This window comes from Salmo salar, chromosome 12, assembly GCF_965601325.2.
Source record: "Salmo salar chromosome 12, fSalSal1, whole genome shotgun sequence".
Taxonomy (NCBI): Eukaryota; Metazoa; Chordata; class Actinopteri; order Salmoniformes; family Salmonidae; genus Salmo; species Salmo salar.
The window spans coordinates 22,663,517-22,730,000 of NC_138302.1; the positions used below are offsets into that span (position 1 = coordinate 22,663,517).

A 66,484-nucleotide genomic window follows, 5' to 3' on the forward strand; every position below is an offset into this window, starting at 1 on the left:
ACAATATACCTTTCATCCCTCCACCATCACACACACCTGAGGGTACAGCTCTAGAATAAATACGTCCAAGATTTATCTATTTGTTTTGTTGAGACCGGCAATCTCATTTCCTGTATCGTCCCAGAAATCGTTCGTTGGGAATGATTAGAATAACTCTTATAACAGATCTTGAGAAAAGAGGTGAAGAAATTGCTAATAATTACATATGAATCTGTTATTTGATAGGGAAAGTTTTCCCTTTAATTGTGTTGTGTCACATGGCAATAAGAAAGGGCCTGGTTATGGCTCTTCAGTTAGTAGTGGTGTTACATTGAGTTGAGAGAGACTAGTGGGAGAAGAGGATAGGGAGGAGGTATTAGTGTGTTTAAGCTTACTCCAAGACACAATAGGATGCAGCAGGGTTTGGGCCTGGAGAAAGATGGGTAGTGGGGAGTGAGAGAAGAGGAGAGGAGGAGGTGGATGAGAGGAGGAGGGGTTGTTCAAAGAGTCACAGAAGGACCCTCAGGGGAATTGCTGCTTGATCGCTATCAAATGAACCCCCCTTTCACTCCCCAACCCCCACTACCCACCTCTACCCTGCTCTCCCTCCCTGATTACTATTATTCAGCTTCCTTAAAGCTTTTAAAGCTCCCCTTTAACGTCCTGACTGCCCCCCCCACTATACGAAGCCTTCCTGCTGTCATCTATAGTCACACTGTGTTACACACACACACACACACACACACACACACACACACACACACACACACACACACACACACACACACACACACACACACACACACACACACCCTATACCCCCCATCACATCACACACACACACACACACACACACACACACACACACACACACACACACACACACACACACACACACACACACACCCACACACACACACACACACACACACACACACACACACACACACACACACACACACACACACACACACACACACACACACCACCCCCTTCAAACTTCTACACCTCATCACGGTCTCCGTCAGTCCATCACCACAAAAATCATTGTCTTTAGTTGACCCAGTGAAGAGTGTGAAAATACCCTGCCAGTGAGTTTGTTTTAGACAGACAAAGAGACGTGTTTAGTCAGAGTGAATGGGAGTCAACAGGGAGAGAAGGTAGAGAGAATAGGAGTCTCTGTCTGTAGGTCGCTAAGTGCTTTTTGATGGACTCTGCGTGTCGGCTCCGGTCACTCAAACAGCTGGGGTTTGGAGTGTGTGTGTGTGTGTGTGTGTGTGTGTGTGTGTGTGTGTGTGTGTGTGTGTGTGTGTGTGTGTGTGTGTGTGTGTGTGTGTGTGTGTGTGTGTGGTGTGTGTGTGTGTGTGTGTGATGGGGGGGTATAGGGTTGTGTGTGTGTGTGTGTGTGTGTGTGTGTGTGTGTGTGTGTGTGTGTGTGTGTGTGTGTGTGTGTGTGTGTGTGTGTGTGTGTGTGTGTGTGTGTGTGTGTGTGTGTGTGTGTGTGTACGGGTGCGTGTATGTGTGTTTGTGTGCGTGCGTGTGTGACACTGAATTACTTGACATTACATAACACAACCTAACTTTCTCAGTTATACCAGCCCAGCCCGTTCTCCCATCTCCAGCTTCCTCTGTAAACTATTTGCTGCTACTGCCTGTGTTGCAGATTGAGTGGTTCAGCGTGTGTGAGAGGGACAGTAAGCAATGTCTATTAACAGTTATTGTAGTCGTTAACGGTCCAGTTTACTCTGTTCTCTGGCTCTAATCCTCGATGGTGCAATTTCATTATCGTCAAACGCCATTAAGAGCCAGCGTCTGAGTCCCAAATGGCAACCTATTCCCTGCATAGCGCACTACTTTAGACCGGGGCATGTAGGGCCATTTGGGACGCAAGCAGTTTGAGTTCTGCTAACTCCTAGCTAATACCACCGTTGGGAAAGTCCATGTTAAACACATATACTTGTAAACTATAATGATCGTTTACTGCAGAACATAAAGAGTACATACTATATGTAGGAACTTCATTTGACCAGTATTGTCGCAGCAAAATAATCCTGCAGCAAGAGGATTTTAACGTTTAGTCCATGATGTTGCTTGATCGGTGGTTAGGGTATTATCTGGCCAAAAAAAAGGTTAGATGAGAAGTGCAATGATGTTAGTGTGGGTTTTCAGTGAATTTATGTAAATCATGAAGCTCATCTGCATTTCCTGTGTTGCAGGAAAATTCTCAGCAACAAAAGAGTGATCAAATTACGTAATCTGTACATTGAATAGTATATATTGTCAAGTTTAAACATATGGGTGGATGGACCCCCCAAATATGAATGGGTCCAACAAACCCATTTCCTTTTGTAATGAAGGGAAGGGATTAGAAGAATAGAAGTTTGAGCGTGGGAGGGGAATCAGGTCAGTTTGTCACTCAGTTTGTACCATGCGGCAGGATGACATGATACTGCATGATAGACAGAACATAAGAGGGAGGAGAAGAACAAGAGGATAGAGGATGGGAGGTGAATAAAACATTTGCATTTGAATGTTTGTCATTATTGTGAACATCAAAGTCATCAAGCCTAGTAAAGGATGCTACCATATCAAATCAAATGTATTTATAAAGCCCTTCTTACATCAGCTGATATCTCAAAGTGCTGTACAGAAACCCAGCCTAAATCCCAAACAGCAAGCAATACAGGTGTAGAAGCACGGTGGCTAGGAAAAACTCCCTAGAAAGGCCAAAACCTAGGAAGAAACCTGGCCACCCCAGGCTATGAGGGGTGGCCAGTCCTCTTCTGGCTGTGCCAGGTGGAGATTATAACAGAACATGGCCAAGATGTTCAAATGTTCATAAATGACCAGCAGGGTCAAATAATAATAATCACAGTGGATGTAGAGGGTGCAACAGGTATTCGAACCAGCAACCTTTCAGTGACCGGCCCAACGCTCTAACCGCTAGGCTACTTGCTGGTAGGCTACCTGCTATCTTTCACTTGTAGAATTATATGAGTTATGAAGCTCTCTGAGAAGATAATACAACTGGTGTTCCAACATGGCAGAGAAAGAGCCTTCAATGGGCTGAAAGAGGAAGAGAGGAAGAGAGGAGAAGAGGAGGGGAGGGGAGGGCTAGAGATGATTAGGGCACTGGGACAAGAGTTTTTATCACCCCGTTGAGTTACAGAGCACAGAGAGATTATGGTCCTTGAATGAGTGGACAAACAGAACAACCCTATTCACCTAACCCTATTCACCTAACCCTATTCACCTAACCCTATTCACCTAACCCTATTCACCTAACCCTATTCACCTAACCCTATTCACCTAACCCAATTCACCTAACCCTATTCACCTAACCCTATCATTTCACCTAACCCTATCATTTCACCTAACCCTATCATTTCACCTAACCCTATTCACCTAACCCTATCAATTCACCTAACCCTATCAATTCACCTAACCCTATCAATTCACCTAACCCTATCAATTCACCTAACCCTATCAATTCACCTAACCCTATCAATTCACCTAACCCTATTGACCTAACCCTATTGACCTAACCCTATTGACCTAACCCTATTCACCTAACCCTATTCACCTAACCCTATTCACCTAACCCTATTAACCTAACCCTATTCACCTAACCCTATTCACCTAACCCTATTCACCTAACCCTATTCCCTAACCCTATTACCTAACCCTATTGACCTAACCCAATCAATTCACCTAACCCAATCAATTCACCTAACCCAATCAATTCACCTAACCCAATTAACCTAACCCAATTCACCTAACCCTATTCACCTAACCCTATTCACCTAACCCTATTCACCTAACCCTATTCACCTAACCCAATTCACCTAACCCAATTCACCTAACCCAATTCACCTAACCCAATTCACCTAACCCTATTCACCTAACCCAATTCACCTAACCCTATTAACCTAACCCTATTCACCTAACCCAATTCACCTAACCCAATTCACCTAACCCTATTAACCTAACCCTATTCACCTAACCCTATTCACCTAACCCTATTCACCTAACCCTATTAACCTAACCCTATTCACCTAACCCAATTCACCTAACCCAATTCACCTAACCCTATTAACCTAACCCTATTCACCTAACCCTATTAACCTAACCCTATTCACCTAACCCTATTCACCTAACCCTATTCACCTAACCCTATTAACCTAACCCTATTAACCTAACCTGCTAGGTAAATTCACCAAACCTTTGTCGTTTTAGTTCTCCTAACATTTGTCGTTAGTTCTAACATTTAGTTCTAACATTTGTCTTTAGTTCTCCTAACATTTGTCGTTAGTTCTAACATTTAGTTCTAACATTTGTCGTTAGTTCTCCTAACATTTGTCTTTAGTTCTAACATTTAGTTCTAACATTTGTCTTTAGTTCTCCTAACATTTGTCTTTAGTCCTCCTAACATTTGTCTTTAGTTCTCCTAACATTTGTCTTTAGTTCTCCTAACATTTGTCTTTAGTCCTCCTAACATTTGTCTTTAATTCTCCTAACATTTGTCGTTAGTTCTAACATTTGTCGTTAGTTCTCCTAACATTTGTCGTTAGTTCTAACATTTAGTTCTAACATTTGTCTTTAGTTCTCCTAACATTTGTCTTTAGTTCTCCTAACATTTGTCGTTAGTTCTAACATTTGTCTTTAGTTCTCCTAACATTTGTCGTTAGTTCTAACATTTGTCGTTAGTTCTCCTAACATTTGTCGTTAGTTCTAACATTTAGTTCTAACATTTGTCTTTAATTCTCCTAACATTTGTCGTTAGTTCTAACATTTGTCGTTAGTTCTCCTAACATTTGTCGTTAGTTCTAACATTTAGTTCTAACATTTGTCTTTAGTTCTCCTAACATTTGTCTTTAGTTCTCCTAACATTTGTCTTTAGTTCTCCTAACATTTGTCTTTAGTCCTCCTAACATTTGTCTTTAGTTCTCCTAACATTTGTCTTTAGTTCTCCTAACATTTGTCTTTAGTTCTCCTAACATTTGTCTTTAATTCTCCTAACATTTGTCGTTAGTTCTAACATTTGTCGTTAGTTCTCCTAACATTTGTCGTTAGTTCTAACATTTAGTTCTAACATTTGTCTTTAGTTCTCCTAACATTTGTCTTTAGTTCTCCTAACATTTGTCGTTAGTTCTAACATTTGTCTTTAGTTCTCCTAACATTTGTCGTTAGTTCTAACATTTGTCGTTAGTTCTCCTAACATTTGTCGTTAGTTCTAACATTTAGTTCTAACATTTGTCTTTAATTCTCCTAACATTTGTCGTTAGTTCTAACATTTGTCGTTAGTTCTCCTAACATTTGTCGTTAGTTCTAACATTTAGTTCTAACATTTGTCTTTAGTTCTCCTAACATTTGTCTTTAGTTCTCCTAACATTTGTCTTTAGTTCTCCTAACATTTGTCTTTAGTTCTCCTAACATTTGTCGTTAGTTCTAACATTTAGTTCTAACATTTGTCTTTAGTTCTCCTAACATTTGTCTTTAGTTCTCCTAACATTTGTCGTTAGTTCTCCTAACATTTGTCGTTAGTTCTAACATTTGTCTTTAGTTCTCCTAACATTTGTCTTTAGTTCTCCTAACATTTGTCTTTAGTTCTCCTAACATTTGTCTTTAGTCCTCCTAACATTTGTCTTTAGTTCTCCTAACATTTGTCTTTAGTTCTCCTAACATTTGGTTTTAGTTCTCCTAACATTTGTCTTTAGTTCTCCTAACATTTGTCTTTAGTTCTCCTAACATTTGTCTTTAGTTCTCCTAACATTTGTCTTTAGTTCTCCTAACATTTGTCTTTAGTTCTCCTAACATTTGGTTTTAGTTCTCCTAACATTTGTCTTTAGTTCTCCTAACATTTGTCTTTAGTTCTCCTAACATTTGTCGTTAGTTCTAACATTTGTCTTTAGTTCTCCTAACATTTGTCTTTAGTTCTCCTAACATTTGTCATTAGTTCTAACATTTGTCGTTAGTTCTCCTAACATTTGTCGTTAGTTCTAACATTTAGTTCTAACATTTGTCTTTAGTTCTCCTAACATTTGTCTTTAGTTCTCCTAACATTTGTCTTTAGTTCTCCTAACATTTGTCGTTAGTTCTAACATTTGTCGTTAGTTCTCCTAACCGCGAACATAAATTCTCCCATAATTCTCCTTTGTTGTTACTATGCAACAAGCGACCTGGTCTCAGATAAAGATGTGCAACACTATACGTCCTCTAAGACGTAGGATAAATTACAATATCCAATTGGTATGTTATTGTACGACCTGGTAAGACGTATCGTACTATACGTCCTCTAATTCGTACGATATTGTACGACGACTATTCCATTCATAATGTAACCTAACATATTGTACTAAATGGAGTGTCACAGATTTACCTACAGAATAGTACAAACTGCCCTGAGACCACATTGGACATGCAAGGTTGAAGATCACTAGACTGAGGATCATGGTCAAACACACCCGCATACACATTCACAAGCATAGACACACACACACTCACAAACACTGGTCTGATAGCATGCGCTCTTTTTAGGCACTACACGTGTATTGAATTCTATTACTCAGTCACTACACGTGTATTGAATTCTATTACTCAGTCACTACACGTGTATTGAATTCTATTACTCAGTCACTACACGTGTATTGAATTCTATTACTCAGTCACTACACGTGTATTGAATTCTATTACTCAGTCACTACAAACACTTCTAATTCATCAACCCTCCAGGAACACTTTCAGAAATGCAATTCAAACGTGAGAAAAAAAGACTGCATCCAACTGTTGCATCCAGCTACATGCTTTCCATTTCCTGTCAGGAGATATTTGTTGATGTTGTAAGTAGAACAGGAGTTAACGAGGCCTATCTCAACCTACATCTGCCGGTCTGGACACCAACGGGCCCATCTGAATGCTGAGGCTGGGGATCATGCTTCATTGAAGTCCTCACAAAGGAAGGTTGAGTTAAAAGTCAAAGCCGCGCAGCGACCCATCAAACAGACCCACAATCCTCTGCTCTATACTACCCATAAACCATCTTCCTCTGACAACACAGAGGACAAAAGAGAAGGCAGGTGGAAAAAAGAAAGACTCCCGATAAACATCCATACATCCTCCTCTTCTCTTTGTCTTCCTCCATCTCCCTGACTTGAAAAGAAAGAGAAAAAGGATAGAGAAAGTAGAGATAGAATCTTAAGAGCAAACCTTGAAAGAGCAGGATCTTGTCAATATGGGTTCAAGTCCATTTCTTGCATACCTCAGATAATGTGTTGCTATTTATGAGTATTTCATAGAATTGATACAATGAATCACATACCAATGCAAAAGAGGCAGGGCCTCAGTTTAAACATACAGTTAATATGAAAGAAGATGAATTGATATAAAGGTACTGCCCATTCATTCATCCACTTCCACATCGAGGCTCTTCTCTTAACCTCTGACCTTTAACTGGCGACCCCTGACCTTTGGCTTTGTCCACCAGTCAGGTGCCAGCTTGCCCTCCGTACAGAGACGAGATTCCACCAAGGCGCTTTCACACATGGAGGGAAGAAGGGGGAAGGGGCATCTTACCTCAACAAAGAGAAGGGACACCAATCACTGCCCTGTCAGCGCCCCCCCCCCCCCCCCCCCACACACACACACAAAAGCTTGCAGGCATACAAGCTAACAGCCTCCTTTCCTCTGTGCCCTGCAGGCTCTCTCTCTCTCTTTCTCTCTCTTTCTTTCTCGCTCTCTCTTTCTTTCTCGCTTCCTCTCTCTCTCTATCTCTCTCTCTCCACCTCTCTGTCTCTCTCTCTTCTCTCTCCCTCCTCTCTCTCTCTCTCTTCTCTATCCCTCCCTCCCCTCTCTCTCTCTCTTCTCTATCCCTCCCTCCCCTCTCTCTCTCTCTTCTCTATCCCTCCCTCCCCTCTCTATCTCACTCTCTCTCTCACTCACTCTCTCTCCACCTCTCTCTTTCCTCCTCTCATTCTCCCTCCTCCTCTCTCCTCTCCCTGTCCTAAAGCCCATACAGCCCTCAGGCTTTCCTACAGTTCTGATGTCTCTGTGTCTTAATCTCCATAGGCTTATTAGGGAAACATGAAAGACACTACGGCTCCACACACACACTCTCACACACACAGCTTAGAGGAGACATGAAAGAGAGACACTTTGCTCTTCACTTCACTTCTGTCCTGCTGTTTGATCCTGTATACTGAGCTCCAAAATCCTCTTCATCGACTGGAGGGGGGAGAAAGGGGGAGGAGAAAGGGGGATGAGGGGGGAGTAGGGGAGGAGAAGGGGGGATGAGGGGGGAGAAAGGGGGATGCGGGGGGAGGAGGGGGAGAACAAAATAAAAAGACGTAGAAACAAAGGGAAGAGAGTAGCTTGGCCAATATGAAACTCTGATGCCAGAGTTGAGGTAACTTGACTTGGCTCCTGGTTTAATGTTGTTTTGAAACGGTGATGAAAGAAGAGGGGATAAATGAAAGTAGAGAGAGAATGAAAGAGAGAGGAGAAATACAGAAATAGATAGATAGATAGATAGATAGATAGATAGATAGATAGATAGATAGATAGATAGATAGATAGATAGATAGATAGATAGATAGATAGATAGATAGATAGATAGATAGATAGATAGATAGATAGATAGATAGATAGATAGATAGATAGATAGATAGCTAAAGAGTTAGAGAGTTAGAGCGAGAGAGAGAAATGGGGGAGAAATGTTGTATAAATATGTCTGATATTGAAACCAGGTGGCCATGTGAAAAGGAAGAAGTCATCATTTAGGGTAAAGTTCCAGTGCAATATCGAAGAACATATAGGATCTCTGTTGTTCTAAGTACAGTATCCATGTACCTACAGCACCACTGGAAGAAGGGATGAAAGAAAAACAGGACGAGAGGATGAATGAGAGGGGAGGACAGGAGCGGAAAGATATCCCATTGTTTTGATATCTCTGTCTGATGTGCGTCTGAAATTCTTTGGCAATAGCAAATCATCATCCTGCCAATACAGTAAAGTGATTTCTGATGAAAAGAGGGAAGGACAGATGAACAAAGAAACCGAGAAGAGGAGGAAATGGAGACAGCAGATATGGGGCTTCAGTTATTGGACCCCTCAGGTGTGTGCATGTGGGCCTGCATGAATTCCTGTTTGTGTGTGTGTGTCTGTGTGTATCTGTGTGTGTATGTGTGTGTGTGTGTGTGTGTGTGTGTGGTGTGTGTGTGTGTGTGTGTGTGTGTGTGTGTGTGTGTGTGTGTGTGTGTGTGTGTGTGTGTGTGTGTGTGTGAGAGAGAGAGAGAGATCAAGAGAGAAAGCCGCAAGAGCACGAGAATGAAAAGAGAAAGGACTCCTGTTCATACCATAAAGACAGTTGAATTTATGACTGGATTTGATGGGATTTCCACTGGTCTGAGTGACTGGGGCTGATCGGGGGTTATGGTAAAGCTATACTATAGCTGTTGTGCAATGCCTTGATGTCCCGTCATGCACACTGTCCACTGCATGCCGTGCCTGGACCTAAGCTCTGGCCAGATGTCGTTTTGGGATCTAAGCCATCAATACTCTTCATCCTCCTCCTCTTCCATCCTCCTCCTCTGTCCTCCTCCTCCGTCCTCCTCTTCCATCCATCTTCATCCCTTCTTTCTCATCTTCTTCACTGAAGTTCAGGGGAGCCCAACGTGCTTTATCAGTAATCCCATATCCCTGCCATTCTATGGAATTACCAAGTAATCAAGTTGTGTATTCTGTATGTTGGAAGGGGAGGAGAAGGAGGTTATGTTGTGTGTATAAATATTTACTACACATTGCAGATATGTTGTAGGCTATCTGATCAGGCATTAGGGTCAAATCAAAAGTCCTGATTGGTTAAAACCACTTCCTGTACCACAGTGAGTCATCAGCATTATCAAGATGGATCCACTCTACTCAGACAGGGGTCAACGACTACCACCCTCTGTAATTTGTACACAGTCTGTGCTCCCACAGTGTGTGTGTGTGTGTGTGTGTGTGTGTGTGTGTGTGTGTGTGTGTGTGTGTGTGTGTGTGTGTGTGTCTTAGTGTGTGTCTAATTTGTAAAAGCAGACCTCTTCCACAGGCCTAACCACCATGCAGTTCCCAGGAAGTTCCTTCCTATCTCTCCATCTCCTCTAGACCAAAGACCCTGCTTGGCATCCCTCCACTCCAGACCAAAGGCCTGGGTGAAGCCTGGGGCTCGTGGCACTCTGGGATCCCAGCCCCTCACCTCTCGGCCCAGCCCATCCCTTTGACCTTCCCCCTGGGGTGGTTGTTAAGCAATGTGGCCTCCAGCTACGGGTCAGGTCTTCACCTCCTCCTCCTCTTTTAACCTCCACCTCTCTTTTCTCTATCTCTTCTCCCATGAGACCACCAACGCTTTCAGCTCGTTTTTTTTAGCCTCAGGAAGGTTATTTTGGGCAGATCGGCCAATGTCCTCTCTCTCTCTCTCTCTCTCTCTCTCTCTCTCTCTCTCTCTCTCTCTCTCTCTCTCTCTCTCTCTCTCTCTTCTCTCCTCTCTCTCTCTCTCCTCTCTCTCTCTCTCTCTCTCTCTCTCTCTCTCTCTCTCTCTCTCTCTCTCTCTCTCTCTCTCTCTCTCTCTCTCTCTCTCTCTCTCTCTCTCTCTCTCTCTCTCTCTCTCTCTCTCTCTCTCTCTCTCTCTCTCTCTCTCTCTCTCTCTCTCTCTCTCTCTCTCTCTCTCTCTCTCTCTCTCTCTCTCTCTCTCTCTCTCTCTCTCTCTAGTCGAGCACTTCACATACCAAGTGGAGACATAAGCCATTAGAGACGTTTGTCTTGTCTCTCAGGCTGAGAGAGAGGTGAAAAGTGTGGAGAGGAGGGAGGGGGAGGGAGGGAGGGGGGTTAGACCTGCAGAAAACACAGGCCGTGGCAGGATGTTAGTCTAGGTGAAGAGTTTTGTCAACAGGACAAGCTGTAGTAGCATAGACATGTCATTCTTCTGTTTGAGTCCACTTGTCTTGTTCCTTGTAGCTAGCCTCTCTCTGCTTGTCTCGGACAATGGTAACAGTTGTTATATGTTACAACTTGGCATGGCGACCTCAAAGGTTTGTGGTGACAGATGGGCTATCTGGGTTAAGGCTGAGCATAGTCCATTTCCTGGATGCTAAAGATGAAAAGTGGATGCGAGTGACAAAGGGAGTGAAGAAGAGGAGGGATGTGGGGACAATCTTTCAACAGTATCCCGCCCTCTCCTTCCCTCTCCTTCCTTCTCCTTCCCTCCACTGCTATCCTCCTCTCCATCTCTACTTTTAAGCCCCTAAAACTCTGACGTCTTGTGGCTGATTTTTCAAATCATTTAAACATGTGAGTCAGGCCTGGTCTCTTTTTAGAATCAGAGTCAAATGTTTTGTGGTTTGCCAAAGGGTTTCCACCAGGGAACATATTCACATTACAGTGATAAAAATCCACATATCCGGAGCCTTGATAAGTAAAGTAGCTCCGCGGATATGGTTCCCCCACAGCTATTAAAATCAGCAGAGGCAGGTGTGTGTGTGTGTGTGTGTGTGTGTGTGTGTGTGTGTGTGTGTTGTGTGTGTGTGTGTGTGTGTGTGTCGTGCGTGGGTGTGTGTGTGTGCTAAAGGGGAACCAGACAAGGAGACCCAGGAGAGACCCAAAGCGGACCACCCACTCACACATAACCCAGAAAGGGTCCTCTCAAGAACTGGCATGGCAAAAAATAAAAATGTTCGCTAACATTCCCATTCATTCCCAGTCAATTGGTCTGCTCTGCTCATAATACCCGGAACACACAGTACAGACAGACAGTACCTGGGCTCAATGAGCTGACTCTGTCTGGAGCTAGTTTGGAAAACTATCCTCAGGATATGCAACATGGTCATCCAACATACTGTTATGCATAGATACAACTGATATCATCCCTCAAAGGAATGTGTGTCCTTACCGTTTTCATTGTCCTGGGTGACTCCATTTGTTCAGGCCTGGATACCTGGCTGCAATAAATAACTTGGTCACTCATTGTTTCTTTGCATCTACAGGAAACCTCTTCTGAAGTCACATTCTGATGCTATTGTAAAGCTATTGCAAAGCTCAATGCCTTAGGGCAGGGTTAGGTCCATTTTAATTCAGTCAATTTGGGAAGTAATTCCAATTCCAAATTGGAAGAATAAATTACCCCAACCCTGCCCTAGGATTCATGAGCCCCAACCCTGCCCTAGGATTCATGAGCCCCAACCCTGCCCTAGGATTCATGAGCCCCAACCCTGCTCTAGGATTCATGAGCCCCAACCCTGCCCTAGGATTCATGAGCCCCAACCCTGCCCTAGGATTCATGAGCCCCAACCCTGCCCTAGGATTCATGAGCCCCAACCCTGCCCTAGGATTCATGAGCCCCAACCCTGCCCTAGGATTCATGAGCCCCAACCCTGCCCTAGGATTCATGAGCCCCAACCCTGCCCTAGGATTCATGAGCCCCAACCCTGCCCTAGGATTCATGAGCCCCAACCCTGTCCGAGGATTCATGAGCCCTAACCCTGCCCAAGGATTCATGAGCCCCAACCCTGCCCAAGGATTCATGAGCCCCAAAAAAGGCCTTCTCTGTGGCTCAGTTGGTAGAGCATGGTGTTTGCAATGCCAGGGTTATGCGTTCGATTCCCACGGGGGGCCAGTACGGAGAAGAAGAAAAAAAAATGTATGAGATGAGATTAAATGAAATGTATGCATTCACTACTGTAAGTCGCACTGGATAAGAGCGTCTGCTAAATGACTAAAATATAAATGTAAAGGAGATGACCCTAACACCCTGACCTGAAGCAGTAACACCTCCTCAACGATCAGGTCTATTCTGATGACCCTAACACCCTGACCTGAAGCAGTAACACCTCCTCAACGATCAGGTCTATTCTGATGACCCATGGCCTAACGTAGGTAGTATACATTAGTGGTTCAGCGGGGTCAACCTTCAGATCCAGATGGACTGTTTGTACTGTGCGTGCGTGTTCAGTGTCAGTTGTTTAATCAGTGATATAGTAGCAGTGTTTAAGGTCTTGGTCAGGTCATGTTACCTGATGGAATGCGGTCGTCTTGACCACACCAGAATGATTCACAGGTGTGGAATCTTACGGCCTTGTGACCCGTAAGTGTTTATCTAGATAATCAGTCTTTTAGACTCAATCATTTAGCAAAGCCTCTGTCCACTTTGGGTTAAGGCTATACACTCACTCTTTCTCTCTCACGCCGTTCTCTCTCTCTCTCCCCCCCCCCCCCCCCCCCCCCCCCCCACACACACACACACACACACACACACACACACACACACACACACACACACACACACACACACACACACACACACACACACACACACACACACACACACACACGACATCTACCTCTCTCTCTGTCTCTCTCCCTCTCTCTCGCTCACACACAGGAGTGCACACACACACTCCCCTCTCTCTCTCACTGTTCTCTCTCAAAAAACACACAGACTAACTCCCACCATTAGTGCGAAGTCCTTAGTATTTAAATAAATCTTTGAGAAAGGAGAAAGGGAGTCTTTGTGTGGCCATATTGCGTCAACTAATCTGCAGAATCAACAGCGGAGGTTTCTTTCAGGCCCCTGCGGTTCTGTGGTGGCGGGCCTGTTTGGGGTGACTGCCATGGGGCTGGCCATAAATGTCTTTGTGGTCCCTCTGGTTCTACTCCCAGCCACTGTGGTGTGAGTGTGTGAGTGTGTGAGTGTGTGTGTGTGTGTGTGTGTGTGTGTGTGTGTGTGTGTGTGTGTTTATGAATGAGTGATGTCCTATGCACACTTTGACTCAAGCACATAGTCCTAGCAATGGAGCATCCATCCATCAGATTCTTACCCAATCCTTAGTTCTGTCCCTCACTGTCACAGAGAGAACTAACTTCAACCCACTGAAGTACACACCACTGTACCCTTTGGCCTTGGCTTTGAGTAAATAGCACCACCTATAGGGACAACAATGAAATTACATAATGAGTGATTGACTGACGATAGAGAGGTTGATAGAGGGCTAGATTCAATCAAATTGACATCCCCAAATCAAATTATTTGTCATGTGCGCCGAATACAACAGGTGTACAGTGAAATGCTTACTTATAGGCCCTAACCAACAGTGCAATTTCTAAGTAAAACACATTTTAAAATTTTTAAAAAAAGGTATTAGGTGAACAATAGTTAAGTAAAGAAATAAAAACAGTAAAAAGACAAAATATCGGTTGTTTTGGCGGTTAGAGCTGTCAAATCCAGCGGCCTGTTGCATGACCTTATTGCAGACACTGCCATTGGATGCAACAGAACCACACCAGACTTTCATCCGACGAATCACATGCAGCCGCGTTACAAGTTCATGCAGCCGCGTTACAAGTTTATGCAGCCGCGTTACAAGTTCAAACACTCACATTACACTGATAGTCAGAACTTCCCCCATCCAAATGAACATGACAACATGCATTAGCCTAACATCAATGGGCTGACGTTTCAGAGGGATTATATCTAACATGGATAGAGCCTCCACTTTCTACTAACGTTTTCAACTTCCTACTCAGTAGAAATAATAAGGAAGGGAGTGATTTGTGACACATAAGAGCAGCCGCTCACCGATATGTCAGCTCATACTGCAGTTACACCTCCAACACCGATGTCAGCACATACTGCAGTTACACCTCCAACACCGATGTCAGCACATACTGCAGTTACACCTCCAACACCGATATGTCAGCTCATACTGCAGTTACACCTCCAACACCGATATGTCAGCTCATACTGCAGTTACACCTCCAACACCGATATGTCAGCTCATACTGCAGTTACACCTCCAACACCGATATGTCAGCTCATACTGCAGTTACACCTCCAACACCGATATGTCAGCTCATACTGCAGTTACACCTCCAACACCGATATGTCAGCTCATACTGCAGTTACACCTCCAACACCGATATGTCAGCTCATACTGCAGTTACACCTCCAACACCGATATGTCAGCTCATACTGCAGTTACACCTCCAACACCGATATGTCAGCTCATACTGCAGTTACACCTCCAACACCGATATGTCAGCTCATACTGCAGTTACACCTCCAACACCGATGTCAGCACATACTGCAGTTACACCTCCAACACCGATATGTCAGCTCATACTGCAGTTACACCTCCAACACCGATATGTCAGCTCATACTGCAGTTACACCTCCAACACCGATATGTCAGCTCATACTGCAGTTACACCTCCAACACCGATATGTCAGCTCATACTGCAGTTACACCTCCAACACCGATATGTCAGCACATACTGCAGTTACACCTCCAACACCGATATGTCAGCTCATACTGCAGTTACACCTCCAACACCGATATGTCAGCACATACTGTAGTTACACCTCCAACACCGATATGTCAGCACATACTGCAGTTACACCTCCAACACCGATATGTCAGCTCATACTGCAGTTACACCTCCAACACCGATATGTCAGCTCATACTGCAGTTACACCTCCAACACCGATATGTCAGCTCATACTGCAGTTACACCTCCAACACCGATATGTCAGCTCACACTGCAGTTACACCTCCAACACCGATATGTCAGCTCATACTGCAGTTACACCTCCAACACCGATATGTCAGCTCATACTGCAGTTACACCTCCAACACCGATATGTCAGCTCATACTGCAGTTACACCTCCAACACCGATATGTCAGCTCATACTGCAGTTACACCTCCAACACCAATATGTCAGCTCATACTGCAGTTACACCTCCAACACCGATATGTCAGCTCATACTGCAGTTACACCTCCAACACCGATATGTCAGCACATACTGCAGTTACACCTCCAACACCGATATGTCAGCTCATACTGCAGTTACACCTCCAACACCGATATGTCAGCACATACTGCAGTTACACCTCCAACACCGATATGTCAGCTCATACTGCAGTTACACCTCCAACACCGATATGTCCAGCTCACACTGCAGTTACACCTCCAACACCGATATGTCAGCTCATACTGCAGTTACACCTCCAACACCGATATGTCAGCACATACTGCAGTTACACCTCCAAAACATCTGCTACGTGGTTGTCGGCCAACGCTGGTTAGCGCTGGCTAACGCTCGATCTGATTGAATCCAGGCCTGAGTTGTATTAATACACACAAGGCTTGTGTAATTAAAGGAGAATGGGAGTATGATTTAGTTGTCAAAGCCTACACAAGGAGTCAGGGAGGGTCAGTGCAAGGCTAAACAAAAGCCCTAAGGCTTCCAGTCCAACCATTAGCCTAGCTACGGTCAACAACATTTCAATATTTCCAAAAACACACCACACCAACCACATCCAAGTCCATTATTCAAAATGCCAATTTAATTGAAATGAAAACATCTCCAAACCCCTGATCGAGACCCTTTCAATGTAATGTTTATTTTCACACTAGAGTTCCACGATATTCTGTGTTTTCACATTACGATTCAACAGATGATGCCATTTCCTTTGTTATTGTATTTTTGAGAGAGCGAGGGAATGAAAAAGTCAACATAACAGAGGGATTAAGTTAACAATAGAGATTACAGTACATTATTATTAGACTAATCAAGCAATGTGCCACCCACATCGGTTTGAATATAATGTCTCAGTCAGTCCCAGAACTATAATATTCTACTGAAGGAGGAGGAGAGAGGAGGAAGAATAAGATGAGTGAAAGATGAGCACGCAATGATGAAGATAAAGAAGAGTAAGAGGAAGACTAAGATGAGAAGGAGAGCTGGGTCCATAGGGTAATCTCTATATGGTAAATCTCCCATGCACGATGGTTACTAATGTCTGTCATGAGAGACTATCTATGGGGAAGTCACTGTGTTGTGGTGACAGTGGTGGGGCTGAGGGTTCTCTATAGTACATCAGCCACTGTGTTGTGGTGACAGTGGTGGGGCTGAGGGTTCTCTACAGTACATCAGCCACTGTGTTGTGGTGACAGTGGTGGGGCTGAGGGTTCTCTATAGTACATCAGCCACTGTGTTGTGGTGACAGTGGTGGGGGCTGAGGGTTCTCTATAGTACATCAGCCACTGTGTTGTGGTGACAGTGGTGGGGCTGAGGGTTCTCTATAGTACATCAGCCACTGTGTTGTGGTGACAGTGGTGGGGCTGAGGGTTCTCTATAGTACATCAGCCACTGTGTTGTGGTGAGTGGTGGGGCTGAGGGTTCTCTATAGTACATCAGCCACTGTGTTGTGGTGACAGTGGTGGGACTGAGGGTTCTCTACAGTACATCAGCCACTGTGTTGTGGTGACAGTGGTGGGGCTGAGGGTTCTCTATTGTACATCAGCCACTGTGTTGTGGTGACAGTGGTGGGCGAGGGCCTGCCAGCCCGGTGGTGCGGGTGGGCTGAGGGCTCTCAGTACATCAGCCACTGTGTTGTGGTGACAGTGGTGGGGCGGGGCCGCCGCCCGGGGGGGGGGGGGCGGGGCCGCCGCCCGGGGGGAGTGGTGGGGCTGAGGGTTCTCTATAGTACATCAGCCACTATGTTGTGGTGACAGTGGTGGGGTTGAGGGTTCTCTACAGTACATCAGCCACTATGTTGTGGTGACAGTGGTGGGGTTGAGCTGCTGTGAGAGAGAGGAGAGGACACTGATTCTGGAGAATAGGCATGTTTGGGTGAGGACGACAAATACAGAGGTTTCTATCATGTCCTGTAATCTCTCCTCTGTTGTTTGAGGATTACAAGACAGAATTTAAAACTCTCCCTTATTCACACACACACACCCCTCATCCCTCCTGCTGCTGTTGTTGAAGGACAGGAGGGACAACAGGAGAGATTGGAGGAGTTCCCACTCCACTTCTCCACTCTCATCCCCCCATTCTCTACTAATACCTCCCTCCTTCCTTCTCCCTCCATCGTGTTGTTTTGACGGAGTGGTGGAGGAGGTCTGTCCCCTGATATCTGTTCTCTTCTGTCCCTTCTTCCCTCCCTCCCTCCTTCCGCCACAGGCAGCCTGACCTTTTAAGGTCATAAAAACAGCAGAGAGAAGAGAGGGATGAGAGAGAGAGAGAGAGAGAGAGAGAGAGGGGGGTGAGAGAAAGGACAAGAAGAGAAGTTGACTTACAGTAATTTACAGCAACTCTCCCACTCTTCATGCTTGCACTTGTCTTTAAACATAGCGCACATACCATACACTGTATTTTAGATTCAGAAATCTGCCTATATAGTGTATCAATGGCATGGAAAGGAATTCAAGCAGTCAGCTAACACACCCCCAACCATGCAACACAGTTTCTCCCATTCAATACTGTACTACTGCCACACACACACAGATGTCTGGGTAGCCTGAGGGCAAAGCTTTAGTATCCAGCAGCAACTATCAGCAGTGTGAAGAGGGGGAGGCGTCACACACACACACGCATGTATGGACACACACACACACACACACACACACACACACACACACACACACACACACACACTGTTCACTCACAGCACAAAGACTGTACAGCTGTAGGGTTGATAGAGAACTATGGCTGGAACCATAGAAATACAAGTCCATCCATTACAGACCCATTGCATTGAATGGGAATGGCTGTTCTAGTAATTGTATTTCTATGGCTGGGATTCAAGAAGGAACATGTGGCTAAAGAGGTGTTTGTATGTCTGTGGAGGTCTGTAGAGATCTGAATGTTTTGGTGAATGAAGACGTTTACTGTAAGTGTTTACCGTAAGTTAGAGAGGGAGAAAGGTAGAGGGCTGGAGAGGAGTAAATCCATTACAGATGTAGGATCTTCATTTGAGCCAGTTTGCTACACCCAGAAATAATCCTGCAGCAACAGGAAATATTACATTTTCGTAGGTGTGATAAATTTTTTGTAAGGGAAAATCAAGTCTGAAATTTCAAAGTAGAAATTACAAACTTCCGAAGCCTTTTTAAACCTCAAATACAGTACAAGTTTTACATTTCCTGCATTGCAAGAAAGTTATTCTGCAACAAGGTGATCAAATTAAGATCCTACATCTGTATACACTTGAAACTCTCTATGTAAGTGCCTCTATGATTTAATAAAGCTGCCATTCTATTATGAAGGTCCAGCGAAGGTGTCCTCAACACAGTTCACATAAAAGACTCAACCTTTAAGACCTAAGCCTTCTGAGGCCTGAAGTTGACCGTGAGATCTGACCAGAAAAAAACTCTGAGTTACGCTACAACCAAGGCCCAGAGTTTTTCCTTTTTCGGGGTATAGTCATTAGTGCTCACCATAGCTAACCATACCATAAGGTTCATTAACAGAAAACGTTTTGCAATGAAAAAGAGAGTCTCTATTGGAAAAAATCAGATAGGTCCCACCGTTTCGATCCGTTTGCTTTTGTTTGGCTCTGTTTGGTCCCTACTGAATACACCCCAGTACACGTGCTCACACATGTTACAGTATCACCCTTCATTTAGGCTGCATAGAGTAGTCTGGGTCACCAGTGTTTTCCCATGTAGCTTAGGCCCTGAGGTTATGGATAGCTGGGCTGCCCTCTGTCACAGAGAGAATGATGTATGGCCGTTTATTGCCGTCATTCATTACCCCAAACACAGTCATTACAAGCAACAGTCAACCACAGGGTTGATGGAACGTTTAGGGCTGAACCCTCCCCGCCGCCGCTTTGAACTCCGCTGGCTGGCTCTTTATGACATCACAGGGGGGTGTAGGCTAATGACGGGCGGAGAGCGGAGGGACGGGGAGAATATGGATCGGAGTGAGTGGCAACCCGGCCGGCCCAGCCCCCAGCTCAACTGACGCTGTCCCAATTCCCAAACCCTTGACCATGCATTTACCCACAACAGTTGAACATTCTCAACAGTTTCCCAAACAGAACCAGATAGGGCTACATCCAGAAGTACCAGGTTTGGTGAGAGAAACACCCTGATTCCAACCTAACAGATAATACACTATATCATATAAATAGCATTAAAGACACAACATGGTGGGGATAGAGTTAAACACAGCCAAACATTCTGCTTGTTGTAGCATTAAAGACACAACATGGTGGGGATAGAGTTAAAGAGTTGCTCGTTCTGTGCCTGTTGTTCAGTGTGATATTTACAGTAGTGCGTAGCCAATGTCAGACGTCTCCTGAAAAAATGCATTCCACCAAGACAGGCCCAGCTGGGATGCTATTTTGCAGGTTGCCTTGGAGATGGGGGGAATGGCAGAGGGAGAGAGGGAGAGAGAGAGAAAGGGAGGGAAGCGAGGGAGAAAGAGAAAGAAAGGAAGTTTAACTTTCTTTCATCTCTTGTCACGTCACAAGTGACTTCTACTCAACAACCTCTCTCTTTCACTGACATGATAGTGACATATATTCTTCTGAAATCTCTTTCACAGTCGTACTTGTTACTTCTCCTGCCAATGCACAGCACTTTACTGGTCGTGTTAGTGAATAGGAGAAGACAGCCCAAGCTGATTGTTCAAAATAACACTGTGTAAAAAGATCCCTATGCAATGCACACCCAACAAACTTCCACAGAATAAAGGTATTTAAATAATATAATATAAAAAATAAGAATAGACTATTTGCTACCAGTACTCAAACAGTGAGTAAATAGTCTTTTTCTCATTTCAGGAGACAGCCCAACCCAAACCTAGTACCTTTCAGTCCTTCTGTCAATATCAATCTTGACTGGTCAGTCTGCTCAGTAGTGGTCCATCTTACAACTACACAAAACACGGTCTGACCTGATCTTGACTTCTCACTGCAGATGGGACAATTTAATTCTCCCCCTATTATCTGTGGTGAGTGCTATCAGAATCCTTGAGACATCCGCACCCTAAAACCTAAACCCCTACCTTTACCCTAACCTTAACCCTTACCTAACCCTAACCTTAAACATTTAAATATAAATTTCAATGGGGTAGGGCCATCCCAAGGACTGCAGATATCACAGACCTATTATCTGTCTGTGTCTTCTTTTGCTGACCTTTGACACCTCACCCCTTCATTGGCCTTATGTCCATTCCGTGCAGTCAAATGCATGGTGAGATTAGATTGGATTACATTTGTTGGTTGCCATGGTGACGGGCCCCCATCTTGAGTTTTGATGTGAGGCTGCTTCACGTCAAGGTTGTCTGTTATTGGCAGGATCATTTTATAGGTTGTGGGAAAACGTCTGCAGCATTGTCATATGGATCTGGTATTTCAGGTCATTGTCAATAGCATTGGTTTTGACTGGGATGGATTATTTGTGGCAAAGTATCGCCATCTAGTGTTTGTAATGGGAGGTGACAGTGAGTTGAAAACAAGGAAGAGCATTCAGTAAGTTCAGACCAGTCGGTAGATCATCAGTGGTGAAAAAAGTACTCAAATCAAATCAAATTATATTTGTCACACCTTACAGTGAAATACTTATTTACAAGCCCTTAACCAACAACGCATTTTTAAGAAAATATCTAAAAAGTAAGAGATGAGAATAACAAATAATTAAAGAGCAGCAGTAAATAACAATAGTGGAGCTATATAGAGGGGGTACCGGTACAGAGTCAATGTACGGGGACACCGATGTCGAGGTAACTGAGGTAATATGTACATGTAGGTAAAGTTATTAAAATGACTATGCATAGATAATAACAGAGAGCAGCAGCAGTGTAGAGGGGCGGAAAGGCAATGCAAATAGTCTGGGTAGCCATTAAATTAGATGTTCAGGAGTCTTATGGCTTGGGGGTAGAAGCTGTTTAGAAGCCTCTTGGACCTAGACTTGGTGTTCCGGTACCGCTTGCCGTGCGGTAGCAGAGAGAACAGTCTATGACTAGGGTGGCTGGAGTCTTTGACAATTTTTAGGGCCTTCCTCTGACGCCGCCTGGTATAGAGGTCCTGGATGGCAGGAAGCTTGGCCCCGGTAATGTACTGGGCCGTACGCACTACTCTCTGTAATGCCTTGCGGTTTTAGGCCGAGCAGTCGCCATACCAGTCAGGATGCTCTCGATGGTGCAGCTGTAAAACCTTTTGAGAATCTGATGACCATGCCAAATCTTTTCAGTCTCCTGAGGGGGAATAGGTTTTGTCGTGCCCTCTTCACGACTGTCTTGGTGTGCTTGGACCATTCTAGTTTGTTAGTGATTTGGACACCAAGGAACTTGAAGCTCTCAACCTGCTCCACTACAGCCCCGTCGATGAGAATGGGGGCGTGCTTGGTCCTCCTTTTCCTGTAGTCCACAACCAACTCCTTTGTCTTGATCACTTTGAGGGAGAGTTGTTGTCCTTGCACCACACGGTCAGGTCTCTGACCTCCTCCCTATAGGCTGTCTCATTGTTGTCGGTGATCAGGCCTAACACTGTTGTGTCATCGGCAAACTTAATGATGGTGTTGGAGTCGTGCCTGGCTATGAGGTCATGAGTGAACAGGGAGTACAGGAGGGGACTGAGCACGCACCCCTGAGGGGCCCCCGTGTTTAGGATCATCGTGGCGGATGTGTTGTTACCTACCCTTACCACCTGGGGGCTGCCGGTCAGGAAGTCCAGGATCCAGTTGCAGAGGGAGGTGTTTACTCTCAGGGTCCATAGCTTAGTGATGAGATTTGAGGGCACTATGGTGTTGAACGCTGAGCTGGTCTCAATGAATAGCATTCTCACATAGGTGTTCCTTTTGTCCAGGTGTAAAAGGGCAGTGTGGAGTGCAATAGAGATTGCATCATCTGTGGATCTGTTGGGGTGGTATGCAAATTGGAGTTGGTCTAGGGTTTCTGGGATAATGGTGTTGATGTGAGCCATGACCAGCCTTTCAAAGAATTTCATGACTACAGACGTGAGTGCTACGGGTCGGTAGTCATTTAGGCAGGTTACCTTAGTGTTCTTGGGCACAGGGACTATGGTGGTCAGCTTGAAACATGTTGGTATTACAGACTCGGACAGGGAGAGGTTGAAAATGTCAGTGCAGACACTTGCCAGTTGGTCAGCGCATGCTTGGAGTACACGTCCTGGTAATCCGTCTGGCCCTGCGGCCCGATGTGAATGTTGACCTGTTTAAAGGTCTTACTCACATCGGCTGCGGAGAGCATGATCACACAGTTGTCCGGAACAGCTGATTTTCTCATGCATGTTTCAGTGTTACTTGCCTCGAAGCGAGCATAGAAGTTATTTAGCTCGTCTGGTAGGTTCATGTCACTGGGCAGCTCTCGGCTGTGCTTCCCTTTGTAGTTTCTAATAGTTTGCAAGTCCTGCCACATCCGACGAGCGTCGGAGCCGGTGTAGTAGGATTCGATCTTAGCCCTGTATAGACGCTTTGCCTGTTTGATGGTTCGTCTGAGGGCATAGCGGGATTTCTTATAAGCTTCCGGGTTAGAGTCACGCTCCTTGAAAGCGGCAGCTCTACCCTTTAGCTCAGAGCGAATGTTGCCTGTAATCTGGTTATACTTGAGTAAAAGTAAAGATACCTTAATTGAAAACGACTCAAGTAAAAATAAAGTCACCCAGTAAAATACTACTTGAGTAAAAGTCTAAAAGTATTTAGTTTAAATACGTTGCTAAAATATACTTAAGTATCAAAAGTTAAAGTATAAATCATTTCAAATTCCTTAGATTAAATAAACCAGACAGTACAATTTTCTTGTTTTTTAATTTACGGATAGCCAGGGGCACACTCCAACACTCAGACATAATTCACTAACAAACCATTTGTGTTTAGTGAGTCCACCAGATCAGAGCCAGTAGGGAGTACCAGGGAGGTTCTCTTGATAAGTGCATGAATTGCACCATTTTCCCATTCTGCTATCATTCAAAATGTAACGAGTACTTTTGGCTGTCAGGGAAAATGTATGGCGTAAAAAGTACACTATTTGTAGTGAAGTAAAAGTCAAAAGTTAAATATAAAGAGTAAAGTAAAGATACCCCCCCAAAATACTTAAGTAGTACTTTAAAGTATTTTTACTTAAATAACTTACACCACTGGATAACTGTAACATATGAGGCTGGTGGGAGGAGCTATAGGAGGACTCTCATTGTAATGGCCGGAATGTAAAAAATGGAACGTGGACGAACATGTGGTTTCCATATGCTTGAACTGTTTGATACAGTTCAACTTATGACTCTTTGGTTTACTAAGACCATTTTCTACTGATCCGCTTGTTACCATAACCAGCGTCCTCTTAAAGCACAATTTCAAAACAGCATTAAGCTTCATGTCCAAGACCTTTGGTTTCATTGAAAGTATCAAATTGCATATCTTTCTCACCAAACAGCTATAGTCAACCTGTTTGCTTTTATCACATCTGAAAATATTTTACCTGAAGGTTTACTCATTTATGCCTTTGGCTGTTTATTGCCCCAAGTCATTCATTGGCCAGATTTATACAAAACATTCATGTTTTATATTACTGCTAGTCATGTTTTATATTACTACTATTGTACAAAGTACAGATTCCCAGGCGAGACGTCAAAAACCTGTCAGTACTTGAGAACTGCTGGTAAAAGGTAGTTGAAGGGGCATTTGAAGTGAATGTGGTTTGGCTGATTCAATATGAAAAACCCATCTGGTGAGTTTAGTTCTGTATATTATTTTGCTCCAAACATAAAGATATAAGATATGCACGATTACTAGCCTAGTCAAAACGGCATACTCTTGCCTTGGCTCAGATTTATGTTGACAATGTATCTGTACACTAGCTGACACCCATTATATTGTTTGCTTTATTTTTTTTATGTGTAAAATTATTGCAAGTCAAGTTCAGATTTCCCCTACCAGACAACTTGTATAATACTCAATCCTTAATAGCACTAAATCCTTCCCTCTTTCGTGACCAGAACGTACATTGGTTGTCATCGGCAACCCTAGAGCTATATCGTGGGCTGCCCTGGAAGGAGGTGAAGAGAAGCACCTGGGGACCACTGGACTCTGGGGTACTACAGGCACCATCTCAGGACGCTCCCTCTCTGTGGTAAACATGCCTGGTGCAGTAACCACCACCCAGAGCCAGGGGGCGCTACAGGTGAGTGTTGTGTGGTATAGTCTGCTGTGCTTGTGTCTGCCTTGTCATGTGCTATAGGAATCATTGGGATGTCACTACCCTAACCCTAACCTTAACCCTTACCCTAACTTTACCCAGTACCATAACCATTTTAAATTGTAACGTCAGTGTCTGCTGTTTGTCTGTTTTGGATTTCTCTGTTGTTGTTTCTTGTTCTTATTTATGTTCTGTTTTTCTCTGTAGAGTGTGTTGAGACTGGGTGAATCTCAATTGTACATCCTTGATTCCACCTGTCACATCCCCTTGCCTCGTTCTGAAAATACATTGGAGGAACATCAGATCTTCTGCTCCAATCTGCTTTGAGAAGGAGACAAGGAGGGAGGACGTGAGGAATAAAGGAAATACAATTGAGATTTACCCACTGTGAAAGGCACTTCAATCTAAATTGTGACAACTTATCTACAGGACTGGGCTATGGAGTGTCTGTCCCTGTCTGAGTGTTCCAAGGGGGTCCACTCTTTTCTCCTGGTGGCTCCATTGGGTCGTCTCACAGAGCAGGAGAGGAGAGGGGCTCAGTGCATCCGAAGGATGTTCGGAGAGAAGGCCCATGGTTTCACTCAGGTCCTCTTCACCTACGAGCTGGAGCAGAAGGATAGTCTCGAGGATCTACTGAAGGAGAGAGAGGCCCAGAGGCTGGTTGAGGAGTGCGGGGGACGTTTTCACGTCTGCCCAAAGAGCATTGGTGAAGAGCTGGAAGTCACAGGGTTACTGGAAAAGGTCGACTCCATTTTGGATCAGGGCACAGACCGCTGCTACACCGTGGAGATGCACCAAGAAGCTCAACTGCTATTGGTGGAGTTTAGGGAGCAACTTAAGGGCCTATTGGATGGCTTTATCAGACTTAAGAAAAGGATCAATGAAAGGGAGAGAATGCAAGTTAATGTGGAGAATTTGGAACACAGGATATTCAGAGAGAAGCTAGCGAGGCTTCAAGATGAGCTCTTGTTGAAGCAGATGGAGAAAGAAAGAGACCGTGGAATGGAGGTAGAGGCACTAAGCTTTATATATGAGTTGGAGAGGTTAGTTGACAAGCTTGCCCTGAAAAGAGTGAGAGCAGTCGAGGTGGACCATAAGAGCAGAGAGGACGTGCAGAGACTTAGGGAGGAGTTGGGGAGGATGGTGGGTGAAATGGTTACCAATCAGAAACATAGACAGATGTGTCAGGAGAAGGGAGAAGAAGAGTGGGAGCTTCAGAACCTCAGGGAACTGCTAAAAAGACTGAAAAACAACATGAAAAAACAGAGAAGAGAGGGAACAGGAACGAGAAGGAAGGAAGGAAATTAATTTGTGAAGGGGACAGGAAAGAGGGATGAGGAAGAGAGAGAGATTCCAGAGGGAAGCACGGAGGGAGGGTTTGACATGGGTCAACAGTTTAAGGGAATGATGCAGAAGTTGGGGAATATCGGGAATATCAGGAAAAAGGGGAGAGGAGCTTGGAGGAAAGGAACATGTGATTTAAAGGAAATTATCTATAGATTCTAACTATTGGCTACATTAATTTAATACATCTTTTTTTATGGATGACATTCTATGATGCATTTTAAACAAATCAATGAATGTTGATGATATTGTGTGTGTCAGGTTGTTGCATGATTAACTGTTGAATATTTGTTACTAATTCATCATAGCACAAGAGAATAAACAAATAACTTTACCACGTATCATTCATGCATTAATCATATGCTTACCACGCTGAACTTATGACAAAACAATACTGCATATCCATAAGAACTTATAAATAAAGATGCAACAAATCATAGAAATAAAAATTGTAGCTACTCTCAGTGCTTGCCTTGCCCCTCTGACCTGTACATTTTTATTTTACCATTATTTAAAACTAGGCAAGTCATTAAGTAAGAACTAGGCAAGTCAGCAAGAACAAATTCTTATTTACAATGACGGCCTACACGGCCGGATGTGACGCAGCCTTGATTCGAACCAGGCACTGCAGTGACGCCTCTTGCACTGAGATGCAGGGTCCTAGACCACCGCCACACTCCAATTAAAACTTGTTGTATTATTAATGAATATGATTTGTTTGTTTAGGATTGAATAGTTTGTACGTATGCTTGATTGCATATGACTATTCCTCTTTTGTTTGTTGATATTTGTTAATAAAAAAAAGAAAAAGACCACCGCGCCACTCCGGAGCCTACATACCGCACATGCGCAGTGCACCGCCGGCCTCTGTAGCGATGCAAAGATGGCGTCCTCAGTGGCTGTCTGCACTGCACGTTTACTCAACTCTGTAGGAGTGTCTTCTGGCCATCGTCGGGCTTGCTCGCTGCTTGCCTCGGCGAGACATGGAGAAGCCTGTGTCACGGCGATCTTGGGGACACAACGGTGCAGGATAGGGGGTAACTTTGGCTGTTTCAGACCTGGAAATGCAGTGACATTGAGAATCACAGGTGAGAGAGGAAGGACTGTCTGGAGTTGGTGTCAGTGAACCTAGGTAGTAGTTTGGTTGCTATAGAAAGATATTTGTTTTGTCAATCTTTATGTAAATGTTGTTGTTGTGTTTTCATGTCGCGATCAGACATTAGACACTCTTGGTCGGTACAGCTGCAACAACAATGTACAGTAGCTGAACGTGCAAGATGTAACTGTCCTCAGTCAATGGTCAAGCACAATATGTACATGACACAATTTACAGTGTCTGCACTGGTAGTTAACTACTAACTAGCTAGTCCGTACAGCACACTTCGAAATGTATTCTTCTCATTATTTGTCGAGGTAGTTAACTATGTCTAACATAGACATGCTAAACACCATTACCCAGAATGCGTTGCTTCAATACAAGGACAGAAGTTATGGCTCTTTGACGCAGCTCATATCTCCTTCTCTCCACAGGACTGAGGTCCCCCCATGTCGTCAGCAGTAGTCACTCCTTCCACACTAGCTGCTCCTCCGCTAACAAACAGGACTTGTATGATGTTCTGGGGGTGCCTCGCACGGCCACTCAGAAAGAGATCAAGAAAGCCTACTATCAGGTGAGAGGGTTGTCTATTAGGAGAGCCTGCACCTGTAGCTCTGTTGCTGTGTGGGTTGTGGTTGTAGAAATATAGGCCTAGATTGTTGTCATTATGGGAGTTCTACACGTACGGAGTTCTAGAATGTTCATAAACATTGATTCAAACTTCAGTTGTAAACATTGAAATAGTACATGGCCTTGTCCAGTGAAATCAGCTGGGTAGGCTATATAATACCATTGGTCTATCCTATTCCAGATGGCTAAGAAGTACCACCCAGACACCAACCAGGATGACCCTCAGGCCAAGGAGAAGTTTGCCAAGCTGGCAGAAGCCTACGAGGTTGGCATTCAATTGGTCCCTGGCCTAATTCTCCAAATTCAAGTCCTGTATGTTTTCGACTGGCCAAGAATTACATTTCCAATATATCAAAACGCTCTGCCAAGCCAGGCATAGGATCTGATGGGGAGCTGATCCTAGATCTGTACCCATTTGAGCAACTTCTAGTCTCTTCTATATTATCTATAGATGGACAGTGAGACACAACCCCTTAGCAATGACTGGGATGTTGTTCCTGATGTTGTTCCTGATATTGTTCCCCCAAGGTGCTGAGTGACGAGGTGAAGAGGAAGCAGTATGACACGTACGGGGCGGCAGGCTTCGACCCCGGCCAGGCGGGAGGGGGGGCGGGGGGACAGCAGTACTGGAGGGCTGGGGGGGCCAGCGTCAACCCAGAGGAAATGTTCAGGAAGATCTTCGGGGAGTTCACAGGAGCACAGGCTTTTGGAGACTTCAACAGCATGTTTGAACAGAGGCCAGAGGTGTGGTTATAGCATGTTATAACAGATGAATAACCCGGTTATAACACTTTTCATGATTCGGCATAGAATTAGAATTGGTAGAATGTACAAGTTCTAATTAACAGCAATGTTACATGATTTCATGTGAATGTTTAGAGCTTGCTCAGTTATTCATATTCAGCCATATGTTTTAATCTGTAACTCTTTCTCCCTCTCTCACACTTTATTACCTCCCCCCCATTTTTCTCCCACTATACCTCCATCTCTTTACCCTTTTCTTTCTCTCTCTATCTCCCTTTTCCTGTCTCTCTGTTCCCTCCCTCTCTCTCTCTCTCTCTCTCTCTCTCAGTTTGTGATGGAGCTGACGTTCACCCAGGCAGCTAAGGGAGTGAACAAGGAGATGACAGTGAACCTGGACGATGCGTGTCAGAGATGTGACGGTAAAGGTAGCGAGCCAGGAACCAAGGTCCAGCACTGTCACTACTGTAACGGCACCGGCATGGTGAGTGGTGTCAACCAACTGTCACCGTCAGGGACCAGGGCCTGTGTTCCCAAAGCGTCACACAATGATTTATTATAATTTAAAAAGGCAAAACTGATCCTAGATCAGAAGTGCTACACTGAGTACTGATGTTTTACATGGTTGTCTCTACCATGACTGTATCCCATTTATAAAACAGAAATCTCAGGGAGGCAGTATCCATTATAAATTCACTATCTACTCAATTTACTGCGGGGCTTAACCTTTTTGATCCACACTCCCACAACTTATTAAGGCACCTTTATTATCATTATACTGTAGTAATAGCCATGTTAAAAATGTCTGATAATCTCAATGTTAGTCTCTGTGCTGCCCCCTGTAGGAGTCTATAAACACTGGTCCCTTCATGATGCGCTCTACGTGTCGCCGCTGTGGTGGGCGGGGCTCCATCATGACCACGCCCTGTGTGATGTGTCGCGGCTCGGGACAGACCAAACAGAGACAGACCGTCACTGTGCCTGTACCCGCAGGTGAGAGAGAGACACTGACTGTGTGTGTGTCTGGTTGGGCCATGGTACAAGGAGACAATTGTTCAATGACGTGATGAAAATGCAGATTGACTTCAGACATGGACTGATGTTTTATATTGTTGTCTTGCAGGAGTAGACAATGGACAGACTGTACGAATGCCAGTGGGGAAGAAGGAAATCCACATCACATTTAGAGTAAGTATGGACAGGAGTTTGGGTGTGTAGATATCTAAACTATTGCTCATGTCAATCCTTGTTTGATTGATTGTTTGTTCTGATGATCCAGCTTTGCTTCGGCTGACCGACCTGAAGCCTTACTAATATTCTGGAGACCTATCCAATATAAAAACATCGGGGAGACAATTATATTTTTCTCATTTGTGAAACACTTATTATGACACTGTTATATTTGTGATGGTTCTGATGGTCCGGTCTCTCCTCTTCTCTCCAGGTCCAGAGGAGTCCAGTGTTCAGACGTGATGGTATCAACATCCACTCTGATGTACACATCTCTGTAGCCCAGGCTATTCTGGGGGGCTCTGCTAGAGCACAGGGACTCTACAACACCATAGATATACAGGTGAGAGGGGGAGAAAGAGTTAGATCTCTGTAGGCCAGGCTATACTGGGGGGGCTCTGCTAGAGCACAGGGACTCTACAACACCATAGACACACTCACCGGCCAGTTTGTTAGGTACACCACACTGTTCGCCAAACTGAATCGAGTCACGTGGCTTGTTGTATAAAGCAGGCAGACGGGCATCAAGGCATTCAGTTACTGTTCGGTTAAACGTTAGAATGGGTAAAAACGAGTGACCTAAGCGACCTTGAGTGTGGTGTGATCGTCGGTGCCAGGCGCGCCGGATCCAGTGTCTCAGAAACGGCCACCCTCCTGGGCTTTTCACACACAACAGTGCGACAATCAAAAAACATCCAGTCAGCGGCAGTCTTGTGGGCTGAAACAGCTCGTTGATGAGGTCGAAAGGAGAATGGCAAGAATTGTGCAAGCTAACAGGCGTGCCACAAACAGACAAATAACGGCGCAGTACAGCAGTGGTGTGCACAACGGCATCTTGGAACCCACAACTCAACGATCCTTGTCACGGATGGGCTATTGCAGCAGACGACCACACCGGGTTCCACTCCTGTCAACTAACAACAAGAAGAAGCAGCTCCTGTGGGCATGTGAACACTGGACATCTGAGGAGTAGAAAAACATCACCTGGAACATGACAGTGAGTTCAGTTTAGTTGAGTGGCCTGCGAAGTCCCCAGACCTCAACCCTATAGAGCATCTTTAAGATGAAATGGAACGAGATGTACCACCAGTCCAATCTGCAGTAACTGTGTCACCATGGACCAACATCCTTGTGGAACGTTTCTGACACATTGTAGAATACCCTGAAGAATTCAGGCTGTTCTGGAGGCAAAAGAGGGGTCTGACCCGGTACGAGATGGGTGTACCTAATAAACTGTCCGGTGAGTGTATACGTGTGAGAGGGAGGGAAGGAGAGAGAAATCAGTTGTTTTCTGCCCGGTCACACTTACTCTACAACATTATAAGCATCCAGGTGAGGGAGGGGAAAAGGAACTGTATCCCTGACTATTGAATTTTGAAGTATTTCAATGTTTGGGTGTCATTTTGTTCAGTATGTATTACATTACCACATCTTTCAATCTGACAACCATCTGGAAATATGACATTAGATACATGTTATACTGACCTAGTCAATCTGACAACCATCTGGAAATATGACATTAGATACATGTTACACTGACCTAGTCAATCTGACAACCATCTGGAAATATGACATTAGATACATGTTACACTGACCTAGTCAATCTGACAACCATCTGGAAATATGACATTAGATACATGTTACACTGACCTAGTCAATCGGACAACCATCTGGAAATATGACATTAGATACATGTTACACTGACCTAGTCAATCTGACAACCATCTGGAAATATGACATTAGATACATGTTATACTAACCTTAGTCTTGCTTGTCCAAGCTGAAGGATCTACTTGGCTTGTGTCGTTAGACACACTGTCAGATGTGAAAAGAGACTGGATTGACCGAACCACTGCCCTTTGTTTGTAGATCCCTCCGGGTTGCCAGGCCGACCAGAAGATCCGTCTTCAGGGAAAGGGGATCCAGAGGATGAACAGCTATAGTTATGGAGATCACTACGTTCACATCAAGATCAGAGTACCTAAGTAAGAGAGAACACACACACAGAGATGTGCGGGGGACACACACTCCCATAAACACACACTCCCATAAACACACACAAATCAAATCTAGTTTTATTGGTCGCATACACAGATTTGCAGATGTTATCAAAAGGGAAGCAAAATGCTTGTGTTTCTAGCTCCAAAAATACCTAACAATGCAATACTAAAAAACATAATACGCACATAATCCCATAGGAACGAGAAACAGGCTGAGCGTGTCTGTCAGCGCCATCTGGTGGAGAGTCTGATGTTAACACAGCCCCATTCACTTAACTCAGACTGTTGTCTAGCTAGCATGGTTTCGTGTGACCACTGCTTTCACTTTTTCAAGGTTAAAATAGCATGTTATTAACCATCCCTCTTGTCTTCTACCACTGTAGGAAGTTAACCCGTAGACAGCGCTCCCTGCTCCTGAGCTATGCAGAGGAAGAGACTGACGTGGAGGGGACTGTCAACGGAGTCACTGCTACTACCACAGGTAGGTTGTTTATACCTGGGAATTCTATATAGTTCCACATCCAGATCACCTTGTCTTCTCCTGCCACTGCCAGCCCTCTCAACACACACACACACATTTTAAATGCTTTACTTAATCTACAAATCACATTACAACAAATAAGGATTCAAACATTTCAAACGCACGCCAAGCACACAAGTGTATACACAAACACACGTGTTAAAACATGATGCAAACATGGGTCGTATTTTGGCTGATGCATGTAGTACCTGTCTTTGTCCAGGTGGGGGCAGGAGTGGGCAGCACTCTGAGTTTGGGGCAGGACAGGACAGAACAGAGGGGCAGGAGAAGAAGAAAGAAGAAGAGGGCATCCTTTCCAAAATAAAGAAAATGTTTAGCTGACAGCCACACCTCAGGTAGGACCCCACAACACCCTAAACATTAGCTGTGTAATGTGTATTTGTCTGACTAACATGAATACTTTACCTTCAGAATACACACACACACTAACATATACATTTCTCCAACCTGCGGTGTGGCTGTCCTATAGTACAGTGGTTCCCAAACTGTGGGGTGGGGTCATCAGGGAGGGCGCGGGTATACAGCACATGAATTTACATTAGACATGGCAAAATGAATAGAATTGCAAGAAAATGTGCTTTAAATCTGCAAAATGTCAGAATCACACACACACACACACACACACACTCTAACAGATCACTCTTCCAACCTGCAGTGTGGCTGTCCTATTGTAGATAGTATGTAGGTCTGGATACACCTGCTGCTCATTCCTCTGCTTAGGCCTGTTCTATAGAACCAGACTCACACCTGTAGATGTCTCCCACCAACCCTGACTAATATAGTCACTTTTGGAAGCATTTGTCTGACCTCTTGTTCCCCCCCATTTCCTCTTCCCAGGTAAGAGGTCAACAGGACAATAATGGGAGAAGGTAAGCGACTGGCACTCCGTCCCGCTCACCACCCTCCCTCACCTACCGCCTGGATAGAGGGAGAGAAAGAGGAAGGTAGAGAAATTGAGAGGGGTTTGGATTTGTTGTAAGAACATCCATTTCGACACGGAACGGGCCACCAAGAAAGCCCTGCCACACACGGTTCAGTCCCAAATGACACAGGTGTTGGGTTGAGAAACTAAAACTTGTTTTACCTGGAGGGGATTCAAAATGGACATCAGCAAGGAATACAGAAGATTTGCAAAGAGAAGCGAGGAGAAGAAGCGAAGACAATAATTTGAGCAAGCTTTTCAGATACACAAATTCTGCAGATGATCAGGACCTGTATTCAGAGTAGGAGTGATCTAGGATCAGTTCCCCCTTTGTCCATTAATTGTAATCTGAGGCAAAACTGATCCCAGATCAGCATTCCTACTATGAGACGCTTTATGAATATGGGCCCTGATCTTACAATGGCTGGTCTGGAGAAGTGTCTTAGCACCTCAGGAACCACATCCATAAGAGTGTTTGTATAATCTGTGCAGAATATATTTAGGACACACCCATTGGCATCATGTTGTGGTCTGATAAAGGCTGATGCATTTAGTTGTATTGTCATTGTGTAAGGGGCAACACAGCTGTGCAAGTCTTCGTTAATAAAGTATTGAAACTGAAATACAACTTCATCATACATTAAAATGCTGGATTGTGGTAAACGTATGACTAAAATGTAGTGATAATCATAGTTGTATCAGTGCATCTCTAAACCCGTCTGGGCTCCCTGCCTGTGCCATTAAACCCCTACAACTCATCCAGAACGCCGCAGCCCGTCTGGTGTTCAACCTTCCCAAGTTCTCGCACGTCACCCCGCTTCTCCACTGGCTTCCTGTTGAAGCTCGCATCCGCTACAAGACCATGGCGCTTGCCTACGGAGCTGTGAGGGGAACGGCACCTCCGTACCTTCAGGCTCTGATCAGGCCCTACACCCAAACAAGGGCACTGCGCTCATCCACCTCTGAGGAAGCACAGTTCCCGCTCAGCCCAGTCAAAACTGTTCGCTGCTCTGGCACCCCAATGGTGGAACAAGCTCCCTCACGACGCCAGGACAGCGGAGTCAATCACCACCTTCCGGAGACACCTGAAACCCCACCTCTTCAAGGAATACCTGGGATAGGATAAAGTAATCCTTCTAACCCCCCCCCCCCCCCTTAAAAGATTTAGATGCACTATTGTAAAGTGGTTGTTCCACTGGATATCATAAGGTGAATCCACCAATTTGTAAGTCGCTCTGGATAAGAGCGTCTGCTAAATGACGTAAATGTTCTGGAGTACAGTATAAGTGGACTGTGTTTATTTGGCAGCAAATGGAAAACATAGCAACAAAGTAGTAGATATTACATACAATAATGCCACAATCTATATACACACATGCGATCTGTCACAATCACGCACTATTTTCCCTCACCATTCCCTTTTGTTGTTTTTCCCCCCACATTGTTTACCAGTCTCCCTAGCGGTTCTCTGAACCTTAATCTTCTCTCGATCTCCTTCCATTCAAATCCAATTTCATTTGTCACTTCATAAACAACAGGTGTAGACTAACAGTGAAAGGCTTACAGGTCCACCCCAACAGTGTAAAGAATAAAAAATTATAATAGAAAAATAGTAACACAAGGAATAAATACACAATAAGTAACAACAACGTGGCTGTATAAATAGCAGCAGCAGTGTATGTGATGCGAGTATAGAGTCAAAATAGTGCAAAAAGGGTCAGTGCCTGCAGTCTTCTGGTTTGGAGGTTCCACACAACCAGTGCAATATACTGTACATGTTTTTTCTATGACTTTTTTCATTATTTCATCTTAGCGAATCACACTACTGCAGGGTATGGCTCCAAATCAATACATTCTCTAACTCAGCTTCTCATCTCCTCTCCCCTCATTTTCTTAAATACATTGGACATCCAATGTAGAACCTGGTCGAACATCACATTAAAGTTGATAATCATCCACGTTGTCAGAGTCGTCCTCCAGTGCATCACGGTGCCGAGGGGCCCCCCAGGTTTATCACTCTGACCGATCTCAGTCTGCTCTGAACTCACTGTGACAAAAGATAGAAGCAAAATTGAGTGCAGTGTAGCCTACTGTGATGATTCATCTCCTTTGTTATTTTATGTAATAGTTAGCATTTTTGCAGTCTATAGAGGATTAGTGTGTTACAGGTGAATGAGCAATTCTGTGTGTACAGTAATTCAGTCATGATTGGCCGCATGTACACCAAAGTAGTCAGCTGTGGACAAGATACACTTGTAATATGACATGTGTTCTTACTGTCAGGGGGATACAATACAATACTGTGCCTCCTTTGGTTTGTCCTGTTAGTAGGAGGACCTTCTCCAGCTCCCAAAGCTAGTGGGACCATCAAAGAAGAGAAAAAAAACAATGTGATATAAGTCAAATACATTGCTAACAACTGTACTTTGACACCAAAATTTGTGTGACAGAACTGGTGCAAAAATAGGTCAGGAAAAGTTACTTTATGGATCCTAGGAAATGTCAGGCTTCTGCACTAGTATTTATCACAGTTGAGCCTATTTGCTACACGGCCAAGTTAGTAGCCTCAACAAGCTCCGTCTCATGTTGAATTAGACATTCATCTATGTTTAAAAAAAAAAACATTTAGAAGTTGTTCCAAACGTCAAATTTAAGGTAGGGGTATGAAATGTTAAATGTTTAAATTACATTGGGATCGTTAACGTTTAGAAAAAGTCGATAGCGGAAAACAAAATCAGTGCAGTTATCACAAAACTACCCCTAACAGGCCCCGATCATCATCATAAAGGGAGAGAAATAAATGTAACTTATAACTAATACAACAATGCTGTAAGTAGGTGAGCTTTCTAATTATTTGCCACGGACATAAAGCGCTCCACACATCGTCGTTAACAGTTGGGAAAATGACAGTGACATGCTGACCACCGCTGTTATTCAATCGTTCCACCCACACTGCTCGCGTGCGGCAACGAGCGTCTGCATAGCCAGGCACTAAAATAGAATTTGGTTCTGTTTGTGACACGTGACGCTCTGCAAGTCCAGCCTCTCCCATCTCCTCATTGGTTTTTAAGTCAACATACCCACGTGGATGATTGAAAGATGAACTGAGGTCCCCACTCCAGTCCAGTTGGTAGTGGTAATGCACCTTAAAGTTGGTTGCCAACTGTCATATAAAGTCCAAAGAAGAAGAAGCCTGAAGGAGGAGAGATGACTAGAAACAAACTCAGTTTACCCTTTTATCTGTGGATTCATTGTCATAGAGGACCTTGTGCATTTCAGGTCAAATTTGTCCCAGGACAAATTAGCTAGCGACAGCAAACTAGCTGGCTAAATTGACATAAATGTTTAATGCTTTTTGACCTGTCCCCAAATGAATATAGTTGGTTCAGAGTTTGTTTTGATATTTCAACCTACGTGTCCTGATCGCGTCTGGTGTGAGTGGACCAAATCAACATGCGTGCGATCTGAGGTGAGGTCTGGTCAGACGTGAGGTCTGGTCAGCATGACAGGGAAGTGACAACAGCGAGGCCCTGTATGGCAAGCAGTGGTGTAAAGTACTTAAGTAAAAATACTTTAAAGTACTACTTAAGTAGTTTTGGGGGGGTATCTGTACTTTACTATTTATTTTTCGCAACTTTTACTTCACTACATTCCTAAAGCAAATAATGTACTTTTTAGTCCATACATTTCCCTGACACCCAAAAGGACTCGTTACATGTTGAATGCTTAGCAGGACAGGAAAATGGTCCAATTCACGCACTTGTACAAGACAACATGCCTGGTCATCCCTACTGCCTCTGATCTGGCGAACTCACTAAAACACAAACGCTTCGTTTGTAAATGATGTTAGAATGTTGAAGTGTGACCCTGGCTATCCGTAAAAATTTTTTAAAAAGGTACCGTCTGGTTTGCTTAATGTAAGGAATTTGAAATTATTTACTCACTTTTGATACTTAAGTATCTTTAAAACCAGATACTTTTAGACTTTTACTCAAGTATTATTTTACTGTGAGACTTTCACTTGAGTCATTTTCTATTAAGGGATCTTTACTTTTACTCAAGTATGACAACTGGGTACTTTTTCCACCACTGGCAATAAGCTACTTTGAGAAGTTAAATGAGAAGGTGATAATGCAAACTTTCTTTGGATTGGTGGATACATCTTATTATTTTAATATTGTTTGAATATTCGAGGGGGGATTTTTTTTTTTACGTCAACCGCCTGTATTCAATGGAGAGTGATACTATGCTACTTGCCTCCTAACATGAATATGCATAGCCTTCGAGACTATTCCGATAGTGTTTTTTCTCAAAGTTGCCAGGATGTCACGTGTCCTGCTTATAGCAGAACACTTGTAACAAACAAGCTAAGTATTACGAAACTTCTAGTCGATCAAATAAACCTCACGTAGCAAATAAGCCATTACATTTTTTGTTGACCAAATTTGACACGTATTGACCTTCATACAAAAACCTCACTTGGTGAGCGAAATACTAAACGCCACATGCTGGATAAAAAATATTTTGGGCCGAGTTGAGCCTCACTTCGACTCTCTGGGCAGGGTTGCCATGTCCGAAGTTCTCAAAAAAAAATTGGGCTACTTTGAAAACAATGTTGTGGTTGAAAATGTATTGGTCGCGGGGTTGCCGTTTTTGGCCTACTTCTAAATTGCACCGCGGTCGCATGACAATTTCCTACAAATATATAAACTCAGCAAAAAAAGAAACGTCCCTTTTTCAGGACCCTGTCTTTCAAAGATAATTTGTAAAAATCCAAGATTACAATGAAGATCTGTGAAGTTCAGGGTTTAAAACACTGTTTCCCATGCTTGTTCAATGAACCATAAACAATTAATGAACATGCACCTGTGGAATGATCATTAAGACACTAACAGCTTACAGACGGTAGGCAGTTAAGGTCACAGTTATGAAAACTTAGGACACTAAAGAGGCCTTTCTACTGACTCTGAAAAACACCAAAAGAAAGATGCCCAGGGTCCCTGCTCATCTGCGTGAACGTGCCTTAGGCATGCTGCAAGGAGGCATGAGGACTGCAGATGTGGCCAGGGCAATAAATTGCAATGTCCGTACTGTGAGATGCCTAAGGGAGACAGGACGGACAGCTGATCGTCCTCGCAGTGGCAGACCACATGTAACACCTGCACAGGATCGGTACATCTGAACATCACACCTGTGGGACAGGTACAGGATGGCAACAACAACTGCCCGAGTTACATCAGGAATGCACAATCCTCCATCAGTGCTCAGACTGTCCACCATAGGCTGAGAGAGGCTGGACTGAGGGCTTGTAGGCCTGTTATAAGGCAGGTCCTCACCAGACAACGTCGCCTATGGGCACAAATCCATCGTCGCTGGACCAGAGAGGACTGGCAAAAAGTGCTCTTCACTGACAAGTTGCGGTTTTGTCTCACCAGGGGTGATGGTTGGATTCGCGTTTATCGTCGAAGGAATGAGCGTTACACCGATACCTGTACTATGGAGCGGGATCGAGGGTCCGTCATGGTCTGGGGCGGTGTGTCACAGCATCATCGGACTGAGCTTGTTGTCATCGCAGGCAATCACAACGCTGTGCATTACAGTGAAGACATCCTCCTCCCTCAGGTGGTACCCTTCCTGCAGGCTCATCCTGACATGACCCTCCAGCATGACAATGCCACCAGCCATACTGCTCGTTCTGTGCATGAGCACGTCTGGGACCTGTTGGATTGGAGGGTGAGCGCTAGGGCCATTCCCCCCAGAACTTGCAGGTGCCTTGGTGGAAGACTGGGGTGACATCTCACAGCAAGAACTTGCAAATCTGGTGCAGTCCATGAGGAGGAGATGCACTGCAGTACTTAATGCAGCTGGTGGCCACACCAGGTACTGACTGACTTTTGATTTTGACCCCCCCTTTGTTCAGGGACACATTATTCCATTTATGTTAGGTCACATGTCTGTGGAACTTGTTCAATTTGTCTGTTGTTGAATCTTGTTATGTTCATACAAATATTTACACATGTTAAGTTTGCTGAAAATCAACAGCTGACAGTGAGGGGACATTTCTTTTTTTGCTGAGTTTATTTCACTGTGACATGATGTTGCTGACTACCAGGCAGTGAGGCAGTCTGTTTCTGTTTGAGTGGTGGGGTTGTGTGTTCTAAGCGCTGCAGCTGAGTCTTATAAGTGAGAGGAGACGGCGCAGTACTTGCTGCAAGTTACAACAAGTTGTAGGTAGCCAATTTAAATGGAAATAGGTGTGTCAAATAATGCCAACGCTTTTTACAACACATTAACGTGCTAGAACTGATGGCCCATATTATGCCTGCTACAACAATGTAAAAAAACAACACTTGTTTCCTGTATTACAGTGAAATGTAAGTGTTGGCATGTGGACTAATATGTTGTTGAGTTGTGTTCTTACACTCGTACAGTCATGCCCTATGAGAGATCTATGACTGCGCATGTGCGAAAATAAATAAAGTGCATTTTCCCCCGTTCTGGTTGAAACACCAATGATGAACATGTGTGTTTATTCCTCCGTTAAGTAAACCGGTATTCCTGTCCTGAAGATGTCAGCACCAACAGGTTATGGGCCCAGGAGGGAACATGGAAGCCGATGGAATAGATTATATTTCGACGGAGATGAAAAAAACTACGAGTTATGGGAGACAAAGTTTTTGGGGCACTTGCGTTTGCTTGGGCTAAAGGCCGCCATATTGAGCGTGGATGAAGATGAAGAAGACGGAGAGAAAAATGAAGAAGCCTACGCCGAATTGATACAGGTTTTGGATGATAAAAGTCTTTCCCTGATAATGAGAGAAGCAGCAGATGATGGGAGAAAAGCGTTAAAGATATTGAGGGAACATTATGCAGGTAAAGGGAAGCCACGTGTGATTAGCCTCTACACTGAACTAACTTCTCTTCAGAAAGCCGCTGACGAAAGTGTTACGGACTATATCATTCGTGCTGAGACGGCTATTACAACACTGAGAAATGCTGAAGACTTTAAGTGATGGGCTGTTGATTGCAATGATTCTGAAAGGTTTGCCCGAATCATTTAAGCCGTTTGCCATCCACATTACGCAGAGTGACGAGCCGACAACTTTTGGCAAGTTCAAAACCAAGTTGAGGAGCTATGAAAGCACCGAGAAGTTTAGCGCCATTTCCACTGACGACAACGTGATGAAGGCAAGTAACATTAAAGTTAGCTGGCCAAGAGGGAGAGATAAAGGGACCGAGATAACCTGCTTCAACTGTGGCCAGAAAGGGCACAAGGCCCGGGAATGTACCGTTACTGGAGAGCGCAAAGAACGGAGACAGTGGTGTAGTTTTTGCAAGAGATCCACTCATACTGACGCAAATTGCAGACGAAAAAGAAGAGACAATGTGAAACAAGCAACAGATGCTGAAAGCCACACATTTGCATTCAGAATAAGTGACTGTCAGGTTAGTGGACTGAAACAGAAAGGGCTGATGGTGGATACGGGAGCAACGTCACATATAGTCACAGACATCGGGAAGTTTAAGGAGTTTGACGAGACTTTCAAACCGGAAAAACATTCCGTGGAGCTGGCTGACGGAACAAGAACGAATGGTGTCGCGGAGAGGAGAGGTGCAGCGGAGGTTTACCTGAGAGACAACACGGGTCGTCGGGTAAAAACAACGCTGACGAAGGCGCTGTACGTGCCGTCGTTTCCACAGGACATTTTCTCTGTTAAAGCAGCGACAGCCAACGGAGCTTCAGTCAACTTTCGACAGGGGTGTAACAAGCTCATCCACAAGAACGGTACCACTTTTGACATCAAGGAGTACGATAGACTTTACTATCTTAACACTGTAAGTGATGAAAATGATGATGGATGTCATGGGTGCTATGATATTCACACATGGCACAAAATTCTTGGCCACTGTAATTTTGAGGATGTGTCAAAGTTAGAAAATGTGACAGAGGGAATGAAAATCACAGGTAAGATTGACAAATCTACCCTCAACTGTGAAATCTGCACTCAGGGAAAATTTGTTCAGAGCAGAAACAGAGAGCCTGATGAAAAGGTAAAAGCGGCTCTTGAGCTTGTGCACACTGATTTGGCTGGCCCTATTGAGCCAGAGGCGAAAGATGGGTTCAGATATACTCTAGCATTTACGGATGATTATTCAGGGGCAGTTTTTGTGTATTTCCTAAAAGCAAAGAGTGATACTGTAAAAGCTACTGAGAAGTTTATTGCTGATGTGGCCCCTTATGGGAAAATAAAGTGTGTCAGGTCAGATAATGGCACAGAATTCACAGCCAAAGAGTTCCAGTCACTGCTCAGTAAGAACGCCATAAGACATGAAACTTCAGCCCCTTACTCACCCCATCAAAATGGGACCGCTGAGAGAAATTGGAGAACACTGTTCGAAATGGCAAGATGCATGCTACTTGAAAGCAACCTACCAAAGAACTTGTGGACATATGCTGTAATGACTGCTGCAGTAATTCGCAATAGGTGTTACAATAAGCGTGTAGGACAGACTCCACACTACATGTTTACTGGGAGAAAGCCTGATCTTTCAAAGATGAAAGAATTTGGATCTGTTTGCTATGCATATAGACAGAACAAGAAAAAGTTAGACTCAAGATGTGAAAAGGGTATTTTTGTCAGGTATGATAAAAATAGTCCAGCATACCTAGTCTACTACCCAGACACTGGGAAAGTTCTTAAAAACAGATTAGTCAAGTGTGTTACAAAAGGTGTAGTCGAACACCAAACTCAGACAGATTTGGAAAACAGTGATGATCTTCATGGGGAGAGATTTGAAAACCCCATGCCGAAAGCCAAGATGGCAGATCAAAACTCAGAAGAGACACAAGATGTGCAAATTGAGACTTCAGATGGTCAGAGTCCACGCTATCCAGACAGAGCGAGGAAGAAACCCCAGTACTTAAAAGACTATGAGTGTAAAGTGAAATGTGATGACCAGATACCACCTAGTGTTGACTACTGCTACAGAGTAATGTGCAATGCACCACAAACCTTCAAAGAAGCAATGATTTCACCAAAATCAGAGATTTGGGCTACTGCTATGAAGGAGGAGATGGATTCCCTTAGGGAAAATGATACATTCACATTAACCACACTGCCAGAGGGTAAAAATGCAGTGGGGGGCAGGTGGGTCTATGCGGTCAAAAACAATTCAGATGAGACTGAGACATACAAGGCAAGATATGTTGCAAAGGGGTATAGTCAAGTGGCAGGAATAGACTATAAGGAGACTTTTTCTCCAACTGCAAATATGACATCAGTACGCTGTTTGATGCAGCTAGCAGCTCAGTATGACTTAGAGTTACATCAGATGGATGTCAAAACAGCATATCTACATGCTCCTATTGACTGTGAAGTGTACATGGAGCAACCAGAGGGTTTTGAAGTCAGGTCAGATACAGGTGAGTAACTAGTCTGTAAACTGAACAAGTCACTGTACGGCCTGAAACAGTCAGGAAGGAACTGGAACAAAATGTTGCATGATCACCTTAGTGAAAATGGTTTTACACAGAACCCAGCTGATCACTGTGTTTATAACAAACAAACTGCAACAGAAAGGATCATTTTGATAATTTGGGTCGATGATCTAATTATCGCTGCTAGTGACTCACTCACAAGTGTAAAAGAAATGTTAAGTGAAAAATTTAAGATGAAAGATCTTGGGAGGCTTGGACATTTCCTAGGCATTGATTTTACACAAAGTGAAGAGAAAATAAGTATTGAATATTGTCCAACGGCAGACATGGCTGCAGATGTTTTGACTAAACCTGTAACGAAGTTCAAAAATGAAAAATTATTGGGTTACATGTTTGGAATATAAACTGACATTTGTGAGATGAATAACTGTAAGCTAAATGTGTTGATAAAGTTAGGTTGAATACGACTTGTACAGTATAAGAGCAAGTGGGGGTGTTGGCATGTGGACTAATATGTTGTTGAGTTGTGTTCTTACACTCGTACAGTCATGCCCTATGAGAGATCTATGACTGCGCATGTGCGAAAATAAATAAAGTGCATTTTCCCCCGTTCTGGTTGAAACACCAATGATGAACATGTGTGTTTATTCCTCCGTTAAGTAAACCGGTATTCCTGTCCTGAAGATGTCATTCACACATTAAAAATGGATAGTAAACATTTTGTCGCGCGTGCCACTAGTAGATCACTAATCCATTGCCATTAACATTGCAAAGCATAATAACACATTACCTCGTCCTGTAGCCTGCTCAATTAACTACGAAGGCTTTGAGAAGTAAACCAGCCCAGTTCAGTAAGATCACATGTTACCTCGTCCTGTAGCCTGCTCAATTAACTACGAAGGCTTTGGGAAGTAAACCAGCCCAGTTCAGTAAGATCACGTTACCTCGTCCTGTAGCCTGCTCAATTAACTACGAAGGCTTTGGGAAGTAAACCAGCCCAGTTCAGTAAGATCAATGCTGACTGGGACGATAACTTTCATCTGGGACTAAAAGAAAGAAGCTAAATATTGTCACCTTCATCGGTCTTCATTGTCAGCTATTTCAGTCAGAGCAATGAAAGCTTTGTCTGGATCACGCGGCTTAGCAGGTCATGTTTCATTACGCCTCTCCAGCCCCAGAGCTTTTAAATAGTAGGGGGCTGCTGGGTGGAGCGAGAGCAAACGTTTGCTCGCTGCACCCCTTTGCTAGCTCCACCCCAGCAGCACAACGCCCCCCACACCCTACGATTTAAAAACTCTGGGGCTAGAGAGGCGTAATGAAACATGACCTGCCAAGCAGCGTTGCTTCTTATCACACTACTCGCTTAAACAAATATTAAAATGTATAAAAGTAGCAGTAAAACAGTAGCAGTAACGATATGTACTATGAAATGTGCTATGTCAACAAGTAGGTCAAGTGAGCAGTACAAATATATAGTAAAACTTTATAGCAGCAGTCATGGGAGTGATTGAACGTGCTTCACCTTGTGCAAGGGTCGCGGCTTAAGTGGAGCAATAGCGATGTTTTGTGGGGTGACAAGTTGTTGACGTGTTCAGGGGTCCCTGACTCGAGCCCAGGTTGGGGTAAGGAGAGGGACGGAAGCAATACTGTTACAGAGAGTCAGTGGAAATAGTCTCTTAAAATGCAGGTGTACAACTACAGTCTTGTGGCCTGGTGGTGGATGCTCAGTTACAGTCTGCCGATGGAAGCGGAGTGAACAGGCCTTGGCTGTAGTCCTTGTTGATCTTCCGGGGGACAGTGCAGCTGCCTTTACAGGCGGTGATGCAGCCAGACAGGATGCGCTCAATGGTGTATCTGTAGAATCTGGTGTCTTTCAGTACATGACTCCCATCTGGCAACTTTTTGTATAGATGGGACATTAAATGAACATCTTAGCTGGCTCAGCACATTAGACAACACACACACACACACACAAGTAAGTGCCAGCCTCTGGGTCGTGGTTTACGGAGCGCTCTATGAAATAAGAGCCCGTATCTTCTTATTCCAGAAATTACAGACAAGACGGGACAGGAATTAAGTTTCACTCCTGTGTAAGTCTCTTGATATGCCACACCCGTCAGTGGATGGGTTATCTTGGCAAAGGAGAAATGCCCACTAACGGTGATGAAAATAAAATGTGTACAACATTTGAGAGAAATAAGCTTTTTGTGCGTATGGAACATTTCTGGGATATTTTATTTCAGCTCATGAAACATGGGACCAACACTTTATATGTTGCATTTATATTTTCGTTCTGCGTAAATAATAACGAGCACATTGCGAACATTTTGTACAGTTTCAGACCTAAACTATACAAGTAACTCCAAAATGCTACTCACAATTTGCTGCACGCACAAAACAAATATTAGCTAGCCAGGCTCTTGATGTCAAGAGGGGATTCTCTGCTGTTACCAAGCCGAAAAATGCTTGATTTTGGAAAAAGCTAACCACTTACCGAGGTAGCTAACTAACTCCTGAAGTAGAAATTCAAATGCAGATCATTTAGCACATTTTAGACAGTTAACTTAATAGTTCTAAGATATCTAGTTGGCAAACATTTAGTTGTGAATTCCATACTGTAATTAGATCAATAGTGATTTACACTTAATCTAATAAACTATTATGTTGTGGTTATGTGCATGCAGCAACGCGTACATGCCATCTGAAATTAAATAATTAAATAATACGGACAGTGCCTTTGGGAAGTTCTTACATGATCCATTGAAGTGATTTCATTATTCATAAACAAGTTGTTAGTCACTTGATAACATTATAACCACTGGACAATGTAACAACATACTACATTTATAGACAAACTGGTCAAGGGCTTGATGATTAGTTGACAAGTAGAATGTGAGGGGTATTCTTACGAAGCAGGTTTGAGGAGTTAGCCAGGTAACTTTGGTCAACTCTGAGTTCAACTCGGGATAACTGGTCATACCAAAGTGGCTCACTTTTTCGCCAGGTGTATTTCTATGGCAACGAATCCTTCAGAACTAACCGGGTCAGGCTAACTCACGGCTAACTCCATTCATTTCCCCCGTAGGAATGGCTGAACGAAACTGAACATTTCCGGGTTTTAGGACTAGAAGTTGGCGAGCTATATGACTGAGCCACGAGTTGTAGACCAAAATCACATTCAGATCCCCTTCATTTGACCTAGACGACTGAGGTGCGTTCAGTTCGCTTGAACATTTGATACATTACTGAACAGTTTGTACTGAACGACACGTTTCCTCAAAACGTTCTTGTACGTTCTTGAACAGACTTTGAGGTACGTTTGCTCCTGTTTGGTGTTGTGTAAAAAAAAGTGTAATATTAAAATATATCACATTCCACGTTTAGTAATGACAGTATGCATTTTAAACTTCACGGACAGAAACACTCTTGTATGTTTTATCGATAGGAGTGGGGGAAAAGGTGATTTGTTAAGCTTACCAAAGCACAGCATAGTACGCATTAACGATAAATAAGCAGGATTTGCACGGTAACTTTTCTTTCATTTTGATTTTGTCACAAATGAAAATGTGGCACCAGCTAACTGTTTTCCAGCTAGTCAGTCATTATTGTCAGGTAGGTTTTACAGTCAGGGTTAGGAGAAGAGGGCTGTGGTTCCTATCAGTGGGGTTGCTGGGTATTTGATTGGTAATATGGGTAGATGTTTAGGGTGAAGATCTGATTATAGATCATTCACACTGGTAGAGAATGTGTTTTCTTTATTCACTCTATGTGTGGACGTCAATAAAAAGTTCCCATTCTCCCATACAGCCTGGTCTGACCCTAGCCAACCTGGGTCAGTAACTTTATTACTGTGATAAACCAGGAGTGTGGAGTGGAATTACTCAAGTTGTTGCTTTGAAACTGCAGCTTGTTGGTACAGGCAGGCATGCGCTAGTAACAAACTCTGTGTTGTTCTACTCAAGTAAGATGACTAGTGTAACCACAGCACCATCAAGTGGCTCAACTGGTAACTGCAGTATTTCACATCACTACAGTTACGTTCCTACTAAAGCCATTCCTATCCCTGCCCTTCCTCCTGGTGTAGCTGTGGTTTCTAGTAAATTGCTCCTAGTCTATTAGAGAGAGAGAGGTGTTTATCTTAGAAAGGGGGATGTTATGAATGTTGTCCACAGGTGCACATGTAACAGTGTAGGTTCCGTCCATCTCTTCGCCCCAACCTGGGCTCGAACCAGGAACCCTTGCACACAACTGACAAAGCATCGGTACCCATCGCGCCACAAAAGCCGCGGCCCTTGCAACGCAAGGGGAACAACCACTTCAGGTCTCAGAGCGAGTGACGTCACCGATTGAAACGCTATTAGCGCGCACCACCGCTAACTAACTAGCCATTTCACATCGGTTACACTCACAAACATGATGCAGGACTGGAGTACCTGTTTTTGTCCAGGAGGCGGCAGGAGTGATCAAGACTGCACAGAGGAGGGCCAGGAGAACAAGAAAGATGAAGAAGAGGAGGGCTTCTTTTCCAAAATCAAGAACATCTTTAGCTGATAGTCACATCTCAGTTAGGACCCCCTAACCCCACCCCCTTTACATTAGCTCTGTAATGTATTTGTCTGATTTTAACATGAGCAATCATATACATTCATAACACACACACACATACACTCTATCATATAATTCCTCCAACCTGCAGTGTGGCTGTTCTATTCTAGATAATATGTATACCTAAATATACTGTACCTGTTCCTAATTCTTCTCTTATCTTAATTGCCATGAAAGTGAAAATAAGTGACTAATAGACAAATATGTCAGTCTAGAATAATACAATACATCTGTAATAAGGCAATACATCTAGAATAAGACAGGAAGTCTAGAATAAGACAAGAAGTCTAGAATAAGATAAGAAGTCTAGAATAAGACAATACGTCTGTAATAAGACAATAAGTTTAGAATAAGACTAAGTCTGTCAAAAGAAAATACGTCTAGAATAAGACAAGAATACTAGAATAAGACAATACGTCTGCAGTAAGACAAGAAGTCTAGAATAAGACAATAAGTCTGTAATAAGACAAGAAGTCTAGAATAAGACAATAAAACTGTAATAAGACAAGAAGTCTAGAATAAGACAATAAATCTGCAGTAAAACAAGAAGTCTAGAATGGAGCCTCCCGAGTGGTGCAGCAGTCTAAGGCACTGCATCAGGCATCACTACAGACCCGGGTTCGTTCCCAAACGGTGTCACGCCCAGCCGTGACCGGGAGTCCCATAGGGTGGCGCACAATTGGCCCAGCATCGTCCGGGTTTGGTCGGGGGGGGGGCTTTATTGGCCCATCGCGCTCTAACGACTCCTTGTTGCGGGCTGGGCGCTTGCAGACTGACTTCGGTCTTCAGTTGAAAGGTGTTTACTCCGACACATTGATGTAGCTGGCTTGGCGGGTCATGTTTTGGAGGACGCGTGGCTCGACTTTCGCCTCTCCCGAGCCCGTTGGGGAGTTGCAGCGATGAGACAAGATCGTAATTGTATTGCAATTAGATATCATAAAATTGGGGCGAAAAAAAGGGGGTAAAATACATAAAAACAACAACAATACAATTTACAATAAGACAATTGATCTGGGGCGGCAGGTAGCCCAGTAGTTAGGATGTTGGGCCAGTAACCGAAAGGTTGCTAGATCGAATCCCGAGCTGACAAGGTAAAAATCTATCGTTCTGCCCCTGAACAAGGCAGTTAACCCACTGTTCCTAGGCCGCCCTTGTAAATAAGAATTTGTTCTTAACTGACTTGCATAGTTAAATAAAGGTTAAATAAATAATCTGTAGTAAGACAATACATCTAGAATAAGACATTTCCCCCTCATTCTCTCTCTGTGCTTCCCCCTGGAGTTTATCTTTCTTCCCCATTCCCCATTGTATCTCCTGTCACCATAAAAGTTTCTTCAAGTGCAGTCGCAAAACCAAGCGCCATGATGAAACTGTCTCTCATGAGGACCGCCACAGGAAAGGAAGACCCAGAGTTACCTCTGCTGCAAAGGATAAGTTCATTAGAATTACCCCCCCCCCCCAAAATAGGACATAAATGTGAAAAAAATGACATTACAGTCAATGGGTACAGTAGGTGAAAAACATAGTTGTGGGATACGGGTGTCCACTACAGAGGACATTTCTTGTTAAGTTGTTATTTAGCTCTTATTTAATGTGAAAATATTATTACACAGTCCTGACACCTCACTTAAATATTCCTGAGATATTCACTTACAAGAAACAATTTGAATATCAAACTCACAAAAATTACAGTTAATAATTACAAACACACTTCTTTTCAAATTTCCATAAAATGTGCTCATTTTGATGGCATACATTCTTTTAAGAACCAGGAAGATCTAACTGTCAAGGTCACACCCCCACAAGTGCTATCATTGCAATGCCCAGAATGTCCTCTTAAAGGAACAACAGGACGTAACACAGTCACTTGTATGGCCTCAGAGATACAGACCAAGAACTGATGTCCACTACAGAGGACAACAATGAATTGCTGGGTCTCGGGAGGATATGTCTATTAAAGTAGTCAAAAGTTTAGTATTTGGTCCCATATTCGTAGCACGCAATGACTACATCAAGCTTGTTCATCTGGGAACTTGGATGCATTTGCAGTTTGTTTTGGTTGTGTTGTGGGTTTTGTTTTACCCAATAGGAACTAAGTGAGTTAATAAGATGTTTCTGGACATGCCATGAAGAATTTTTTTTTAATAATGTTTAGTGAGAAGGTTACAGAGACTACAATAACACATGCTAACCTCTCACCATTACCAATAACAGGGGAGGTTAGCATTTTTGGGGGGGTAGGTTGATATTTGTGCTTCTTTAACTTTCTCACTCATCATTATTCACAATTGATTCATGATTATTCATATTCATATTAGCATCAACATGAATAGAAGTGTTCAGAAACATCTTCTCATTCTTACTTACAATAGAAGTGTTCAGAAACATCTTCTCATTCTTACTTACAATAGAAACATCTCATTCTTACTTACAATAGAAGTGTTCAGAAACATCTTGTCATTCTTACTTACAATAGAAGTGTTCAGAAACATCTTGTCATTCTTACTTACAATAGAAGTGTTCAGAAACATCTTCTCATTCTTACTTACAATAGAAGTGTTCAGAAACATCTTCTCGTTCTTACTTACAATAGAAGTGTTCAGAAACATCTTCTCATTCTTACTTACAATAGAAACATCTTCTCATTCTTACTTACAATAGAAGTGTTCAGAAACATCTTCTCATTCTTACTTACAATAGAAACATCTTCTCATTCTTACTTACAATAGAAGTGTTCAGAAACATCTTCTCATTCTTACTTACAATAGAAACATCTTCTCATTCTTACTTACAATAGAAACATCTTCTCATTCTTACTTACAATAGAAGTGTTCAGAAACATCTTCTCATTCTTACTTACAATAGAAGTGTTCAGAAACATCTTCTCGTTCTTACTTACAATAGAAGTGACTCCAAATGACCCAATACATTATTCACCATTCAGTTCCTATTGGGCAAAACACAACCAAAACAAACAGCAAATGTATCCAACAAGTTTGTACATTCAAAAGCTTGATTACTACAAAGCTATATCTAACTTTGTACCATGTACAGTACATAGGCCTACTACTTCCTTGTGGATCTGCTTAGGCCTCTCCCAAGTATAGTCTACTACTCTGATTTGTTCTAGGTAAGACTGCTCTAAGTGTAGAAGAAAAGGACAGGCTGAAAAGGAAAGCATGCCTGTAGCAGAAGGCGTCTCCATAGTGATTGAGACAATTGCTGTGTGACCTCGTTACATTTATTGGTGTTTTTCTGGGCCGACACCTGATCCAGTGCTGTAGAGATTCTGGTCCAGAGGTTTCCAATAGACTGTGGACTTAAGTACCCTTGATCTTCATGAGACAGACCACATGTCTTATGCCATATCATAAACACCGACAGGGTGAAAGTGAAAACAGTGTTGAGTGAGCTTGCAAAAAGTAGACATGCTTATAAACCCACTGCTTTTACATTAGGGTGTCGTGTCCCAAAACACATTTAAAAAGTATATAACCTTTATTAAAACACATATTTGGTCTTTGTAACAATTATTTGATTGACCCTTACTAAAAGTCAGTGCTGTCGGTAGGTCTGCACCTGATATATACAGTAGATGGCGCTGCTAAACTGTGAATAATCCAACCAAGTCACTGGCAGCTGACTTATCACTAGCGCCCACACACACACACACACACACACACACACACACACACACACACACACACACACACACACACACACACACACACACACACACACACACACACACACACAATGAGCTCACTCTAACCCAGATAATGGATATTCCACATCTGCCCTCTGTTACGGAATCTCTCCGATAAATCACACCCTTCCCTCATAATGGCCAATGATTACTAGATCAACAGTGAAGTTCATTTAACAGGCCTGTTTCTTGGTTCCTTATGATTATGGCTTTGGGTGCTTCTATAGCATAGTCTCTCTGACTGTCAACCATCCTGGCCTAGATGCTGCTTATGATTCAGTACTCCTTCATTCATCTCATCCCCCCATCTCATCCATCAGTCCATCTCCTTCTCTCCCAGGCTTCATCTCCAACCTCAGCCCAGGAATGAAGAGGCTTTAGGCCCCTGTGACAAGCCCAGGGTCCCCCTCCACCGCCACGGTACCCACCAGCTAGTGTGGCTTCAGACAAAACAGTCATAAAGCAGGCATAAGCCACCTAGACACAAACAGGGCTAAAATCCCTGCCTTAACTCTGCCCCACACTAACCAACCACAGGCCTAAGACTACATACCCACAGCACAGAGAGATCCCTGTGAAGAACCGTTAAGACTGGCCTCAAGTCATAGTGATGCTGAATCTAATACTTAGTCACGTATCTTGGTCAAATGTATGGTCACATAAACACTGTACATAGGAAATACTGACACCTGAACATACTTTGTCTCTCTCTCTCTCTCTCTCCCTGTCTCTCTCTCTCTCTCTCTCTCTCTCTCACTCACTCACTCACTCACTCACTCACTCACTCACTCACTCACTCACTCACTCACTCACTCACTCACTCACTCACTCACTCACTCACTCACTCACACACACAACCCAGTTGAGCAAATGGAGTGTGGTTTCCAAATATTGTTTGTTTGATACAATTCCATATATTCCGTTCCAGCCATTACAATGAGCTGTCCTCCTATAGCTCTCCCCACCAGCCTCCTCTGACTAACACACACACACACACACACACACACACACACACACACACACACACACACACACACACAAGTTACCCCCCACACACACAGTTTTTTACTTAAGGAAGCAGCAGCTGTCCAAGCATAGACAGACAGCAAAGTTCATTGTCAGGTTGAGTTCATAATGAATCTTGGCCTCTTGCTTTAATGAAAGGTCATCCACTACTCTACTCTCCCAGCTCTCCTCTCAGCTCCCTTTGTGTTGCACTGAGAGGGACTGTGCGGTTATTGGGTGGTCACTGTCTGAGTTGTGTACTGTACAGGCAATAAGAAGGCCCCCTATTAAAGGACTCAGGACCCCCAAGCTGCCTACATCCTTTTCCCAGTCGTCCCCGGCAACCAGCTGTCAATTAGACATGATTGGCAGCCAGGAAGCTCTTGTGTTTGTGTAGTCTGTTTCTATACACCTTTCTGGACGTATAAAGGGTTCTAGAATGACTTTGAGTTGCCAAGTTTGTCAGTAATTGCCCTCCACTCAGTTTAAAAAAAAAAGTCTGTTAAAAGTTTTGATTTGATGTTTTGTAAAGCTGAATCCCTGTCTGTCTTACACTGATTGTTAGTACGGAGTGTTGGCATGGTCTATATTGCCTGACCTCACTCTCTAAATATGCTAGGAAGTTTTTGTATAGTGTGTGCGTGTGCGTGTGTGTGTGTGTGTGTGTGTGTGTGTGTGTGTGTGTGTGTGTGTGTGTGTGTGTGTGTGTGTGTGTGTGTGTGTGTGTGTGTGTGAGGTGAATCTAAAATTGTCTGAATTGAACACACATGTTAACCGCCGTGCTTATTTACCTTAATAAGGCGGATCTGTGCGATGAAGAGATTGGAGGTTATTACCTCAAATTACACAGGAGGGAAGGAGAGAGGGGAGGAGAGAGGGGAAGAGAGAGGGGGAGAGAGGGGGGAGTGGGATGGATAAAGGGAAAGAGAGAGGGGGAGAGAGGGGAAAAGAGGAAAAGAGAGAGGTTAGGAGAGAGGGATGATAGACGGAAAGAGAGAGGGGAGGCCTGGTGGGATCAAGTCTATTATTAAATATTATCTCTGTAATTCTTTCTCCCTCTCCTCAAACCCAGGGAGTATTAATGTCTCTTTATAATCCTGAGGATTTTACTGGCTGACCCACATGCACACCCACTCCCACAGGTGTATAGAATATGGAAAAATCAACATGGGCCCATGTAAACATTAGAATGGACTAATAGGTCTGTTAAACCCTTTGTTTAGTGGCACACTGCTGATGTCAGCAACACTCATAATATCTCCCTTTCTCACATAAAACATCTCTCCACCCATCTCTCTCTCCCTCCCTCTCTCCATTTCTCACCAACCACACTAGGTAGAGAGGGAACGGAGGAAGGTGGAGAGGAGAAGGACAGAGCCCTGGTTCTGACCGCCTTGACAAACGATGGTGGTTTTGACCTCACCACCAAGAGCTTAGTGTCAGGGCTGGGCACACGGAACACGGAACCATGGAACCCAACTCATGATGACATCATAATGAAGGGACTAGCAGTGATTTAACACTAGGAACCACAGCTACAGTAGGAGGGGAAGGGAGGGAGGACAGGGCTGAGACTGGGATAGGAAGGGGCTGTAGTGGGAAAACAATTACTGACCCAGGTTGAATGTAGGATCAAACCAGGTTAGAGAAATCAAGGAGCTATAGACTATATTGGAGAATTAGCTGTGTTGGTCTGAAGTATGAGAAATCTGTAATATAAAACATCTCTGTTCTCTTTTTGTCTCTATTGTTCACAAACATGAACACACTCATAAACTCTAAGAGACAAAGTAGCCTGGTGTCTGCTCTCTCCCAGTGAGCCTTCACTATAGTCACTTCTCCACATTACTCAGAATAAAACCACCAGCAACTGTGTATGCGCGTTCTTGCATGCATCCTTCCATTTGTGTGTGTGTGTGTGTGTGTGTGTGTGTGTGTGTGTGTGTGTGTGTGTGTGTGTGTGTGTGTGTGTGTGTGTGTGTGTGTGTGTGTGTGTGTGTGTGTGTGTGTGTGTGTGTGTGTGTGTGTGTGTGTGTGTGTGTGTGTGTGTGAGCACTGGCCCCCTGTTTCCCATTTCCCCATAATCACAGTTACCCCCCAATTTACCCCTCACCCCTACCCTACCCTCCTCACCCCCATCCCTGTTGATTAGGGCTCTAGATCACTGCCAGATGCAGAGGGATGTGTCTGTGTTAGCATGTGGTCCGCACGGTGTGTGTGTGTGTGTGTGTGTGTGTGTGTGTGTGTGTGTGTGTGTGTGTGTGTGTGTGTGTGTGTGTGTGTGTGTGTTTTAGCACACTATTTACATAGCAGAGGTCACAGAGATGTGCCTAGACCTTTTCTACAGTAGTATTCAATTATTAACCCCGAATTCAGAATCAGATTACTAGATTACAAAATGGATACCGTGTGTTTTTTGTATTTTTATATACTGAACAAAAATATAAACGCAACATGTAAAGTGTTGGTGACATTTTTCATCAGCTGAAATAAAAGATCCCAGAAATGTTCATATGCACAAAAAGCATATTATCTCAAGATAATCCATCCACTTGACAGGTGTGGCATATCAAGAAGATGATTAAACAGCATGATCATTACACAGGTGCACCTTGTGCTGGGAACAGTAAAAGGCCGCTCTAAAATGTGCAGTTTTGACACACAACACAATGCCACAGATGTCTCAAGTTTTGAGGGAGCGTGCGGTTGGCATGTGGACTGCAGGAATGCCCAACAGAGAGGTTGCCAGAGAATTGAATATTCAGTTCTTGACCATAAGCCGCCTCCAATGTTGTTTTATAGAATTTGGCAGTACATCCAACCGCCCTCACAACCGCAGACCACGTGTAGCCAGCCCAGGACCTCCACATCCAGCTTCTTCACCTGCGGGATTGTTTGAGGGGGTGCTGAAGAGTATTTCTGTCTGTAATAATGCCCTTTTGTGGGGAAAAACTCATTCTGATTGGCTGGGCCTGGGTCCCCAGTGGGTGGGCCTATGCCCTCCCAGGCCCACCCATGGCTGCACCCCTGCCCAGTCATGTGAAATCCATAGATTAGGGCCTATTTTATTTATTTCAGTTGACTGATTTCCTTATATGAACAGTAACTCAGTCAACTCTTTGAAATTGTTGCATGTTGTATTTATATTTTTGCTCAGTATGGATGTAATAACATTTAATGGATATTCTGGGCCCAGTTCTCATCCCTCCAATCCTCCATACATCCAACTGCAGTTAAGCAGCGAAATATGATGACATAGTGCACACAAACTGATGACCTCATGCCTGGTAATGTTTTTGGGGTAATTTCTGTGAAATGTGTAGTACTGAGGATTCAGAAGGCCAGAAGTAAAGTTCCTTTCTCCAAACTATCAATTTACTGCCTTGGAGATTATGAAAGGTTCTGTAGATTTATCGGAGTGATTCCGTAACAGAGGGCAGATGTGGAATATCCATTATCTGGGTTAGAGTGAGCTCATTGTGTGTGTGTGTGTGTGTGTGTGTGTGTGTGTGTGTGTGTGTGTGTGTCTGTGTGTGTGTGTGTGTGTGTGTGACAGTGAGCTCATGGTCCTGTGGCTCCTCCATATGATTGAATTAAAACAGTGGTGGTCGAGCAACACAACAGAGACTATAGAACCGTTTGGGTCTGTCCATTAAGACTGACAAAAAACAAGGTCCGTTGAAACTGTTTGACCCGTGTCACAACAGCTGTGTTTGTGGATGGGATTGAGGGCCCATACGTTTCTGAGAGTATGTTTGCATATGTGACTGTGTGTGCTTGGATGTGTGTATGCATAGTTTCTTTTGTGTGTGTGTGTGTGTGTGTGTGTGTGTGTGTGTGTGTGTGTGTGTGTGTGTGTGTGTGTGTGTGTGTGTGTGTGTGTGTGTTTTCTACTATGGGTCCTCTGGTGTATAACACTAACTACACCAGAGGAGACTGGTGACTTGGTGTGTGGGAGACGATACTTTGTCGTCCTCTTCTCTCCCCTGTCTCCTCTCTCCTCTCTCCTGTCTCTTCTCTCCTGTCTCTTCTCTCCTGTCTCTTCTCTCCTGTCTCTTCTCTCCTGTTTCCTCTCTCCTGTGTCCTGTCTCCTGTCTCCTCTCTCCTGTCTCCTGTCTCCTCTCTCCTCTCTCCTGTCTCCTCTCTCCTGTCTCCTCTCTCCTCTCTCTTCTCTCCTGTCTCTTCTCTCCTGTCTCTTCTCTCCTGTCTCTTCTCTCCTGTCTCTTCTCTCCTGTGTCCTGTCTCCTGTCTCCTCTCTCCTGTCTCCTGTCTCCTCTCTCCTCTCTCCTGTCTCTTCTCTCCTCTCTCTTCTCTCCTGTCTCTTCTCTCCTGTCTCTTCTCTCCTGTCTCTTCTCTCCTGTCTCCTCTCTCCTGTTTCCTCTCTCCTGTGTCCTGTTTCCTGTCTCCTCTCTCCTGTTTCCTCTATCCTGTGTCCTGTCTCCTGTCTCCTCTCTCCTATCTCCTCTCTCTTCTCTCCTGTCTCCTCTCTCCTCTCTCTTCTCTCCTGTCTCCTCTCTCCTGTTTCCTCTCTCCTGTCTCCTCTCTCCTCTCTCTTCTCTCCTGTCTCCTCTCTCCTGTGTCCTGTCTCCTCTCTCCTGTCTCTTCTCTCCTGTCTCTTCTCTCCTGTCTCTTCTCTCCTGTCTCTTCTCTCCTGTCTCTTCTCTCCTGTCTCCTCTCTCCTGTTTCCTCTCTCCTGTCTCCTCTCTCCTGTCTCCTCTCTCCTGTGTCCTGTCTCCTGTCTCCTCTCTCCTGTCTCCTGTCTCCTCTCTCCTCTCTCCTGTCTCCTCTCTCCTGTCTCTTCTCTCCTGTCTCTTCTCTCCTGTCTCTTCTCTCCTGTCTCTTCTCTCCTGTCTCCTCTCTCCTGTGTCCTGTCTCCTGTCTCCTCTCTCCTGTCTCTTCTCTCCTGTCTCTTCTCTCCTGTCTCTTCTCTCCTGTCTCTTCTCTCCTGTCTCCTCTCTCCTGTTTCCTCTCTCCTGTTTCCTGTTTCCTGTCTCCTCTCTCCTGTTTCCTCTATCCTGTGTCCTGTCTCCTGTCTCCTCTCTCCTCTCTCCTGTGTCCTGTTTCCTGTCTCCTCTCTCCTCTCTCCTCTCTCCTGTGTCCTGTTTCCTGTCTCCTCTCTCCTCTCTCCTGTCTCCTCTCTCCTGTCTCCTCTCTCCTGTCTCCTCTCTCCTGTCTCTTCTCTCCTGTCTCCTCTCTCCTGTTTCCTCTCTCCTGTGTCCTGTTTCCTGTCTCCTCTCTCCTGTTTCCTCTATCCTGTGTCCTGTTTCCTGTCTCCTGTGTCCTCTCTCCTATCTCCTCTCTCCTCTCTCCTGTCTCCTCTCTCCTGTTTCCTCTCTCCTGTTTCCTCTCTCCTGTGTACTGTTTCCTGTCTCCTCTCTCCTGTTTCCTCTCTCCTGTGTCCTGTTTCCTGTGGGTGGAGGAGAGGGATGGATGGAGGGGGTGGGTGGAGGAGAGGGATGGATGGAGGGGGTGGGTGGAGGAGAGGGATGGATGGAGGGGGTGGGTGGAGGAGAGGGATGGATGGAGGGGATGGGTGGAGAAGAGGGATGGATGGAGGGGTGGGTGGAGGAGAGGGATGGATGGAGGGGGTGGGTGGGTGGAGGAGAGGGATGGATGGAGGGGTGGGTGGAGAAGAGGGATGGATGGAGGGGTGGGTGGAGGAGAGGGATGGATGGAGGGGGTGGGTGGAGGAGAGGGATGGATGGAGGGGGTGGGTGGAGGAGAGGGATGGATGGAGGGGGTGGGTGGAGGAGAGGGATGGATGAAGGGGTGGGTGGAGGAGAGGGATGGATGGAGGGGGTGGGTGGAGGAGAGGGATGGATGGAGGGGGTGGGTGGAGGAGAGGGATGGATGGAGGGGGTGGGTGGAGGAGAGGGATGGATGGAGGGGTGGGTGGAGGAGAGGGATGGATGGAGGGGTGGGTGGAGGAGAGGGATGGATGGAGGGGTGGGTGGAGGAGAGGGATGGATGGAGGGGGTGGGTGGAGGAGAGGGATGGATGGAGGGGTGGGTGGAGGAGAGGGATGGATGGAGGGGGTGGGTGGAGGAGAGGGATGGATGGAGGGGGTGGGTGGAGGAGAGGGATGGATGGAGGGGGTGGGTGGAGGAGAGGGATGGATGGAGGGGGTGGGTGGAGGAGAGGGATGGATGGAGGGGTGGGTGGAGGAGAGGGATGGATGGAAGGGTGGGTGGAGGAGAGGGATGGATGGAGGGGTGGGTGGAGGAGAGGGATGGATGGAGGGGGTGGGTGGAGGAGAGGGATGGATGGAGGGGTGGGTGGAGGAGAGGGATGGATGGAGGGGGTGGGTGGAGGAGAGGGATGGATGGAGGGGGTGGGTGAAGGAGAGGGATGGATGGAGGGGGTGGGTGGAGGAGAGGGATGGATGGAGGGGTGGGTGGAGGAGAGGGATGGATGGAGGGGGTGGGTGGAGGAGAGGGATGGATGGAGGGGTGGGTGGAGGAGAGGGATGGATGGAGGGGGTGGGTGGAGGAGAGGGATGGATGGAGGGGTGGGTGGAGGAGAGGGATGGATGGAGGGGGTGGGTGGAGGAGAGGGATGGATGGAGGGGTGGGTGGAGGAGAGGGATGGATGGAGGGGGTGGGTGGAGGAGAGGGATGGATGGAGGGGGTGGGTGGAGGAGAGGGATGGATGGAGGGGTGGGTGGAGGAGAGGGATGGAGGGGTGGGTGGAGGAGAGGGATGGATGGAGGGGGTGGGTGGAGGAGAGGGATGGATGGAGGGGTGGGTGGAGGAGAGGGATGGATGGAGGGGTGGGTGGAGGAGAGGGATGGATGGAGGGGGTGGGTGGGTGGAGGAGAGGGATGGATGGAGAGTTGTCTTTTCCCCTTGGTGCTTTTGAACTTTTTTAATGAAATGAAAGACAAGGGACAGAACAAATGGAAGAGAGAGGGAACTGAACGATGGCAATGAACAATAAATTGGAAAAGATGGAGAGTGAGATGAAAAGAAAGACAAAGAAATGAGAAGAGAAAAAATAAAGAAAAAACTGAAGTCTACATACAGGTAACTGTGTTGTTAGAGAAACATAAAGGTAACTGTGTTGTCAGAGAAACATACAGGTAACTGTGTTGTCAGAGAAACATACAGGTAACTGTGTTGTCAGAGAAACATAAAGGTAACTGTGTTGTCAGAGAAACATAAAGGTAACTGTGTTGTCAGAGAAACATACAGATAACTGTGTTGTCAGAGAAACATACAGATAACTGTGTTGTCAGAGAAACATAAAGGTAACTGTGTTGTCAGAGAAACATACAGGTAACTGTGTTGTCAGAGAAACATAAAGGTAACTGTGTTGTCAGAGAAACATAAAGGTAACTGTGTTGTCAGAGAAACATACAGATAACTGTGTTGTCAGAGAAACATAAAGGTAACTGTGTTGTCAGAGAAACATACAGGTAACTGTGTTGTCAGAGAAACATACAGATAACTGTGTTGTCAGAGAAACATACAGGTAACTGTGTTGTCAGAGAAACATACAGGTAACTGTGTTGTCAGAGAAACATACAGGTAACTGTGTTGTCAGAGAAACATACAGGTAACTGTGTTGTCAGAGAAACATACAGGTAACTGTGTTGTCAGAGAAACATACAGATAACAGTGTTGTCAGAGAAACATACAGGTAACTGTGTTGTCAGAGAAACATACAGATAACAGTGTTGTCAGAGAAACATACAGATAACTGTGTTGTCAGAGAAACATACAGATAACTGTGTTGCCAGAGAAACATACAGATAACAGTGTTGCCAGAGTTTCAAACAACCTCTGTACAGAACCCTGACCTCAACCCCATCGAACACCTTTGGGATGAATTGGAACGGCGACTGCGAGCCAGGCCTAATCGCCCAACCTCAGTGCTTGACCTCACTAATGCTCTTGTGGCTGAATGGAAGCCAGTCCCAACATCTAGTAGAAAGCCTTTCCAGAAGAGTGGAGGCTGTTATAGCAGCAAAGAGTGGACCAACTCTTAATGCCCATGATTTTGGAATGAGATGTTCGACGAGCAGCTGTCCACATACTTTTGGCCAAGTAGTGTATGTTGTGGCCCTGTTGATTATATCTTCTCTTCTCTCTTTTACATTTCTGTCTCCCGGTTTCCTAGCAGCGATTCCCACTGTTTATCTTGGTGGGATGACTGTGATGTTCACATCTGGAAGATAAGTCCACTCAGAGATGTGATTCACTGCTTTATCTAAATCAGCATAAGGATGGGAATCTTCCTTGTTAGAACGCTATATGTTTTCTCTTTAATTAAACACACACAAGGGCAATGGGACACACACACACACACACACATGCACGCACCCATGCACGCATACACACACTACCGCAAAGGGACAAATAGAATTCAGTACTGTAATTACTGAAGACAAAAATACATGAGAAATCCGTTTTCTTTTCTGAATTGAAGCCTTTGGCTAAAGTAAGGTGTCAGAACAGCTATAATACATCATATGGCGTTATGCTAAACCTCTGCTCCTTTCTCATTCGCTTATATCTAAACTAAGCATTTGGGTATATCTGAACTCTAATTTGGTGGTTCGTCAAGCATAAATGGTTTAGTTGGTGACAGGCTCAAACAATTGAATTGTCACCAGAATTTATGGCACTGTCACTTTACTCTATGTTCCAAGTAAGTGGGTATACTTATTAAGATGATATAGCTGCAATGTAGTTTTGATCTCTTTCTCTTTCTTTCTCCCTCTCTCTGTCTCTCTCTCTCTCTCTCTCTCTCTCTCTCTCTCTGTAGTTTTTTTTTCTCTCTCTCTCTCTCTCTCTCTCTCTCTCTCTCTCTCTCTCTCTCGCTCTCTCTCTCTCTCTCTCTCTCTCTGTAGTTTTTTTCTCTCTCTCTTTGTCTCTCTCTCTGTCTCTCTCGCTCTCTCTCTCTGTGTAGTTTTTCTCTCTCTCTCTCTCCCTCTTTCTCACATTTCTCTCACTACATTTCTCTCACTACTCTACTGGAGGGGCCAGGGAGCCTCTGCTGAGAACCAGCCCAGGGTAAGTCACTTTTCCCTAGGTACGTGTTGGTCTGTGGGTGGGTAGGCAGGGTGGTGGGTGGTTGTACTAGAACTAGCACATAGTGGCCCAGGGGAAAACGTGGAGAGGAGAAGGTTGTCCTGACCCAACTAGTTGCAGTAGTGTTCAGAACATTTGCTTTCTCGTGAGTGGCCGATTTCTACATTCCATGTCCTTATCCTGTACTATGGGCATGGGAACCATGAAACAGACCAGTACGTCCGTGATCCCTTTCTTGACCCCTCATGACCTCTCACCTTTGACCTATAGTTTGTGTTCTATCCAGCAGTACATCACCAATAGTTAATGTCCTAGCTATGCCACAAAACGAAAACTAAATCAACACAAATCAATCACAACCTAGAAGGTCATATTTTTGGAGACTGTGTGGCACATCCAGTAATCTAAATTGAAGATAAAAACAACAGTTGCAGGCTGAGGTCATTTACTGACATCATGAAGTCATCACTCCCAGCTGACTATAACAACATCCTATTTGAGGTAACTGAATTGATTTCACCCAACATGGCAACCCAACCTAGTGTCTAATAGAACCAATATGACCACTAGAACATTTGGCCTTTAGGAGAGATGGTATGTCCTGAATGGCACCATATTCCCTATACAGTGCACTCTTTTTGACCAGAGCCCTATGGACCCTGATCAAAAGTAGTACACTTTACAGGGAGTAGGTTGCCACACCATTTTGGGATGCATTCATGATGTGGGTTTGGTTGGCTGGCTGGATGAAGATCGTCATCTTACTCTTCTGTTGTTGTAGTCATGGTTGACTATACAGTCATTTCCTCCTCACTAAATTAAAAACAACTGTTAAACCTGTTAAACCATCGAAGCACATCCTCCACCCCCCTCTCCTCTCCTCTCCTCTCCTCTCCTCTCCCTCCCTCCTCTCCTCTCCTCTCCTCTCCTCTCCTCTCCTCTCCTCTCCTCTCCTCTCCTCTCCTCTCCTCTCCTCTCCCTCCTCTCCTCTCCTCTCCTCTCCTCTCCTCTCCCTCCTCTCCTCCCCTCCATGTCCAATGTGTTGAGTCTGTGATGTGAATATTACATCTGTCTCTATGACCCATTACAGATGATGCTGTAAACACACGTTGGTTTGGTTGTTTCCCACACTAGTGTGCATTTGTATGCCTGTGTGTGTGACTAAATGTCATTGGCTCAAATGGAGGGTCATGTGAGTGCTACATATATACAGTCTTCCCACCATAAACACAAACAAAGAAGGAGAGTGTGTGTGCATATGCGTTCATGTATGTATGTGTGTGCGTATAAAAGGGGGGTCTGTGATAACGGACTACATGGGGGTTAAGGGGGTCTCCTTATCTCCTTAAGCCCTGGCTGTTTTACAATGAATATCCCCCTTCATCTTTGGGTTAGTGGAGGGGTCTGTGTGCTGTTTGTTTATGTCTAATGTACACAGACTGTCGGGTCCACAGACTAAACAGAAGTGACTGGCTGTGAGGCTGGGTCTACAGGCACATGTGAGAGAGAACAGTGGCCGTCTATAGGCCAGGCTTGGTAGTCATATTCAGTTTCACAAGTAGAGTGAAATGCCTTTCTCGCTTGCTCTTTCCCAACAATGCAGTAATCAATATCAGTAGTACTATAACAAAATGCATGAAAAAGTAATGTAGAAACCAGGGTCAGAGTCAGTCAAGGTCAGAGTCAGGGTCAGGGTCAGTCAGAGTCAGTCAGGGTTAGAGTCAGGGTCAGGGTCAGAGTCAGGGTCAGGGTCAGAGTCAGGGTTAGAGTCAGTCAGGGTTAGAGTCAGTCAGGATCAGGGTCAGAGTCAGGGTCAGGGTCAGAGTCAGGGTCAGGGTCAGAGTCAGGGTCAGGGTCAGAGTCAGGGTCAGGGTCAGAGTCAGGGTTAGAGTCAGTCAGGGTCAGGGTCAGTCAGGGTCAGAGTCAGTCAGGGTCAGAGTCAGAGTCAGAGTCAGAGTCAGTCAAGGTCAGAGTCAGGGTCAGAGTCAGAGTCAGAGTCAGTCAGAGTCAGAGTCAGTCAGGGTCAGGGTCAGTCAGGGTCAGAGTCAGAGTCAGAGTCAGAGTCAGTCAGAGTCAGAGTCAGTCAGGGTCAGGGTCAGTCAGGGTCAGAGTCAGTCAGGGTCAGGGTTAGAGTCAGTCAGGGTCAGAGTCAGTCAGAGTCAGGGTCAGAGCCAGGGTCAGGGTCAGGGTCAGAGTCAGTCAGAGTCAGGGTCAGTCAGGGTCAGGGTTAGAGTCATTCAGGGTCATGGTCAGTCAGGGTCAGGGTTAGAGTCAGGGTCAGGGTCAGGGTCAGGGTCAGGGTCAGAGTCAGTCAGGGTCATGGTCAGTCAGGGTCAGGGTTAGAGTCAGTCAGGGTCAGTCAGGGTCAGGGTTAGAGTCAGGGTCAGAGTCAGTCAGGGTCAGGGTCAGTCAGGGTCAGGGTTAGAGTCAGGGTCAGAGTCAGTCAGGGTCAGGGTCAGTCAGGGTCAGGGTCAGTCAGGGTCAGGGTTAGAGTCAGGGTCAGAGTCAGTCAGGGTCAGGGTTAGAGTCAGGGTCAGGGTCAGTCAGGGTCAGAGTCAGTCAGGGTCAGGGTCAGTCAGGGTCAGGGTCAGTCAGGGTCAGGGTTAGAGTCAGGGTCAGAGTCAGTCAGAGTCAGAGTCAGTCAGGGTCAGGGTCAGTCAGGGTCAGAGTCAGAGTCAGAGTCAGAGTCAGTCAGAGTCAGAGTCAGAGTCAGTCAGAGTCAGAGTCAGTCAGGGTCAGGGTCAGTCAGGGTCAGAGTCAGTCAGGGTCAGGGTTAGAGTCAGTCAGGGTCAGAGTCAGTCAGAGTCAGGGTCAGAGCCAGGGTCAGGGTCAGGGTCAGTCAGGGTCAGAGTCAGTCAGAGTCAGGGTCAGAGCCAGGGTCAGGGTCAGGGTCAGTCAGGGTCAGGGTTAGAGTCAGTCAGGGTCAGAGTCATTCAGAGTCAAGGTCAGTCAGGGTCAGAGTCAGTCAGAGTCAGGGTCAGTCAGGGTCAGGGTTAGAGTCATTCAGGGTCATGGTCAGTCAGGGTCAGGGTTAGAGTCAGGGTCAGAGTCAGTCAGGGTCAGGGTCAGAGTCAGTCAGGGTCAGGGTTAGAGTCAGGGTCAGAGTCAGTCAGGGTCATGGTCAGTCAGGGTCAGGGTTAGAGTCAGTCAGGGTCAGTCAGGGTCAGGGTTAGAGTCAGGGTCAGAGTCAGTCAGGGTCAGGGTCAGTCAGGGTCAGGGTTAGAGTCAGGGTCAGGGTCAGTCAGGGTCAGGGTTAGAGTCAGGGTCAGAGTCAGTCAGGGTCAGGGTTAGAGTCAGGGTCAGGGTCAGTCAGGGTCAGAGTCAGTCAGGGTCAGGGTCAGTCAGGGTCAGGGTCAGTCAGGGTCAGGGTTAGAGTCAGGGTCAGAGTCAGTCAGGGTCAGGGTCAGTCAGGGTCAGGGTTAGAGTCAGGGTCAGGGTCAGTCAGGGTCAGGGTCAGTCAGGGTCAGGGTCAGTCAGGGTCAGGGTTAGAGTCAGGGTCAGGGTCAGTCAGGGTCAGGGTTAGAGTCAGGGTCAGAGTCAGTCAGGGTCAGGGTTAGAGTCAGGGTCAGGGTCAGTCAGGGTCAGGGTCAGTCAGGGTCAGGGTCAGTCAGGGTCAGGGTTAGAGTCAGGGTCAGGGTCAGTCAGGGTCAGGGTTAGAGTCAGGGTCAGAGTCAGTCAGGGTCAGGGTTAGAGTCAGGGTCAGGGTCAGTCAGGGTCAGAGTCAGTCAGGGTCAGCGTCAGTCAGGGTCAGGGTTAGAGTCAGTCAGGGTCAGAGTCAGATATACAGAGACTATAGAACTATAGGTTACTCGTTCGGAATTGACAACTAACAACAAATGATTAGTAGTGGTTTATAAGGACCTATATTAAACATCTTATGAATGGAGTAATGATTAATAAATGATGAATATAGTATTCACTAACCCATTATAAATGCTTTATTACATGGAGTCATTATACAGTGCTAATGGGTTAAGATCCCCCTTCACCTCTATGAATCAGGTTGAGCTTTGTCTGTCCGTCTGTCCGTCTATGTCTCTCTCACTCTCTCTCCCTGACCAGACCCTCTGGACACCTACTCTCCCTGCTCTCCCTTCCCAGGCCGTAGTCACTCATCCTGGGCCTTGTGGCTATTTTAGCGGGGGAAGAAGGTGAGCTCAGAGCGCTGCTATTTTAGCGGGGGAAGAAGAGAAGGAGAGTCGGGTTAATGTCCGTCTGTCTATGTTTTTTTTCTCTAAGAATGCGTCCTTAGAATGTCCAAAATGTCTGTTTGCGCTCTAATGCCTTAAATTCACTAAGAGGGAATGTGTCTTTATTTAAACTAACAATCTCTCAGAGTGTGTGTCCATGTATGTGTTTTAGATTAAAGGGCTGTGTATACTGCTCATAGTTTTGGGCCGGTGTTGGCAGGAGAGACGGGGATCTGGTAAGAAGCAGGGGGAAGGAGGGAGGGAAAGAAGGAAAAGATTTTGAATCCTGGCCCAGTATTTCAACATTTCTCCATCCTCTGCTGCTTTTGTGCTTATTTAATCGAGAGAGAGAGGAATGGGGGCATAGAGAGAGAGAGAGAGAGAGAGAGAGAGAGAGAGGGAGAGGGAGAATGGGATAGAGAGAGATAGAGGTGGGGGGTGAAAAGAAAGAGAGACAAAACAGAGAGAGAGAGAGAGAATAGAGAAAGAGGAGAATGATAGAGAGCAAGAGTGAGAGGAGTGAGAGGGGAGAGAGAGAAAGGGAGAGAGAGAGAGGGCAAAGAGAAAGGGAGCGAGAGAGAGAGAATACATGAGAAAAGGAGAAGGAGTAAGAGGAAAAAGACTGAGAGAGGCAGAGACAGAAAGGAGGCGAGCAGAACCGCAGGCTGAGTACAGCATGGTGTTGTGGGTGGGTGCCGGTGATTACAACATAAGTCTCCATTTCCTGAACTGGAAAACTGAAAAATCACTGTTGTAAACGGCCAGGAGAGTTCAGACCGCACGTTGCAAGTATGTGCATGCGCGTGCGTGTGTTTGTGTTTGTGTTTGTGTGTCTTCTCTCTCTCTCTCCTTATAAGCATAATCATCTCCAATTGGACCAGTATGTATTTTAGAAAGCCCCAGCCACTGGGCACAGACGTCAATTCAACATCTTTTCCATGTTGGTTCAGCCAGTGTGCAGTCAGCTGTATGTTAATAGAGTAATGTCTCCTTCTACATTGTTAACCATACACACAGAGTGAACAATATCCCTTATCCTCCAGCTGGTAAC

General features: G+C 44.8%; 1 protein-coding gene and 1 long non-coding RNA gene across 3 annotated transcripts; one reads left to right on the forward strand and one right to left on the reverse strand.

Moving 5' to 3' along the window:
* The first annotated feature begins 24,343 nt into the window (after positions 1-24,343).
* On the forward strand, positions 24,344-34,084 carry LOC106564522 (dnaJ homolog subfamily A member 3, mitochondrial). Of its 2 annotated transcripts, XM_014130645.3 has the most exons (14): positions 24,344-24,484; positions 24,753-24,937; positions 25,382-27,384; positions 27,827-27,966; positions 28,204-28,287; positions 28,551-28,766; positions 29,095-29,247; positions 29,609-29,756; positions 29,887-29,951; positions 30,208-30,336; positions 31,863-31,978; positions 32,377-32,474; positions 32,737-32,869; positions 33,372-34,084. In XM_014130645.3, exons 3-13 carry the CDS (start codon positions 27,180-27,182, stop codon positions 32,853-32,855), a joined length of 1,473 nt encoding a protein of 490 aa, XP_013986120.3. In that variant the 5' UTR covers positions 24,344-24,484; positions 24,753-24,937; positions 25,382-27,179; the 3' UTR covers positions 32,856-32,869; positions 33,372-34,084. The 2 variants fall into 2 exon arrangements, with proteins under 2 accessions (XP_013986120.3, XP_013986121.3); XM_014130646.3 differs by lacking the exon at positions 32,737-32,869.
* A 648-nt stretch (positions 34,085-34,732) lies between these two features.
* Positions 34,733-44,102, reverse strand: LOC106564524 (uncharacterized). The gene is made up of 3 exons (XR_006757923.2): positions 43,970-44,102; positions 35,734-35,811; positions 34,733-35,503 (listed from the first exon to the last, which is right to left on the reverse strand). It is a non-coding gene; the product is annotated as an uncharacterized LOC106564524 (long non-coding RNA).
* Positions 44,103-66,484: the final 22,382 nt, after the last annotated feature.

Coding starts and splice junctions, on each gene's coding strand:
- LOC106564522 (XM_014130645.3), top strand. CDS start 27,180: ATGGCGTCCTCAGTGGCTGTCTGCACTGCACGTTTACTCAACTCTGTA. Junction 27,967..28,203: donor TCAAGAAAGCCTACTATCAG/GTGAGAGGGTTG, acceptor ATCCTATTCCAG/ATGGCTAAGAAGTACCACCC. Junction 29,757..29,886: donor CACTGTGCCTGTACCCGCAG/GTGAGAGAGAGA, acceptor GTTGTCTTGCAG/GAGTAGACAATGGACAGACT.